At 40.3% G+C, this 72,089-nt stretch overlaps 2 protein-coding genes and 1 long non-coding RNA gene across 6 annotated transcripts; 2 read left to right on the plus strand and 1 right to left on the minus strand.

Annotated features, from left to right (window-relative positions):
* Window positions 1-1,704: 1,704 nt before the first annotated feature.
* LOC114564857 (uncharacterized) lies at window positions 1,705-2,956 on the plus strand. Its single transcript, XR_003693854.1, has 3 exons — window positions 1,705-2,066; window positions 2,441-2,604; window positions 2,763-2,956. It is a non-coding gene; the product is annotated as an uncharacterized LOC114564857 (long non-coding RNA).
* An 8,246-nt stretch (window positions 2,957-11,202) lies between these two features.
* LOC114564850 (palmdelphin-like) lies at window positions 11,203-36,195 on the plus strand. The gene is made up of 9 exons (XM_028592462.1): window positions 11,203-11,277; window positions 20,840-20,888; window positions 21,053-21,133; window positions 21,997-22,100; window positions 24,585-24,699; window positions 24,839-24,863; window positions 24,948-25,019; window positions 30,537-30,697; window positions 34,688-36,195. Exons 2-9 carry the CDS (start codon window positions 20,844-20,846, stop codon window positions 35,687-35,689), a joined length of 1,605 nt encoding a protein of 534 aa, XP_028448263.1. The 5' UTR covers window positions 11,203-11,277; window positions 20,840-20,843; the 3' UTR covers window positions 35,690-36,195.
* Window positions 36,196-47,820: 11,625 nt separating this feature from the next.
* LOC114564851 (histone H3.v1-like) lies at window positions 47,821-58,213 on the minus strand. 4 transcript variants are annotated; one of them, XM_028592463.1, is made up of 6 exons: window positions 57,745-58,213; window positions 54,503-54,717; window positions 53,114-53,323; window positions 51,854-52,416; window positions 51,267-51,358; window positions 47,821-50,226 (listed from the first exon to the last, which is right to left on the minus strand). In XM_028592463.1, exons 1-6 carry the CDS (start codon window positions 58,147-58,149, stop codon window positions 50,134-50,136), a joined length of 1,578 nt encoding a protein of 525 aa, XP_028448264.1. In that variant the 5' UTR covers window positions 58,150-58,213; the 3' UTR covers window positions 47,821-50,133. The 4 variants fall into 4 exon arrangements, with proteins under 4 accessions (XP_028448264.1, XP_028448267.1, XP_028448265.1 ...); XM_028592466.1 differs by having other exon boundaries at window positions 50,154-50,226; window positions 51,850-52,416; XM_028592464.1 differs by having other exon boundaries at window positions 50,156-50,256.
* Window positions 58,214-72,089: the final 13,876 nt, after the last annotated feature.

Here is a 72,089-nt window from a genome sequence, read left to right on the forward strand (position 1 = left end):
AGGCTAACGTTAGCTGCTGCCAACTGTAGTGTTGACTAGCGTCCCATGCGGCGATGTTTCAGTTCCCTCTAACGTCCGTTTTCGGAGCATCAGAGAGAAGCGCAGGCATCTAAGCGGCACCTAAATAAGGCACCGAAATCAGCGTTGCTATTCGGTCCGGTAGATAACGGTTGTTAAAGCACCGGTGGCGTATTAACACCGGGTCTGTGCAGGTTTGATGGATCGCGTACAAACCAATAGGGTGTCGGAATAGCTATGTTTATACTTCTCATCCAACCACAATCACATTCACTCTCTCCGGATGGAGCGATCTGGATAGGGTTTTTTTGTGTGTGTTTTTTTGAACGATGACGAGCCGGAATGAAAACAAGCCAAACTGAAATATGAGTAACGAGGCTATTTTTAAAATGTAAGGAGTAGAAAGTACAGATAATTCCGTGAAAATGTAAGGAGTAGAAGTAAAAAGTATGCTGTAAAATAATACTCCAGTAAAGTATAGATACCCAAAATTTCTACTTAAGTAAGGTAACGAAGTATTTGTACTTCGTTACTTGACACCTCTGGTCGTAATAAGCATGTCTCAGTTTCAACTGTAAAGAGAAGAGGTTTGATAGGTTGAGTTGCAGCAAGAAAGCCATTGCTAAGATGTCAGAATAAGAAAAAGAGGCTTGCCTGGGCCAAGAAACATTGTCAATGGACTACTGAAAACTGGAAGAAGGTGTTATGGACTGATGAATCAAAATTTGAAAATAATAATTGAAATGAAATCTTCGGTTCATCACGCAGGATTTTTGTACGCCGTGGAGTAGGCAAAAGGATGTTTCCTCAACTATCAAACATGGAGGAGGAAGCATGATGGTCTGGGGCTGTTTTGCTGGATCCAGGGTCAGTGGTTTGTACAGAGTGAAAGGCACCCTGAACCAAAACGGCTACCACAGCAGTTTGCAGCGCCATGCAGTACCCTCTGGTATGTGCCTAGTTGGTCTGGGGTCCATCCTACAGCAAGATAATGACCCAAGACATAAGTCCAAGCTATGCCAGAACTACCTTAGGAAAAAAGAACAAGATGGTAAGCTTAAAAACATGGAGTGGCCAGCACAGTCACCAGACTTAAACCCCATTGAGCTGGTTTGGGATGAACTGGACAGAAAAGTGAAAGCAAAACAACCTACAAGTGCCACACATTTATGGGCACTTCTGAAACAGAGTTGGGAAGAACTTTCTGAAGAATATTTGATTTTCATTGTAGAAAGAATGCCACGAGTGTGTTCAGCTGTTATATCTGCCAAAGGGGGCTACTTTGAGGAGTCAAAAATGTAGAATACATTTTGGTTTATAAATTGATTCCATGATTTCTTTTTTAACTTAAATTGTTCATTTGTTCTGTTCTTTCATTTCAGAGCACAATAAGACATTGAACTGCATGAATTTCAATAACAACCTGGAAAAATTGGGGTGTTCTAAAACTTTTGACCGGTAGTGTAGTTCGGCAGGATTTCGCAATTGGTAGACCTACACTGCTAGTGCTGAGGTTTCTGTCTGTACCAACTACCAGAAGGAACGAGCAAATTTGGCTTAATCAATTGCCAGAATAAGTCAATATCCTAAGCGAAGGGTGGGTTTTGTGTTCCTCTGTAGATAGTTTATTTGAAATAACATGTAATACAATACATCTCATGATACATGTCCCCTCCCCAGGTACATACCTATTGGTCTGACTTACCACCAAAACAGGTCAGTCCATTTTGTGAGCTTCCACCGTGTTGGCAATCAGGGATGGCATTACTATGACGGGATGAGAGAGACATCCAAACCAGTTTCTGGAGTTGTTAAAGTCAATGATGCAGAAGTGAGGAGACTCATGTTACAAAGCTGGATTGCAAGACACTTGGTTCATGTAACACTAAGCATCGTCTAGACCTTCCTTTGTGCCCTCCACACACACATACCAAATAAAAAAAAAAAAAGTTAAAACACTCTCTCATTGTGACATACTGCTTCACATGATTCACAGAAACAAAAATAAAAGTGATGGTGTGATTGTCACATGGAAGTCTGAAGATGAGGTAAGAAATGAACAAAACGGTTAAAAATAAATTTACATCTATGAACAGAATAATAATGTTAAATTGAATTAGAAACATTTTATTTGAGCAGAACTGTGTTAACAGACTATTGAGACAATAAGGGATGATATTCCTACAATGGAATGAAGTCCAAAATGAGTCCAAAATGAGTCCAAAACAGAGTTGTTCAAGTTAATGATGCAAAAGTGATGACAATTATTTCATTATGAATGTGTGTTCAATACGCCTGCCTCAGCGGGAGGAAAGGACATTTCGACATGGAGAAATCACCACCAAACTTGCAAACTAAGTCTTTTGTGTGAGTGTTTGTGATGTGGTCAATGTGTTGAGGTTTATGTTATTCTTGTTTCCAGTGTACAGCGACTCTAAGAGGAGTGTGAAGGTGTTCCTGTTTGTGGGGTAAACAATTATTTGGGATGATGTTGAGGAGGCGTGCAGGAAAATGTGGCGAGATCAGCATCCTGAACCAGGAGGACAAGACAGCCTTTACTGCAGAGACAGAACCTGTGTGAATCAGGTGAGAAATTCAACGGACAACCATATTTGGCCATTAGGGGGCAGTCCAAATATATACAACCATATTTGGCAATTTGGGGGCAGTGCAAATCAACATCTGTTGCAATATAATTGTCAAATGGTCAATTTTTTAGCTTGATTTTCTCCATAATTCCACAGTAGATATGGACATATGGGGCATCATTGGAAACGCTATGATCTGTAGTATGTGAATCAGGTGTGAAATTCAACGGACAACCATATTTGGCCATTTGGGGGCAGTGCAAATCAACATCTGTTGCAATATAATTGTCAAAATGTCAAATTTTGAGCTTGATTTTCTCCATAATTCCACAGTAGATATGGACATATGGGGCATCATTGGAAGCATTAAAGACTGTAGTATGTGAATCAGGTGAGAAATTCAACGGACAACCATATTTGGCCATTAGGGGGCAGTGCAAATCAACATCTGTTGCAATATAATTGTCAAATATTTCTATTTTTGAGCTTGATTTTCTCCATAATTCTACAGTAGATATGGACATATGGGGCATCATTAGAAACATTAAAGACTGTAGTATGTGAATCGGGTGAGAAATTCAACATAACCATATTTGGCCATTAGGGGGCAGTGCAATTGCAATATAAATGTCAAAATATGTCAGAATGTCTATTTTTGAGCTTGATTTTCTCCATAATTCCACAGTAGATATGTACATATGGGGCATCATTGTCTATATATATATATATATATATATATATATATATATAGACAATAATGCAGAGAGAAAGACAGCTAAAAAGAGATCCATGAAGAACAAGGATAAGGGTGAGGACACCTCAGATGGATATGATTTTTGCATTGTGTGCATGGAGCCCTTTGGAAATTCAAAACCCAAAGAAAAGTGGATCAGATGTGTAAATTGCTAATTCTGGGCCCACAAAAACTGCACCCCTAGAAATCCCACATACATCTGTCACCACTGTGACTCTGATCACTCTGATTAGATGGATAACACACACAGATACACACACTCAACTTCATGTTTTATCATTTAAGACAAACTCAGTGTGCATGTTGTTTTACTAATTGTCAAACGTCTTCCTGTAATTTTACGTGGATTATGAGCTACTTCTGATCTCCTGCTGAAGGTTTCCATTTGTATATGTAACATTCATAGGTATTATCAGAATATGTTCTTTAAGAAAGCTCTTCTAATGTTAGGATCCATACCACTGACACTGTTCTTCATTTAGCTATCAGTGATGAGTTCTTTTTGTTCTTAGTGAAGCACAGGAAGATGCTTCAGTATTGGCACATGCACAATAAACTTGTATAGATGCATATTTTGTGGTGTAGTCTCAGTTTTTAGTTCTTCAATCTTGCTGTTACAATTTACCCCAGGTTGTGTTACAACATACCCTGGTAGTGGGGTAGGTTGTAATAATGGCACTCCTTGCATTTGACATGAAATAATGGATTCTGTGATATAGTTGGAGAAGTTAAAAATATTTGTAGTAGACAAATGAGGGTACTTTGTGTCAAAATTTGAGTGCCCTACCACAAACATTCTGCAAGTTATAGGAGCTGAGTCAGAAAGTGTTACAACCATCCCCGGTCTCCCCTACTGTGTTTTATACCTGGATTTGAAATATGATTTTTTGACACATTGCAGTGAACCTACCTGACCAGAGAAAATCCAGAGAGAGAGAGAGAGTTCTTAAAAGAACTTTTGGTTTTGTTATGTGTGTGTTATGTGTGTGTTATGTGGTGCAATGTTGTGGTGCAGTGTGGGTGTGCAAGCTGTGGTAGGATGTAGATATAATATACAGGCAAATCTGGATGGGAAAAGCAAAATGTAAATCAGGTTTCAATGTTTCACAAAACATATTTTACCAAGATCACCAAGACCCACCAGACACACTTTCTGCAAGTAAGGTTTTTCAAACAGCATCCTCTGCTCGTGGTACTGTATGTAAGATGTTCTCCCATATAATAATTGATATGATGTGTCTACATCAAGGTCTGAATATGAGACATGCTTTTCCCCCTCTTTAATTTCGAGGGGGCTGGAGCCTTGGTATCTGCTTACAAGTGCTTCTTGTGCACTCTCTACTCTGTTAGAGCCGATTTATATTTAAACCAAGGAAAATGCAAAGTTGTGTTTTGGGAAAATAGTAGATAACTCTTTCAAATACTTACTCAAGTATGAGTAGAAGTAGTTTTGGAAAAGGTTGCGGCCACTACGCTTCATGGCTTACAGCTACTTCTACTTGAAAATTGCAAAAAATACTACCACCTGCCACCACCTAAATGTTATTATTTACACGACTGACATGAACATGAGGTTTTTGCACGTTGCTTGCATGACTAATTTAGGTGTCATTGTGATTTTAGCAGATTTCTGCTCATATACTTGTCACTTCATCTGAAGATACTCGGAGATGTGTCTTTTTAGAAGCTGTAAGTAATACCTGCTGTCAAATATGAATTTAACTACCACACAAATCCCATAATCTCAAGTATAGGGGACATCAGACTACCGTATTAGCTTCATCCTTGTTAATCTTATATGAAACAGTTGATTTACGTAACACTTTAACATGTTTAACAGAAAAGGGAAATATTAACCGTATTATTGCTTTAAACTCCCATCACAAATCTGACTGTCTCTATTTTGTATCATGAAACAATAACATACACAAAGAGGTTGAAAATCACACATTCTTTAAAACAATTTTATTTATTTATTTATTTATTTATTAATTTACAGGGATAAAGACCTCCTGGACCCTGCCATCCGTACCAAGTGTGTGAAATCCAATGTTGCCACGTTACTTTGAAAAAGTAACTTAGTTACTTTACAGATTACTTGATTTTAAAAGTAACGAAGTAAGATTACAAGTTACTTTATTAGTAACATACTGCCCGACCAACTTCTTCAACTCTCCCCCACTTACTGGTTTTGCACCGAAGTCCAGCTTTTGTTGTTTGGGTGGTGGGGGGCCTCCTGCTCTCTGCTTCGCACCACCTGCTGGGACTTGCTCTGTAAGTTTGACTGCAGTGCTGCAACTCCAAATGCACAGAGTGTACAACGAACCTTAATATTGCCATCTTTAGCTGACACAAACTCAAAATAGTGACCGTATTTCCAGCTAGAAAACGCGCATCTCTCTCCTCCCTCCATTGTTGTTTACGTTTGTGTTGCTGCGTGGTACAAATCAACTGTCCACATGCTGAAAACGTGACTTGTCGCATACGTGACTTCACTCCCCGAGACGCAAGAAGAAAGCAAAAATATATATTTTTACTAAGGAAAATGACAAAAATAGTAACGCACAGTGACTTGGATGAGTAACTTTAATCTGGTTACTGGTTTGGAAATAGTAACGTGTTAGATTACTCGTTACTGAAAAAAGTGCTCAGATTGGCAGAGTGGCATCACTGGTGAAAATCATGACAAGCTCCCCAGGGAAGTTCTTGTCCCACAACTCAACTGTAATGAGTTGCATGATTATAGAGTGTGGTCTTGACCTACTCTATCTGTAAAGTGTCTCGAGATAATCCAGGATCCATTTTTACAGAGGAATCAAAACTGTGGGGGCGCTGTTTTACTGGGATAAGTCTTAATCTGTTAGTGGGTCCAGTTTGAAAGCTAGTGAATATATTTGGTAGGCCTATCATATGAAACTAGATGATCTAAGGAATCAATTGATGATGTTGTAAGTTAAACTATAAAGAATTTAAATTTAACATTTGCTCGACATATTGTAACCATATTATTAGTAGAGTAATTGCAACACACTGGGTTAAATACATGCTTCTCCTGTAAGACAAAATGTATGTGCAGTTGTACACTCTGACAAAAAAGATAGCAACATTTAATCACTAAATCTGCCATGTTTTACAGATCTAACTGATCAGATGCTGTCCTGGACACCTGTTTGATGAGGTTTACCTGGACCCACAAGACTCTCCTCACAGTATGAAGGTATTGTGGGACAGGTGCCACACTTCTGCCAAGTGATGATGGTCTGAAGACAACACAGCAGCATCAGGACAGATTCAGAATCCACAGGATGACTTCTGTGACCTGAGAGCCTACATTACCAGCTGACACATCCTCAGTAGAAAATAAACCCTTTAGTCTGGGTGAGGACATGATCTGGACAGTTATCTGCTACTCTGTGCATTATGTATACACACTTTATATTTACATTTCATTGACTATGAATAAAGTGCTTTATTTCTATGCAGGGTTTGGTCATTTTTAAGTTCAGTAGTAAGGCTCCTTAAGTGTTATATAACATGTTTTTTTCACAAAGACGTTTAAACAGGTGATGTCTGATTTAATGCATGTAGAAGGGTCAAACACTAAGTCCTTTTAACATCCTGACTATAAAAATGTAATGCTTTAAGACAGGTAATAGTGACAGTAAGCAACACAAAACATTTAACAGTTATATACTTTATTGTTTTGACAGATGACAATATTAAAGGGTATAAAGGGTATAAATCTAATCTTCAGCTTGAAAAACATTTCACAGCATAAATATAACGGACGGATAAAAACTTCAAGTGAAATTTGATTAGTTACTTTGTGAGACAAGAGTCCCTTTTACACAGCCCGATCTATGTCTATGGACAGTACAGTCCTTACAGTAGCAGTTGATACTTTAGTTACTGAGCAGTTGAGAAGTATGACACCTGTGGAGCAATAACTTCCTCCTGTTGGTTTCTCATACTTTGAGGAGAGTCTGGTGGGTCCAAGTACACCTCATCAGTGGTCAGTCAGATCAGTAAAACACAGCAGATTCAGTGTTAGATTGAACTAGGCTATCATTTTTTATCACGATGTACAACTGCACATACATTTGGTCTTGAAAAAAGGAGCAGTGTTGTGAAGGTGCTAGTTCTGGGTTTATCACCAGGTTCCCTCAGGTATGTCAGCCAGAACACCACTTAAGGCAAATATTCCAGAGTTTGAAATGAAGAGCTGAGAGATGGTTCTTATTCTGTTTATTTCTTCCTTTTTCTTGTTTGAGTTTGACTGTGTGTGCTTCCTATAAAGAGAGAAACATAATACAAATAAATAAAGGAAACATACTGTTTGTATACACTCATTCCACCTTAAGCAGTAATAACATTTCCAAACATAATATAAACAATAGTCGGAATATGGCTATATATCTCAAACTCCAATTCAACCGCTTATTATATGGGATTCTCAGACATTTTCGCCCATCTGTTAAGTTACTGCTAACATAGACAACACTTCATGTTATGAATGATACGCTTTAAAGCCTCCAACAACAAAACGGCTGGATGCTTTTATTTTGAAAATCAAGCAAAGCCTCGCTAGATAAGCCTTGATAGCGGTACAGAAAACAATATGTAACACCACTTACTTCTTATTGTACTCAACCACAAAAGTATTGAACAATCCTAACAAGTAGTAAAAGTATAAACACGTTTAAACACGATGCTAAATGTTTAGACCCGACGTACCGAGTCGGATGAGCCGAAGGCGAACGTGGATATAATTAGCACAATGGTTGTGTAGTGTAGCAACCATTGACATATATATATATATAAGGTACATCCACATCAAATAGCTGAAATAACAGCTGGTTTAATGAAGAAATACAATATCACGATGCAGCAGATAGCCTATACCTACTATTTTCATTTACGCACACTCTGAAGAAAAGGTACTGCTCACAACTACAATCCAACTGACCGACTAACTGTATCATACTTATTAACTGTCACGTCAGCTAGCTATAATATAGCTACCAGCACACACTTGGCCACCCTGTTAACAGCAATGGATAAACGGGAGTAAACGTGAAACATAAAACACAATATGATCAACTGTACTAAATAATAGCAACACTAACATAACTTAGCGCTTAATAATATTTCAGACTGCCATACAAAGACCAAGCAAGCCCATGTTACAAGCCTGACTTTAACTAGCTAGCTAGCTAAGTTAACATCGCTGATTAAGCTGTACAAGAACGTGAATGTTAGCACACTCTAAAAAGTAGCGAACTGTCAATGCCGCCATTACAACACAAAGCGAATTGTAAATGCACTGCAACAATGATGCTGAAAACATGAATGTAATTTATCTGACGACAAAGTCCTAATAATGTCAACTTACCTGGAGGAACATCCATTGACATATATTAACAACATCAAGTAGATTTTGCCAACAGTGTAGCTAGGCTTCTTCACAGCTTTCATTTATTTTAACGGTTGGAATCCATAAGAGTTGCATTACCGCCATCTAGTGGAGAGTGCTGGGATTGTCACCTAAGTTACAAATATCTTCTGACCACAAACGGCGCGGAAAAACAGTCTCAAAAGTACCCACACACATAGAAGGAGATTTAAACGTATATTTACATTGAAAAATACTAAAGTCTTTTACAAATGATGAAATACAAAATTACAAATAAGAGTCACGGACACAGATACACCTTTATAGATACGGATCCCTCTGCATTTATTTGTGCATTGGCCTTACAGATTCGGATCCCTCTGCATTTATTTGTGCATTGGCCTTACAGATACGGATCCCTCTGCATTTATTTGTGCATTGCCCTTACAGATACGGATCCCTCTACATTTATTTGTGCATTGTGTTTCACAAGTTACAAATACTTATGATACTGTTTTAGCACCATACAGGAGTAAGTGGAGCAAATGTGTTTGCTAACATTAGCTAGCTCGCTGGCTACACAAGAACACAGCCACCCACTCGTGATTCAAGCTAATTTTTAAAATCTAGCTAGCTATATTAATCCACTCTAATGTTTATGTGTATATTATTATGTTATAAATTAATAAAAGCCATATATATATATATATATATATATATATATATATATATATATGGTCAGATACTCTTAGCTTATTAATGCCGTATAACTTACTAACTGTCACCAAAGTGAGGAAGAGGCTACTTACATACTCTAGTGCAATCTCTGAAGAACTTTCCGGCTGCGTGGCTTGGCTGTGGAAGTCCGATAGATCCCGCTCAAAATTACTGTAATATGATTCACAGGATAATTGTATTTACTGTAGTCTCGTATTCTACAGCCTTTTTGCCATGATCGCGTCAAAATCTACAGCGACATACTGTACACAGATATGCAGTAGGCATTTGTTCAGTATACAGCAATAATGCTGTGAAAACTATGGAATCTTGTTACAGTTTATCTGTCCACATTGCCTCCAACACCTAGTCTGTTCCGGGGCGAACCTTCCTTTCGTCTTTGGGGTTATTATTATTTAATAATATTCGTCCACCCAAACTCCCTCCATACTAGTGGTTGAATGCTGTACAATGCACATATTGTACCATTCTTCCTCCATCAACTCAATCCCCGGTTCTCTCTCCCACTTTTCTTTTATGTACATTGTTGAGTTCCCTCTACTCTTCAATAAAGCTTAATATTGCATCGAAAATTGCATCCAGGCAGCAAGGAAATGCTACTACTGTGTCTGATGAAACATTGTTGTCTCTAAACGTTCTACAATTATAATCATCATTGATGAACGTATGGCAAAGAAGTTTATATAGTTTCTAAACAATACTTTGCGTTAAAAGTTATTATTTTCCCTTGTGGATGTAATTCTCGGCAGGGATGTAAAACTTGGCACAACACCTGTTCCCATTGATGACAGTCCGTCTGCGGCTGCATAGTCTCGCTTTGCCAGACCATCCACACACTGCGAAGTGGAGGAGGGTCTGGCTAGTCCACATAGCATTCAATGATGGTAGAAATACGTGCGCTGGTTTATTGGCATCTCTTTAAACCAATCACAATTGTCGTGAACGGCGCTAAGCTCGGCATAGAGCCGCTGCAAAATAGTTGTGCGAGAGAAGACTCTGATTGGACACATCGTCTAGCTAGCTGTCTGGGTTTACCCTGCAGAGATCTGAGGAGCAGTTAACCATAGTCCTCATAAATCCAGCAAATTTAAAATTCGAACACAAAGAAAGCTTAACGAAACGGAAAATAGATGCTTCCGGCAGAATTTCCTGTGGCACCGGAGCAAGTGGAACGTCAAGGATATAGACTAGCGGATGCAGGACCTGGAGCTCACCGCTATAGCAATAATACACAAAAATGTTAAGACATTTCTGTGATATAAGTCAATAATACAAAATACCGACCGATGTGTTTAAATCCAATAACGTTAGTCGAACAGCTCCACTGTAGTCGGTTTATGCTGTACCAGTATGCTGACCAACAGGTGTTGTGTTAAAGAGATTTGTGTTTCCTGTAACTTGCGATCTAATTGGAATCAGATTTGACCTTAAATTTTCTGATTGGTTGGTTTTGAGGCACACTTGTAATGCTGTGAAAAAATGTAGCGAGTGTGTCAGAGTTGAGTGGGCACAGAGTGAAGAGGTTGAGAGAGAGGGAGACATGACTTTTTTTGCGAGTGTATAATTTCTGTTCAAAATGTAATGTAATGTGCTTTCAAAATATAGTTCTCTGTGCTCCAAAACATACAATTACTTGCTCAGGAATAAGGCACATATTTAACCCCATAGAATACCAACTGTCAATCAGCTGTAATACCGTAGCCCCGCCCACCTGCACCTGCAGCCTGCTGGTCTCGAGCTTCCCCCGGGACGAGGCACAGCCTTGCAACCGCAGAGGGAGAGACAAGGTAGGCTAACTGGTTCTCATTTATAGGAGCAATGGAGTTAGAATGTGTACCACTACGTTTTTTTTTTAACATGCAGCAACATTGGTTCATAGTTCCAAATTACTTTTGGAGTTTATTATTCCTCTCTGCCCAGCAGAGGAGTACACTTAATGAATATTGGAGTTACATAAAAAGTCATGGCAGGTTTTAAATAAGAAACATGTTGTGAGTTGTGGACTGTTTGATATTACAAGAGAGAGAGAGAGAGAGAGAGAGAGAGAGAGAGAGAGAGAGGTAGAGATTATCTTCAATTTCTCCTCGCTGGGGCTTAGTGTGTAGACACTACAGCTCCAACAGGATCTCAAACTTCCATTCTTATTGCGACAATGGTAAATTGACTTAACACTAGGGCTGTTCTCCATAACAGAAATTCTATATTTGATATTTATATTTCTATAGTTGGTTTAATAGACAGATCTGTAAAACAGAGTTTCTCCACAAAGAATCATGCAAAGGCACCACTTTACATCTTGTGTTTACTACAGCTGTGCTCAAAGGTTTCTTGGAAATAAGTAATGCAGCACATGTGTAAGAGAAGTGTAAGATACATGAGGCAGCTGGATTTGGCAGGTATATATGTCCATACTGACAGATGACATTTACATGTTGAAAAGTGTGTGTAAAATATACAGATATACAGTGGATGTTTGGTGTTACAGAGTTATTGACACTTTTATTGAATTTTATTAAAGTAAGAGTTAGACCTGTGCAGTGATAATATGATGCCAGTGACATAAAGGAAATGTGAAGCTCTGTGAAGCCATAGATAGCAGATAGTCGCTACAGAGCACATTGTGTGTGTTGTGGAGCAGATGGCTAACAGATTAGCAGCCTCAGAGCAGATTAGCTCACTTTACCCATTACTTTACTCACTGACTCATATTAGCTCTACTCTGCTTTTATTTTGTAGGAGTGATAAAAAAAAAAAAAAAAAATACAGCTGCACAATTATTCGCAATGTTATCGAAATCGCAATATGGAATAGTGCAGTATTCAAATCGCAGGGCGATTATGTTAAAGACAAAATCTGTGTCAAACCATTCTGAGTTAAGTATTGTTGTGCTGCAGAGACGCCCCAGCTTATACATCCTATTAACTAAAGAATATATCTTTGCCTTGGTACAGATCCTCACAAAAAAATCACACTATAATCAATTACTCTGCTCTGGCTGTAGAACTGTGTAAGTGACAGGGGGGTGCCTAGTCTGAGGGAGTTATTAGGACAGGAAGATATAGTCCTCTCTTTCACGGTCTGTTAGGCCTAGTCCACACGGACACGGGTATTTTTATAACCAGAGTTTTTTCTCCTCCGTTTTAAAATAAAAACCCGTCCACACATGCTCGGTTTAAAATAAATCTCCGTCCACATGAAAACGCAAAAACACGCTGTCAAGAGCATGCCACACCAGCAGGCGGCGATATAACCCAAATCGTAAAGTCACCTTGGCCAATCAGAAGCCTAGAAAAAAATTACATCCTACTCATCCGCCATTGCAAAGAATCGTCAACAAACATCAACAAAGCAGTTAGCGGCGCACAATATGACGTCAAACACAGCAGATAACGGCGCACACTCTGACGTCGCAAGGTAAAAAACCCGGTTATACTGTCCACACGACAACAGTTACAGTGCCCTGAAACTGCGTTTTCGTGTGGACGGAAGGCCGAACCGCGTAAAAAAAGTCACGGTTATAAAAATACCCGTGTTCGTGTGGACATGGCCTTAGAGGACCTGACCTGAGGCAGTGGGTCAGTGGCATATTAGCATTGTGTTTGTTAAGTAGAGACGTACAGTATATGTGTCTGAACCAGCCACATGGAAATAGAAGCAGTAAATGCATGTGTTTCTTTCTAAGAATAAGCTCCACCCCTGACCCCCTTATTCATGTTTAAACCCCCACTCCAAACACTTCTGACCCACATCTATATGAAGCACTCTCCGCCTCTCCCCATAAATATAGCAGACTCCCAAACACTGGTCCATTGAACGTGTATTTAGGAAGAAATCAAACATGGAAGCTGAACTTCATGCGCTACACGGAGGTGTAACAAACCGCTTTTGCGGTGACAGCGCGCGTCCCACACTGACACGTCATATTAAAGTAATACTCAACAATAGACTGAAATCTAGGCACAAACCAGTAAGAAAATCTTAGAAAGTCTTGTCTTGTACATATCAAGCCTTCTATGTCTGTCCTGCTTAGTCTAAATGCACCCCACGTGCATTTAGACTCAAATGCACGTGTTGTGGATGTTCTCAAATCCAGGATTTGGGATTTTTACATTTAAACATCAGGAGCTCCAACATCAGAAACTAGATCAGATATATTGGTGATCACTGAATCGTGGTTAAAGCTGATTTTTAGTTTTTCTCAATCGCTTTGGCACAATCGTCCAATGACTATTGAACTCGGCCAAACTATATGTCCATTTATATGAGCATTAGGTCAGTTGTTCTCATGACTATAGTAATTTATAATTGGCAAACTATATGACCATTTATATGAGCATTAGGTCAGTTGTTCTCATGACTATAGTAATTTATAATTGCAGTATTGAGTAAGCCTTGCAGATCAAAATAGTTTGCATTCATTTGCTATTGAATAATTACTCTCAAATGCAATTATACACATGTTCATTGTGCAAATCCCTACATGCAAAATAGAGCAACCAACAATCACAATAAGCTGTGTCACACATATATATATATATATATATATATATATATATATATATATATTACTGTAGATACATACAGTAGTAGTTATGTGATTTTGTTGTAAAAGTTGTCAGATGGATATGGCCGGACTGCCTGGATGTCCGTACTTTAAATCCAAGATGGCGCGTTGGCCACTCACCAGTGTCAGTCCAGCGAGTGTCTCATAGCTTGCCAGCCCTTGGCAACAAGTAAAAAAGTCTGTCTTTCTTAGTCATTCGATTGACTATTAAGCACAAAAGACGTCACTTAATGTAGTTTTTGTTGTCCAGTGGGGACCTTGAGACGAGAAGAGCACTGTTTTGGTGTTGAGAAAAGACAAATTTTCTGCACTAAGATAAATGTATTAAGCTTAAGCGACTTTTAGTTGCTATGTTTACTTACATCCCTATAATATTGGCTTAGAAGGTGGTCTTCTCACAAAGAAACTCACTGACACTCACTGTTATCTCTATATGTATAAGGCTCTTATTGGGAAAACTACCACACTACCTTACAGAACTTCTCTGTTAAGGTGTAGACACATTTAGCCGACGGCCGACCGTTGACAGAAAACCCCGTCGATATGATCAGTCGCATCCCCGAGGTCCAAAAAACTGCCACAGAACAGACCAAAAAGACGAGAGGAGATGAGACGTAATACATCTCTATAACAGCAGGCGGCGCTAATCTGTAATGCTGCCCAAGAAATGAAAACCGGCAGCTGATTGGACGAACGCGTCACATGGGTTTGTTTTCTCCGGAAATTCAAAGCCAGACTGTCATGGCGGCCGTTCAGAATACGATCTCATATTGTACTAAAATAGTTCACTGAAACATGTTTCTGAAAACATTTTAAGCGAGAAATAGGCCACGCAGTTGCTGAATCTGTCTTCATTTCAGATCAACAAAGGTCAGTTTAAAAGATTTTCCTCCGATTTTTAGAGACTCTAGTCACGCTCATTCCGCTCCCCATTTCCGGGTGAGTCCCGACTGCCCGGCCGCCGACCAAACATGTCAGGTCGGCCAAAATGAACGCCGACAGCCCCCCAGACTGAAGACGGCACGGGACACCGAACAGATTTGAGTCACTGACCTCGCCAGACTGTCCCACGGCCGATAATCGGCGTGTGTCAGCGCCCTTACTCAGAGGAACATTTCCAGACTGCTGACTGGCTTTTACTTCCTCTTCCTCGATATTGCTCTGAACTTGGAAAAACTGCTTGTATCTTTAGTGCTCCTGACTCCTGGAACAAATTATTACACTTCCTTAAAATTAACTTGCTTGTGCCTTTTGGACAATTTAGAAATCTGGTTTTAACCTGCAAACTTCTACTTGTAATTGCTACTTAATTGTACTTTCTGTGGAGTATGACGTATAGTATGAAGTAAATTAGGGTTAGGGTATTTTTTTAAGATTCTGGCAGTTTCACGGTCATCACAGTATTTTTTTCTTTTGTATGACTGGGCATTTATATAGGTTTGTAGTTTCTTATTCTACATAATATATATATATATATATTACATAGAATATGTAAAAAAATTAATCTAATTAATTACAGGCTTTGTAATTAATCGAAATTAATCGCATTTTAATTCCATAAATATTTTACCTGAGAACAGTGAGAAGTAATTTTTTTCACATGGATTTTTAGTATACCATTGAATAATGACTGAATACATAAGCTTAAGCAACACAATATTGTTTATTTTTGTTCAACCAAGTCCAGCGGACCAGTGCAATTTTTGCCATTAAGTGTAGGTCCACGCTAGCTGCTAATGTTTTGCGTCGAGGTGATACTTGAGGCTCGATGTGCTGCGGTGACATGCAAATTACTTGTTGCATAGCTTGCACACAACCATGCTCTAATCGATGCTTCCATCCGTTCGTTTTTTATAACAAAATTTCCCATCCACGGGGCCAACCAAAGCAGTCTCGTCAGCTTCTTCGTTCACGTTCAGTGTGGTTTGTTGTTGTCTGAAGCATTGACATATATAAAAGGTCTGAAGTCATGAACGGTAGTTGGTGCTCCAGTATAATCGGTCCGCCGAAACTCATCCGGTGAGTAACGTCCCGCGGTGCAAAAATAAGTGTGATTAAAATGCGTAAAAAATGTGTTTATTTAATCGCATGCCGCCATTTACTAATTTCTTTACACTTCACTCGGCTTCGCCTCGTCGTATATATATATATATACGACAACTTCTATTATATATATAATACTACTATTATATATATAATAGAAGTATTGTTTTCTCCAACTTAAACTCTCAACAATACCTTGAGACACTTGAGGCATCTCAACAGACTCAACAGATTTAATTTGAACCATGTAGCATAGGCAGTTCAACCATCATTAGCATTCTGTATTACACAATTTAAATTTGAATGAGATAAGAGGGTTGTAACATCTGCGAACATGTTTGAAACATTACTCAAATCATTAATATAAGTAATAATAATGGTCCAAGAATAGACCCTTGCGGAACCCCACAGAGCAGTCTGGCTTTGCAGAATAGTAACCCTTTACACACACAATCTGACTTCTATTAGAAAATATAACTTTTTAACCATTTGTATGTAGTATTATGAAATCCTTATACAACTTGTCCAATAGAATGTTATGATTGACTGTGTCAAAAGCTTTGGAGAGGTCTATGAAAATACTAAAGGTAAACTCATTATTGTCAAGTGTAGCGGTACCTTTGTCAATCAGGTGAATCAGAGCCACATAGATAGAATGATTTTTCCGAAAACCATACTGATGTTTATAAAGAATAGAATTAGAATTAAGATGGAACAGAATCCTTTTAGATATAATTTTTTCTAATATTTTTGAAAAACATGGTAAAATAGATATGGGTCTGTAGTTATTTAAACAACACGGATCATCTGCTTTAAACATAGGAATTACTTTAGCAACTTTTAAATCTTCAGGCACTACCCCTGTTTTCACAAACAGCAAAAATATGTGAGCAAATGGCTGCAATAGCCTGTTTCACCTGTTTGACAATACATATATTATCATGTCCAGCAGAAGATGGTTTTAGTTCATCAATTTTGTTACTTGTTTCCTGGATATTTGGAGGTTTAAAGTAAGAAATAATGGGAAAGCTCCTCTGAATAAAATTCAATGGATTACCGTGGCAATCAGAGATTTTATTGGCTAAAGCATGACCAATATTACCAAAAAAATCATTTCATTTTTTAGCTATATCAAATGGATTGTTGAGAGAATTTTCACCATCCAAAAAGACTGTAGGTAACTCTGTAGTAGTCTTTTCTTTTTGCAACATCTGGTTTATTACTTTGCAGCTGGATTTAGCATCTTTTGAACATTTACTACATTTTTCACTGAAACATTTATTTTCTGCTGATCTAATTCAATGAATATATTTATTTCTGTAAGACTTATAAACACCATGCGTAAGGGGTGTGGGATTTGAGATATATTTTCGGTACAGTTTATTCTTTTTCCTCAACTGTTTTAATAACTCACTATGTTTATATCTTGACTATGTTTCTTGGTAAGACTGCCAATTGGAAAACATTAATTGAAACTACCACTAAAAACTTTCATTAAATGTTTATATGCAAGTTCAGCATTATTTTCCTCATATAGATTATCCCATGAAAAGCTGGCAAGCATGTCTTTAAATTTCAAAATATTTGACTTACTCATAATTCTTCTGTGTATATTTTTTTAAAGATAATTTTTTGGGCATTTTCGGCCTTTAATTTTATAGGACAGTTGAAGACATGAAAGTGGAGAGAGAGGGGGAATGACATGCAGCAAAGGGCCACAGTTCGGAGTCAAATCTCTATATATGGACACCCGCTCTATTTCCTTGGTATTTTTAGCTCAATTTACTTTTATTGAAGAGTAGGCTACTGAAAGATGGGGAAATGATCCGACAAGTCAGAATACAAACCCCCAGATATCATAACTTTGCTCAAAGAGTTGGTTAAGATGTTATCAATCAAGGTTGCTGAGTTTTCTTGGACTCGTGTAGATTTGTGTATAACAGGAAAAAAGTAACTACAATAGAGGGTATTCAGAAAATCAGTAAGGGTATGTACTTTGTTATTCAAGAGGTTAATATTAAAATCTCCTAAGATATAACTACGTTTTTAAAATGAGATTGCAGTCAGGTGGGCGATAAATAACAGCAACAATAATATTTCTTCCACCAGAGACACCAGAGAGCGCTACAAAAACCAGATTCCACCTCAGCTCTGTCTGAATTCTTAGAAAGATTATCCATAATTTCAAATTCATAATCAACACGAATAAACAGTGATACTCCACCTCCTGTTCTATTCTCTCTTACATAGTGAACTGAATTGTATTTTGGTAATTTAAAAATTTCTTTTGTGCTTTCTGATAAAGCAATAACAGAGAAATCATGTTTGAGTGAAGATAAGTAATGAACAAACATATCATAATTGCTCGAGAGGCTTCTTGTATTGAGGTGAAAAGTAGAGAAAATATTAGCAGGCATAGAAACACATAAATCATTAAAATGGTTTGAGGCTTCAGATGATGAAAAGAAATTTTGGTCCAGTCAACCACTAACCAAAAACAGGGCCTACAAGGCCGAAAGGCCTGGATAATCCTGGTCCAACAGAAACACGTTGTCCAGAGCTGTATTTCTGGCCCAAATTGGTGATAGAGTGTAACCCCAGTTATGTTGTTGCTACTGAACGTAGCTGCTTCGGATGACACTGCAGCGTTCATGTTACAGAAACTACAGAAAATGAGCCAGATGAGGCTGATGCTTCACGCAGTAACATTACAAAAAACCTATGGGGTTGTCGCTCTGGGATGGGCGAGTCTAATGCTGGGAGGGAAAGAAATTACAGTATAATCACTACAAAAAACTAGACTACAACACCACTGATTCAATTCAATCTTTATTCCTAGGGTTATGAAACACACATCAAAGGCAGGCTTATAGGTCATCACTCATTTCATCATTAGAAAATTTTGACTCAGATCAGTAGCCTAATAACCACTCAGAATGACCATATTGATAACACAATTACATACAGTAGGCCTATACATAGCCTGTATTGTACCTATTAGGTTAAGTAATGTTGAATACATGCATACATTAAACAAAACAGGAAAAAATCATATAGCCTACAAGTATTTGCATTAGTTCAGGTTTTGTCTAGATTTGTAAAAATTAACAATAGAACCATGAACTGATTGAGCTGAAACAAAACAAACAGATTGAGAGAGAATTGATCAATAACTGATTAAGAGAACTGTTAAGGACATTTAGTTGCTGCAAACAATGTTAATATACGTCGTTTAAATTAGCTATGGTGGCTATCAGAAAAAACGAGTTTTTGTAGAGACATTTCTGTCAGTAACACAGCTATGCTGCTAGCGGCTAATAAGCTATGGTGGCTGCTAGCGGCTAATAAGCTATTGTGGCTAATGGAAAGGGTGGTGAAGGCTACGGTTGTTGCAAACGATGTTAATATGCGTTGCTTAAATTAGCTATGGTGGCTATTAGAAATGGTGGTGAAGGCTACGGTTGGTGCAAACGATATTAATATATGTCGTTTAGTTGTTTCATTTTTCTTACCAATATTAGCGTCTCCTTTCTTGAACACACATTTCAAACTGCGCGGTGAAACGTCAGTCCTGCGTGGCGTGGCAGCAGCATGCCGTTCGGTGGTGCAAATTTTCTGCCTGTGCCCCTAAAATGTTTCACTTAGGGGCTGCAATACTTCTGGTAAAATAAGTCCCTGGGTCCCTCACAGCTGACCTCGGCCGTAGCGTTCGCCGCAGCTATGCACCGCTGTACGGTATGTGAAAACGTCATATAATACTGGAAATTAAGAGCAGTATAGCGGCCAGCACTATGGCAGGGTGTGAACTGTTGAACAAATAGTGTCATTCATTCTGAGCACTCAGCTGTCTGCTGACTGACGACTGTTTACAACTGAGGAGGACAGTGCTCTCCCGTTACCTGGTGGACAATATTACTAATGGGTTGTTAGCATGGGATGTTGTTGAGAGGGAGGTGACAGGCAAGGTAGTAGTCAGAGAATTCTTCATGTCAAAGAGCAGATAGATAGTTTAAAACATTTCACACCACAGCAGCTGGACCCCCCCACACACACACACACACACACACACCCCCAGAGAGTCTGATGACCCACTGGATAGAAATAGCTGTTTATAAAAAGCCAGAGCAGAGTGTAGGAAGTCACAGATATCTGCTCCTGATACAGCAGCAACACACCATTGGGGTCACCATTGGTGGTTGGTCATTTAAATGAGAAATATTCAGAAGAAACACACACACGCACACACACACACACACACACACACACACACACACACACAAACATATACAACACACCTGTTTTTATTTGCATTTTCATTGTGAGCATATAAAAAACCTGAGTGGAAATGCCATAATATCAAAAAGAAGTCCTGAAATATAAGTTATATATAAGTTAAGGGGGTGGGGGTGGTGGTTAGAATTAATAAACATGACAGTGTTATAAAAATGAATGAAGACATCCATTTTGGGTTGGTTATTACATAATGCATCATATTACATTTTCGTTAAAAAGAAGTGCAACTCCCACATTTTGTAACAACATTGTGTTATCGTTTATTACAAAATGCGGGGACATCTATTACATATTGGGTTATGTTTTTTTTATTACAAAATGCGGGAGATTATTACATAATGCGGGGGTTATTGCATAATGAAGTAAATAGATTTTGACATTGTTATTACATAATGCGTTGTAACAAGTTGTGTAAGAAATGTCCCGTGTGTCTCTGATGTGTCCTGCAGCAGAATGGAGGAGGCTGCCCTGCTGAAGGAGAGGCTCCACGCCATCACCGTAATGCTTTACTCTACTCTATACCTACGATCATTATCTGCTACAGTAAAGTAACCTCAACATGTGTTATATCTGCACCACTCTGGTAACTGTACCTTCCATGTGTTGGAGTCCTCGGTCCCTGCTCTGTAATCTCACGTGACTGTTTGTCTTTAACGGAACAGGAGAAGCGTCGCATTCAGGAAGACATCAGGCAGAGGAAACTGGAACTGGACCGAGAAAAACTCAATCTCCAGCATCTAAAGGTTCGCTATGCTCATTTACACGTTAACATTGTCTCAATCTATAAATAGTCAGCAATAACACCAGATTACCCATTTGGGATTATCTGTTATTAGCATGTATAATCATGCTGTCCATCTGTTGGTCCACAAATGGTCCTATCATTAGGGATGTAACCATACACACAACTCACAATTCACTGCCATTCACGATTTTAAGTTCTTGATACCATTTTTTCACAATTTCTTTAACTGAATGAAATGACTCAAAAATATTCCTTTATTTATATAAACTGCAAGACAGCAGATGTGTCCTCTTATCATAAGTGCAACTGAAATAGTATTTTATCTTAAATAACAAAACTAAATAAAAAAATTAAACAGTCAGCTTTTTTATTGCTAAGGCCATATGCTCAACTTTAAATGATTTATTTAAAATGTAATAATAACTCATAACAACAACTCTTTTCACCAGTAATTTCCTGTTAAACAACAAAATGAAAGGAACACTAGATGACATTGAACGCAACACAACCTTACGAGCCAAACTCAAACACAACACCAGTCCCGTCTCTGTTATTATCCGACAGTGGCGGTGTCCATGCTGTCTCAAAGGTCAGCGAGACTCCTCTGTGTCTTTAGCTGCAGACTGTTGGACGACGCTGTTGGAATCCTTTCCAGTGAAATGCATTCACACTTTACACCTTTTAGCCATCAGAATTTTAACCGTGTTAAAGTCAGCTAACGTTAATAACTAACGGCAGGCTAATGCTGCGTTAGCTAGCGTCACGGTCCGCCAACAGTTTGATGTACTCTAACATCTGGTAGCTGTAGCTAGGAACCTGAATTAATCCACATAACTGTGTTCTTTCTTCTGAAATCATCAGAAGAAAGCTCTGAGAGAGCAGTGGCTGCTCCAAGACTCAGCTTCCCACAATGCAGCAGGCTCTGACCATCAGCAGACCAGAGCACTGCAGCTGAACATCAACAGGTACACACACACCCACACGCATTCACACACACACTTTTTTTTTGGTGCTTTTTTATTGACAAAATGTAGTTTACAAAAAATCAGGTAAGCAATGATAGCACGTGAACAACAAGTGCACAAACTTATGAAAATAATTAAATAAAATATATATACATATATAGAAACATACGAAGCAATACAAACGAGAAATAAAAAAAAATATAAAAGAAATAATACAAACAACAACAAAAATTTAAAAAAATAAATAAATAAATAAAAAGTACAAGAAGACATAAATTTACAGTTAGTCAGAGGTTTCAGGGAAAAAAAGCTCTACAGTTTCCACAATTTTAATACTTTTCTGTTATCCAACGTTCTAAGTGACTTCAGTAGAGGTTTAAATTCTATGAGAAAAGGTACAAAATTAAGAGATGAATTAGAAAATGTATGCTTGTGAATATATAATTTTGCATACAGAATAACAAAATGTATTAGATACTCAAGAGCACCATTACCTGAATTATCGTAGAAACATATGATATCTTTAAGGTTAAAGGAGTAGATAAAGTTGGTGGGTTCAAAAAAGTGAGACTCCAAATCTGTCCAAAATCTTTTGGACATTTCACAATCAAAAAAAAGGTGAGATATTGTTTCAATATTCTGTTTACAAAATGTACAGGAAGAGTCAATGTTGGTAAATCTAGCAACAAGGTGATTAGTAGGGTATATGTTTTGTAAAATTTTGAGGTGCACTTCCTTAGCTTTGTTAGAAACATACACACACACACTTTTTAGAGCGCTTAGGTGCAGATGACATCATATGCTCATTTGCATATTGGTGACATCATAGCTTAGTGATTGTCAGTTGCAGCGAGGGAGAGATAACTAATACAAGAAGCAGCAGCTTGTCACTAAAATGAGAATAGCTGGTCCACCTTAAAACCAGCCCACCTTAAGTTAGTGACCCTGAGCTGAAGTTGTTGTTTGCTCCGTGGCTAACATCAGTCTAACAAAGTTTTTTTTATTTTCTCAGACTTGGTCATTGGTCTCACCAAATATTCTACTTTAGTTGGTCCGGACCGAGTCCAGCACTATCTGCAACATCCTCCTTCAGAACAAAACTGTTGATGAAGCACTTCTTCAGAGAACAGGTTTTGGTTTAATTCAGAAAACATCTCCATTGGTCACCTGGTGAATGCCTGGCTGCTTCACATGATGAGGCATCAATTATTTTCATTTTGGCCGCAGACATTTTCCATCAGCAGTCCAGAATGTTCTTGTTACACCAGAATTAAAAGACTTAACATCTAAAATGTAAAGCTGCACTTCAGCTTTGTGTGACCTAACCCTTGTGATGTCTTCCCGTCAACCATGAAAAAAACCACTTATTTTTCCAACGTTTTTGACGCCTTTTTTTCACAGTTTGCTTTTGCTTTTTCCAACGTTTTAACCCATTAACATTGAGGCGTTTTCAGTTTTTGTTTTATATCATAAAATATGGGACGTAGAAATAAGAAATAATTTAACAATATAAAACGTAAAACAAACTATCAAAAACGTCATTTTTTTCAAGGTTGACGGGAAGACAACACAAGGGTTAAATAGTAAAAAATTTCTTCTACACACGTTCAGCTCTTATTTCTACGTCCCTTTTTATGATATAAAACAAAAATTGAAAACGGGTCAATTTCACCCGAAGTCAACACAAAGGTTAAATCAGGGGTCTTCACCCCCAACCGGCACCGTTGGAGAAACCTACCTGTTCGAGGTTTCTCCCTAAAAGGGAGTTTTTCCTCGCCAATGTCTCACTAAATGCTTGCTCTTGGGGGAATTATTAAAATTGTTGGGGCTTTGTAAATTATAGAGTGTGGTCTAGACCTACTCTTAGTGTCCTCAGATAACTCTTGTTATGATTTGATACTACAAATGAAATTGATTTAGGCCAGGGACACCTTAGCTGAAAGAAAGACCGAGTAGGGCCCCCCCTACTGCACACATTATATACAATTGAGTTGCATATTAAACTGGGCCGAATGGATGAAAATAAATAGTTATTATTCATGCATCATGTTGTAAATAATCTGGCCTAATTTGATCCTCCAGTGTTGTTACTCTACACTTGCTTTTTGATCATTACAAATAATAATGCAACATGATCATCTTATAATAGAGGAATGTCTCTCTCATCACATAAATGATCAACAGGTAAGTGACTATCTCCTATTTGGACTCGGTCTTGTCTTAGACTGGATACAGGTGGTCTTGACTCCAGCTGTTTGTGTCCACTGTGTGTGTGTGTGTGTGTGTGTGTGTGTGTGTGTGTGTGTGGCTCACACAGTTTCTCTCAGATGCTCTCCACATTGTTTTTACTTTCATACTTAGGCACTGCGCCTAAGCTGTATAATGGCAGGGTAAACACTGAACACACACACACAGACACACACACACACACACACACACACACACCAATATATGACCTAAGGAACCTGCGCTTTCTCCCATTAGGATAGAAATGGAGGTGGAGTCTCTGGAGGGACAGGAGTCAATGATTTCTACCAGGGAAAGTTTCATCCTCAACAGACTGAAGGCTGTGGAGAAAAGTCCAGGGGACATTATCAAGGTACACGCACACATGCACGCACACACACACACACACACACACACACACACACACACACACACACACACACACACACACACAGAGCTGTATTTTAGTGCGTCCATTCTGTTTCATTTACTGATTTGTGTCTGTCCCATAGGAGGCCCAGGACAACTTTGTTCCAGGTAAGTAATGACATCATTTGGACCAACACCATTACCAACACCAAAGATGGATCTGTGTTAACAGTTCTGTTTTTTGTCCCACAGAGCCATTCCATGTCCCAGAATCCCTCTCTCCATCAGCCAACCAACTCCCTGAACTAAACACACCAAGAAAGAGTGAGATCATTTTTACACATTCCTTTAAAGGGGTGATAGAATGATTATATAGGGTATTTTACACTGTTCCTTGAGGTCTCCTAATGTTGTATGTAACATTGGTTGGGCTGAAAATTGCCCAAATGCTATTTTATTAGGCCCTTAACTACCCTGTGAATATGGCTCTATTTGGAACTTTAGCGACATACTTCCATACTTTGTTCCTGAATATGGGCCAGCACTAGCCTGGATGCCAGCCGAACTTAGCCCCGCCCACAAAATTCGAGGTCGGGAAGTTCGGTCTGGAGTCGCTCCGTTGAGAAGCAATTATTGCCCGAACAGGATCTGTTCGGACCAATCAGATTGTCGGACAGATGATCAACAGTAACATAATCAACCACATCACCAGAACAGGTGGCTGCTGTGTTAGATTCCACCATCGCGTCTGTTACAGAAGATATGACAGCGCATTAATTTTAAAATCCTCAGCAGAGGAGCCTCAACAACTGCCCGAAAGCACGGTAGCGTTATATGGTGGAGCGAGATAGAGAGTGAGTGAAGAGAGAGAGCGTTATATGGTGGAGAGAGATAGAGAGAGACTGGAGAGAGAGAACGCCCAGCGGCGCTAGAACAAAGCCGTGAATCAGAGAAATAAAACGTGTTTTCGCCGATCCATCTCTAGAAATGCGACTGTAGCGAGCATGTCACTATCATTAACTTTATCCACATTTATATTTACAAGAAACAAATGATATATCCAGCTTCAAAAAAGTCTAAAAGTCGGAAGTTAGAATGAATGCATTGTGCAAAGAGTGGTTGCTATGGAGACGATACACAGTGTTGAGTTCTGTTCATAGACAGTATATAATGGACCAATAGACCCCCGTTGCTCTGGACGGAGACCAGTGAAGGCTATTAGAAGCACTTTTCCGGTGATGGCCAGCTTTACTGCGCAGCCTCCAACTGAGAGAATGTGACGGGAGCAACGTGTCTGAAAGTTGTAAGTCTTCTGGTAGCTGTGCCAAGAGAAATCTCAATCATTCCCAATCTTACAGATACGGAGACTGTAGGTGTATGTAAGGAGATAACATGGGCACAGGCTAATTATTGATCACTAACATGCTAGTTAACATTAGTAATTAAACCTAAACATCTCATGTAAGTATGTAAGTCGAAACTGCCTGCGAGCTTCTCCTGTACTATACGGTAATTCCTCTACTATGCGACAGTAAGTCACTTGGTTATGACACAATCGTTAGCTTATTTTGACAAAAACGTCTGCTACGGAGCCATAACATGAGGTACAAGGTAATGAAGTCTTTTATACATTGTCGTGTTTCTTTGGAACTAAACAACGGACAAATAGAGTCTTTAAACGCTTCAGATGTAAAGTTATTCGCAGTCAAGTGACGTAAAAAAAAAATGGCGGTCAGCGGAATGCTAACAGGAGGTGATGGCCAGTTAGCAACAAAATGGCGCCATGATGGCTCGAGTTCTGAAGCGAAGCTTACCCCCTTGGTTCTGTTGACAGTTGAGTTGAGTTCCGTTGCTCTGATTGGTTGTAGGTCTATCCAATGAATGCAGAGGAATTTTCTTTCCTGGTTCGGTTGGAACACGCCCCATAATCACAGTCCAATGGAGCGGTTTCAGACTCACATTCTGACTAGAATCTAAGGTGAACCATGTCAGGCTAGGCCAGCACTAGAATCTATCTGATCACCTGTTTACTGTAAGGAGGCAAGTGTACAGGGTTCCTGCGGGGTCTTAAAAGTCTTTAATTTTGTTACAAAGTTTTAAATTTCGTTTACAAAGGTCTTCAATTATTTCTTGTCCTTTCGTAGGATGAAATAAATACCGTAACGTAACGCTTTATGTGTGTGTGACTTTACAATTTACTCTGTGTGACTTGGATGTTATACGACAGTACAGGTACTGTTTACCTCAGTGTTTTTATTTACGCTCTTGACCGGGGAGTTTGCGCGGACGCGGGATGTGCGACACATGGATGTAGTCTATAACAATAACAACGGCACAACATGGTGTTTTATTATAAATCCATGGACATGCCCTAAACATCCAATCAATCAGTTGTCAGGAAAGAAAACAAAACGTCTCGCACCGTGCTACTAACAAGCTAACGTTAGCTCGTCGGTTAGAATGGGCGAGTGTCTGAAGGTCTGGCCACAGATGCGGACCAGTTGGCGGACGAGGCGGAGGGCAATGGGGCTGAGGTTAGCACAACAAGTGGATCGCCGTGCGAGTCAGTGTAGCGCTAACGAAACGGAGCTGTAAGACCCGCCTTGCTGGTTCCTGATCAGCTAGCAACGGAGAGAGGGTTCTGTATAGGACGATGACTGTGTCAGCGGTGCTCCACCTTTTTAGGGTATGTTTGAAACGCAGCCAACATCCTAACGCACATTTGACGGTATCACCCAGACGTGCTGATCACCAGGTGAGAATAAAAACAAACCGGGAGCCCAACTCTCTATCCCCGCTGCTGTCAAGCAGAACGGAATGAAAGTATCACTGAAGCAATTGGCATTTACATTGGCATATTATACTACATTATATATTATCTTATCTAGCCAAGGTAGAACTAATTGTGACACCTCAAAATATACATGTTTTATTTTTTATCATCTTATTTATTTTGTGTTTTTAAGTGTCATAGCATAAGAGCTCTTCATGCAACAAATACTTAATTATCTTATGTTAATACAGTACAAACACCTTACAAAGCTATTGTGAATTAAATATGATTGTTGAGTATTATAATTATATTTTTATATATTCAGGTGACAATACATGTTAAATAATTCTTTTCTCAGGCCTAAAATCCACACTGATTTTCCATTATATGGCCGTGAAGTTGGCATTAAATTTCATCCTAGGTGGTATTAAAAAGGTCTTAAAAAGTCTTAAATTTAACTTGGAAGAATCCTGGGGGTACCCTGGTGTAGCTTAATGGGTGATTCATTCATTTGTATTTAATTATTATATCAGCTATCAGAATTGTTTGTAACCAGCATTTACCCAGAATTAGTTTAGTACACACTTAAAAAGATTATTAAAACAGATAGACCATGTTGATTCAATTACATGATCTGAATTTTTGTTGCAAATGTAAAGGTGGCGTAATATACTTCAAACATACAACATTTCTGTTACTGTAGCTCTTTAGAAATGAATTAATTTAACTACTAAGAATACACATTCCTAAATAAACACATGCACACACACATATACTGTGTATATATATATATATATATATATATATATTAGGGCTGTCAATCGATTAAAAAAAATTAACTAATTAATTGCACAATTTGCTGTAATTAATCGCGATTAATCGCTTTTTTAATTGAGACTGAAGCTTGTAATAATGGATATTTAAATGCTAAATCATTTAACTTTGCGAATATGAAGAAAAAACCAAACAAGGAAAGGTTCTGCTTAGTTCAGAATGTTTAATATCTTTCAGAACAACAGCAGCAACAATTTGGCTTATTTAGTCCTGCTGAAGGCTGCTGGAAACTGCTAGAAACTGTCTGACTTGAGAGCAGATTTTTGTCACCGTCCCCGGCTGCTGTCGCCTGCTCTCGTCTACTTTACAGGTGAGGCGCAGTTCATCTCCAACGAGCCGAGAGTTCAGTCGGCGGCAGGGCAGTCGGGACTCACCCGGAAATGGCGAGCGGAATGAGTGTGACTAGAGTCTCTCAAAATCTGACGAAAATCTTCTAAACTGACCTTTGTTGAGCTGAAATGAAGACAGATTCAGCAACTGCACGGCCTATTTCTCGCTTAAAATGGTTTCAGAAACATGTTTCAGTGAACTATTTTAGTACAATATGAGATTGTATTCTGAATGGCCGCCATGACAGTTTGGCTCTCAATATCCGGAGAAAACAAACCCATGTGACGCGTTCGTCCAATCAGCTGCCGGTTTTCATTACTTGGGCAACAATACAGATTAGCGCCGCCTGCTGTTATGTAGACGTATTACGTTTCTCAGCCGCCACATGAATTAAACAAACACAGCTGCGTTAATTTTTAACGAGTTAAATATTAAAAAATTAACGCAAAAATTAACGCGTTAATTTTGACATCCCTAATATATATATATATATATATACACACACACGTATATATCTACGTGTAATGAAAGGTGCTATACAAATAAAATTGACATTGACATCTATAGATGAAAAAATGAAATAAATGAAACTGAGTTGATTAGACTGCAACTTGAATGCAACTTGAATGGTTGACCAAGACATACAACTGCAAGTTGTTAGTTAGCTTTTGCCCCGTGAGGATTCTTTAAATAGCTTCTGTCCGTGCCATTCTTCCTAAAAGAAGTTTAGTGATGCTGGACAAGGCTTCATTTAATGACTCCATATTCCCAGATACTCGTGGTTTGAACATCACCGTGCTTGAATACCAGTTCTGTACATGCTACCTTCAGCCAAAGGTTTCTCACCAACTTTGAGTTGCATATCATGTTTACAAGGCATAGTTATTTATATCCCTGTTAGGCTTGGGTGGTATCTATTTTTTATACCTTCATGACTCTATTCTTAGTTTACTGACTAACTACCAGTTGAGGGGGGCCTCTGCCAACATGGCTGCCTGCGATCAGAACCCTGGATGAGATGTTTACTCTCCACAGTATCCTGGTTTCCATTCCAGTACTGCAGCTTGCTAGTTGGCTTTCTCAAAACCAGGACTAGGGCGTTCCATTTGTCTCGGAAGTCAGAGGTGAGAACTTAGAATGACGCCACCCCCCGAGTTAAACGCATTCCAGTTACAAGTCAGAAAAACGCAGTACGGGGACTCTAGACAGGTTAGCCTTTGTGAGCAATACCAGTTGATGACAACGTATTATCCGGTGTTTTGCATGGCAACATGATCACGGATAGACAAAGATGGACAGTACTGGTTTAATGAGCCTGGCAAACTGGAAAGTAAGAATGTATGAGTCCTTAGCTGAAAATGTCAACTGGAACGGCCCTTGAAGAGAGATTTCCGACTGTCCAACTTCTACCTGTGTACATGTTGCTAAAATATTTGTATGCAGAAAATACAGCATAATAGGGCTGTGTATTGGCAAGAATCTGGTGACACGATATGTATTACGATTCGTGGGTCGCGATTCAATATATTGCAATATATTTCGATACTGTGTGTAATGCGATATATTGGGATTTGTTTTAAGTATAATCTTAGAAAAACTAATGATGATGTTCATAAAAGTCAAAGACTTTAGGTTAACAGAAAATCAAACTGCCAGTTTGTCTGGTTAACAGGTTCTAAGTGAGCTAATTTTGATATGCTAAAGTAGGCCAAAGTTCAGCCACAGGTTGTTAGCTTCTAGCAAAAAGTCAGGCACTGCTAGGCACTGCTAGGCAAGGACACTAGTGGTGCGTCTCTGCATAGCCATCTAGCGGTAGGAGGTTTAAACACAACATAAACGTGAACCACTGTCTTACATGAATATTTGGCCAACATAACTGTGTTTGTCTTCCTTCTGTGTCCCAGCTCTATTTGCCATGGAGATCAATGTGAGTAAAAACCTGCTGACTGGGACGCGCACGGTGCTTTCTACTGCAACAGTTCCTCCGGAAGAGTTAGAGCAACACACCGGGCGCAAGGTCTACGACGATGGCAGGAAGTGTGTTTACGCCTTGAATTCACAAGAGGTATTGATTTATTATAACCTTTATTTATGTAACACTTTTCATAAAAAAAAACAGATTATGCGACTAAATTCTCGCATTTTGCGACAATTTTTCTGAGACAGTGCAAGTATTTTTTTCAACCACTCGTTCGACCTGCAAATTTAACAATTTTTTTTTTTCATTTTATGTTGAAATAATTTTTACAACACAGACAGTCCAGCGGCCTCCAAGCCCCTCCCTCTTGTGATGACACAGCGCCAATGCTTCCCTTCAGGCTCAGAGGCTAACGTCAGTAGCAGCATGCTGTTGGTGTTGTGGCTTACCGAATTACCTAGTTAACTGATACGGTAGAAACGCCGCGGCCACACCACTGTAGAAGCACCCCAAATGTCATTAATCAGAGTCTGCTTGTTCACCCTTCCCACGGCAGAGCTAACCGGAGCTAACCGCTAATCGTTGCTAATTGTTGCTACTGAGCCTTCAGTTCCCGTTCTCTCCGTCTTTGTTCTCTCCGTACCCATCAACTGTATTTATGGGATGAGCCCGAATAAAACCAGACATTTTCTTAAGTTGGCTGTAAAAGTTTTAAACTGCAACTCAGAGTTGTTTGAACAGAACTATGTTCAGATGAGAGTGCAACACGACACCTGCATAGTAAACATTACAAAACAGGATCCCAAAATCATGGATTATTTAAAAACAAACAATGATCTATAACAAAATGAATACACTTTGCATAGACTTAGGTTAGGAGGAAACATGCACAGTGTTGAGATTTATAACTTGTAACTTTCTGTATGGATCATGGTATGGTTGTAACGTTTAGTTGTTAATACATAGTATGGTTACATATACGTACCATTTTGGCTCAGGTATTTTATCTGCTGAACCATAACATTTATTTGACAAACCAACCAGATTGAAATGGACTAATAGTCTGTTTAAAAAAAAATTGTAAATAGTTATTTATTTTCAATTCATCTGTTAATGTTATGTAGTCATGGTTTTCAATAGTTAGTAAACCTTCATTTGACTAGTTTATTACTGAAGTCAGCCATCACGTGCCGCGCCGTCACATCCTGCACCCCCCACCACCATGAGTAAACTCTCAACATATATATATATATATATATATATACATACATATGCTAAAGGTCCCATGACATGGTGCTCTTTGGATGCTTTTATATAGACCTTAGTGGTCCCCTAATACTATATCTGAAGTCTCTTTTATATAGACTTTAGTGGTCCCCTAATACTGTATCTGAAGTCTCTTTTATATAGGCCTTAGTGGTCCCCTAATACTGTATCTGAAGTATCTTTTATATAGACCTTAGTGGTCCCCTAATACTGTATCTGAAGTCTCTTTGATATAGGCCTTAGTGGTCCCCTAATACAGTATCTGAACTCTCTTTCCCGAAATTCAGCCTTGGTGCAGAATTACAGCCACTAGAGCCAGTCCCACAATGAGCTTTCCTTAGGATGTGCCATTTCTGTGTCTGGCGGGCAAAGCAGAGAAAGGGGAGGTAACCTTGCTCCTTATGACCTCATAAGGAGCAGATTCCAGATCGGCTCATCTGAGCTTTCATTTTCTCAAAGGCAGAGCAGGATACCCTTGGCTCGGTTTGCACCTATCACCATTTCTAGCCACTGGGGAACCATAGGCAGGCTGGGGGAACTCATATTAATGTTAAAAAACCTAATAAAGTGAAATTTTCATGCCATGGGACCTTTAACAAAGAACTTGAGTTTTTCAATTTGAATAAATATTTTTGTATTTTCATTCCGTTAATAATGTTACCTGTTCTTATGCTGAAACAGTAGTAGTAAGTGACCACTGACCACTTGAATGTGCATTTGTTTAATTAAAATGTGACTGTGAACATAAATTAGAAATGAGGTTGTAGTTTCTGTATGTATTATCAAACCATTATCATGGATAGGGGAAATGTGAAAATTGCATTGCAGGCCCCTATAAGTTGTCTGCCTGTGCCCCTAACATTTTAATTTAGGGGCTACTGTACTCTTAGTAAAACAAGTTAGTCTGGAGCCCTGGTACAAGACAGAGTAGAAGTTAAAAGTTACAGGGCACATAGTCTTTAAAGTTTATGAAAATTAGTTGTTAGTAGAGCTTTAAAGTGTTACGTGCAGGTTAACCACCACAACCAATTAATGTGTAAATAAAGTGCTCAATGTGACCCAGATAATTTACCGACGTGCGTCTGTGGAGGGAAAAGTCCGCTGTGCATTGGGTGCAAAATAGGAATGATACATGCGTCGGTGTACAAAGGCAATTGCGCAGTGCAAAATAGGGCCCTAGGTGTCAATTGTGCTAATCAGAGCTGTAGCTTTTTGCTTTTTAGCGATTTTATCAACGCCGTTCGGCCGCCATTGACCTACATTACGTGTGAATTTTCGCCGTAGAGAGGAGTGTGAAAGGAGGTTGGTTGGTTGGGGTGGTGGATGGGTAAAACACAGGACTTTCACAGGACTTTTCACAGGAAAGGGAATGCCGTGAAGGAATAGCATCGGAAATAGGCTTACCCGGCGTTTAAAACCCATATTGAACCGACGCATGTCTCCAGGGTCATAGTCTTCTGTAGTGAAGTGCTCGCTGCATATGACGGCTGACTTAGTCACAGAGGCAGCAGGAAAATCTGCCCACTACGTAGCCACAAACCTCACCCAGGCACGAATCAGCCGTTTGTCCTTGGGGAACTTGTGGAACCTTCTCCCCGGTTTTTGATGTATTCGTACATCCCGCACAAACACAATAGTTTACCAGTTTTGCTAGGTCTCCAATATAGCCCTAGCCTACTAGCCGACAGTTAAAGAAAGACGGTAACTCTAGTCTAAGGCGGTAACTCTAGTCCCGCTTATGACGTCATGCCCCGCCTACTGGAAGGGAGCAGGAGTGTTTTAAACCAGTGGTTCCCAACCTGGGGTCCGGGCACCCCCAGGGGGGGCGGCAAAGATCACAGGGGGGGCGCAAGTCTTTATCTGGTTTGAGGTTGAGGTAAAAAAAATATATATATTTGCACATGTTAAACAAATTATGATAATACCCTAGAATATATAATGTATACAAAAGTCTGTATGAAAACTATATATTTTGTTGTATCCTCGTTTTTCCTGCTGCCATGGCATCACTATTTTCTGAATGAAACATGGCTGAGAAACGTAACAGTGCTGATCGGGGGCTCAGCTTTTCTTAGACATGAGTAGGGGGGGCGCCAAGGAAAAAGGTTGGGAACCACTGTTTTAAACCACTGTTAAAAGTACCAACTTTTCATATTATATTCAGCAGACCATACAAAACAATGGTGGGCTGTTATAATCTTTATGTTTAATAAGCACATTGCATTAACTTCGTGAAAAACGTAACCTGCAATTTACACTTTAAAGTTGAGTTTGAACAGTAAGGCTGCTTTGAGCCCTGACAGCAAACACACAATCTCCTTTATGTTAGGGGACTGCAAGCAGATCTGAGGTTGAGTATACTGTAGGTACATATGGGCACAAATGTGACCCAAACACAGACTCAGGAGTGATGAATGAAAAGAAATGTATCGTGAGGAAACAGCAGATTGGAAGTGGATGAGTGAGGCTGCATTCTGAAGTCAACTCAAGGCCAACTGAAAGAGGACAAAGTGGGGGTTATGTGAACTCTTATTGTCATGTGTTTTATTTTCCATTAATTATGGTATTCTATCCTGTTTTTAGATTGAGTCCCTGTTTTTATGCTCATTTTATGTCATGTTGTTCCCTTATTGTAAAGCACATTGTGCTTTACAATAATATTATTATTAACATTATAATCAAAAGTTGGATTGAGTAAAATAGATAGAGGATAATTCCTGCATTTCTGCACTAGGGTAAACAGAGGATGCCAGGTTATCAAATGTTTCATTAAATTGTGATGTGTTTAATGTCTTGAACAGGATTGTTTCAGATTGTTGACCCTCTTTGTGTTCTCCCAATAATAACCAATGTTCTTTTGTACTTGATCAGAGCTGTGAGTCGGAGCTTTCAGCCAGCGAGGTGGAACATTTGCTGAGAAGCGCCACAGTGCATCGCCAAGCAAAGCAGCTGAACCCCGGCGGGAGGGAGGAGCATTGCTTTTACCACCACCAAGATGAGAGAGACACAGTGGGAAGGCTTGACCTCAGAAAGCAGCGAGCATATCTGGCTAACCGTCTCCTCGGGAACAACGTGGCAGAGAAAGACTTGAGCTGCAAGGAGACGTGGCAGAGGAAACCAGGGCCAGAGCATCGCTGTGCTCAGCTGGAGAGCCATTACAGACTGCACCAAGAGAGGAATAACCAAAGCAATAACCTTGACAACCACAAGGGGGCGGGGCAGCACTATGGCAACCAGAACGATGGCCACTCCAATTCCTACCCAGTGAGAAACGGTCACAGTGTTGCTAGCCACCACGCACGCAGCAGCAGCATCCCAAGCTACAGTATGGCCAATGGAGGCCCTCCTCCCAGGTCACATGACCAGGAAGCAGTGTCTGCCTACCAACCGCAGCTCTGCTACACTCCAGCCAATCATATTCCTCTCAGCGATTACATCAGCGTGGACGAAGAAGAAGTGTACTGCTACCGCAGCCACGATGCTCTGTGCAGCGGCAGAGTGCCCTCCCCCCTCTATGCAGACGACCCCACCTACACCATACTCAACGCCATGGATACCACTGAGCCAATCACAGCCATCTTCATGGGCTTCCAGACGGCGCAGGACGACAGCAGGCCGGCTAGGGAGTGTGAGGACTCGCTGAAGGCAGAGCTGGTCATCATTGAGGACGCCGAAGACAGCGAGGACGACCACAGCACGAAGGAGAAGAAGCGCTACGTCCAGCCTGGGGAGAAAAGTTATTCAACAGGAAGCTCAGCCAATGGAAACGTTGGACGGGTGGAGGGAGTTGGAGACAGATGGACGGAGAGACGGATGGGGCCAGGTATCAGAAAGATCCAGAAAAAACACAAAGCCTGCTGTACAGTCTGCTAACAGGACTGACTGATACATGGCTGAGTGTCCAGTCTACTAACAGGACTGACTGATACATGGCTGAGTGTCCAGTCTACTAACAGGACTAACACTGACTGACTCCACAAATTAACACCACAGCATTCATTCCATACATGCGCCATTGTTTTGCTTGATTTGTTTTCTGACATGTGAATAATCTGCTACTAAGAACAGGTTTCACTCATGATGTGTGTTAAAAGGGTTTTTGGCGTAAGCTATGCAGTAGGTGGAGTACATGCGCCTGCTTAAACAAGTAGCTACACATCGGGGGCTACGGCAGCACCACGTCGTGACAACTACTGTGATTGGTTACTTTTGTTTTTGTATCTCTCTGGTCCAAATTAAAATAGTTAATAGTGAAGACAATGTTAAGAAAGTTGCTCTTTTTCAGTAGCAATTGAGTAATTAGACAAGGCAAAATAGAAGGGGTGGGGGGGTCCAATGCTGAACTGAACATTAAAGCATGTTTGTAGGTATCTACCTTACAACAGGATTTACTCATTCTGGGAGCTCTACTAATTAATATATTTTTATTCAATGAATGAAATGGCTACACGCAGTGAGAAAGGGGTCACTTACCATTCAATTATCAAGTGATCTTAGGTAAACGTTTGAAATGTAGCAAATAAAACAAGGAAGGTGTTTTCATCCACCTGTTTTTATTCACACTTTCAATTTGAGTTCCCCAAAAGGTTTCTAGTCCCTGTGGAAAGTTCCTGCGGTTCAAAGGGGCTTTAGAGTGAACATAGTGGAGCATTAAGCAGCTAAAGAGAATATCAGACTTACATCATCAGGTGAACACAGCCATGACACCAAATAAATGGTTGAATATATACTATTGTTTCCTAATATAATAGCCTTAATAACTTTGTAATATGTCGCATCTGGCAGCTAGACGTGTTCTGCCAATAGATGGCCAAAGAATCAATTAATGCAGATCAAATACAACATTACAAGGTACATACAAAAGGTATCCACCCAAATAACCCAGTACCAAGTATTATCAAAACTTCTCCAGTCAAATCATACCAGCATCATATATTTTTTGGACCCGGATCTAGAAAAAAAAAGACAATCACCGCAGGGGTTGTTTGTTTGAATGCGCCGTGTGATTGGCCCAATACTGCAGCAGCTACAGCCCAGACAGACTGATGTGGTGAAGTTGAGCATGGTGATTTTTTTTTCCCCCAATAATTTTATTATGAAATATGAGGACTTCCGGTTTGGCCCTCTTATTACGCATATGATACATGGCGCTTAGCACAGAGACTGTGTGACTCAGTGTTCATGGCATCGCAACTCTCCAATCTTTAATAACAAGCAGCTGCTCATAGGATAGGGCCTAGGCCAATTAGTTTTTCACAATGGGAAAGGAGAGGTATCCATGATGTGACATGATGGTCTCAGATAATTTCAAAACCTTAAAGCCAGCTATAACTTACCGGGCACTTCATTCTTTTTTATTTACAGTTTAGGGCATCCCTCAAGGCTCATCGGAACAACACCCATTCCATAGAACCATGAGTTCCAGAGGTGCCTCTAAAGGTTTAGCCTCCACACTTTACTCAAAATTGCTTGACACTTCTTATAAGACTCTCTGTAGACAGGCAATGGATAGGTGACATCCCAAACTTAGAACCACATTTTGATTGGGACTCTGTTGGGCTAACATTTGGCGTCCCGCAATCCCCGACCATCAACAAATTCACCTGAAGTATGTGCACAGAACTTACCTAACTCCAAGGAGAACATTTTACCTAATTCCCTTTGTTCCTTATGTTCTCTGGGGGTCCATGAAGCCTTTATCCACATGTTCTGGGAGTGCCCGCCTGTAGCTCACTTTTGGAGGGAAGTAGCCATCTTTTTATATATTATGTTTTCTATAATCCTACTTGTATCTGCACCCAATCTTAATTTTCAATGACCTTTTAAGTTGACAGTTCGAGAATATTAGAAGTGAATTGTTTTGGCAGGCTTAACAGCGGCCAAGAAACTCACTGCAGTATGTTGGTTGACAAACTTTCCATCACTCATTGGGTTCTCACATTTCTCGATGTTATCCACATGGAACAATCATCTGCCCGTACAAATGGGGTTAAGGCAGACAACCTGGATCAATGGCATGAGAAATGAAAGGCTCTGGTGTAATCAGTAGGCGTGTTTCCATCCAATTGTCAAGCAAACATTTAAAATGTCGCAAAAAATAAAAATAGAAAAGCTTCTTATTAGCATTTTCTTTATCAACTGGTTTAAAGTGAATAAACTAGACTACGCAAAGCGTAGTTTGGTCACAAGTTGACGTTAAGCATGTCTGTAGATAGCAAACCGGCTTGCTAAATCAAAGAGAAGCTAAGTTCTTTGGCTAAATTGAGAGAGGTAGAATAGTATAAGTGGGCCACCTGTGGGTTGTGGCAGAGGTGTGGCAAGACAACTGTTCACCGATGTGTACACGCGGTGTGCAGAGCCATACGATTCAAGCTGTTGAAACAATTCGTCAATTTACCCGAAATGGCTTCCCCCATCCTCACTCATGTGAGTTACATGTGAGTTACACACGTTACTTATGTGTGTTTCCATCTCCCATTTTGCACATTAACTTTTTTTTTTTTTTTTTTTGAAAAGGCAAAAAACACCTTAAGTGAGCATAAAAAAAAAAAAAAAAGACAAGTTTTTTTTCGAATTTTGCCGTTTCCATCAACATTTTCTAATGCCATACTTCAAAATGCGCATAAAAATACGTTGATAGAAACACAGCTATTGTTCCATTAATCGGCAGGTCTTTCATTGTGACCCTGGAGGTCCTTGGAGTGGGGTGGGAGGGTTTATTTAATTTTATTTTTATGTATTGTTGTTATTGTTTTAATTGCATTGTTAGGTTTCCTCTGTCTGTTTTCTGTCTTTGTATTCCTACTAAAAAATAAAACCGTGATAATACAAACGTAGTATAGTCACAGTACTGTGTCTCACAATGTATCAATAGAAGAAACAGCCTTACTTTACACAGTTTAAAGGTAGAATCATACTTTTCAAATTCCAAAACAGCAAAAACAAAACGAGACAGGTCCATCAGTCACGGGACAGAGTTAGCCCTCAGTGAATATTGAATCTTCTGTAGCTTCACTGAGCCTCTCTAGTGCTGCACGGCGCGTTAGTAGACTCCCCAGTGTTTTCCACAGATTAGAAAGCATTTTATGTGAGTAAAAAGTGACATTATTATACATTTATTTGATTCACAGCTGCTACATATAGTGTTTTGACCTTGACAACCCAACTGCATTTTACCGCAAACTTGGGACGAGTTAACCTTCTAAAGCAGGCGCAATCACTTGTTTGCTAAGAGTCAGGTCAGGACTCCAGCATTAACACACGGACATGGTAGGAGGAGTTGTGTGTGTGTGTGTGTGTGTGTGTGTGTGTGTGTGTGTGTGTGTGTGTGTGTGTGTGTGTGTGTGTGTGTGAACAACAAGATGGCGTCCTGCTAATAAGGACGTGAAAGAACGCTGTATATTTGACGTGGGCAATTCAGTGTGGCAAGATGCTTCCATTCATATGTTTGGTATTGAAGTTGGAATCAGTATCACTATGGTAACAACAGCCAGCACTACAGTGAATGTCAATAGAAAGAAATTATCCAACCACCTGCCCCATTATGCACTTCTCTGCTGTCTGAATGAATACCTATTCTCAATTAACGCATATTATACTTCTAATGAATAAATGCACGTATAGAGTGCACTATGAAAATGACTATAAACAGTATTGAGGAGCTTAAATATATTGTCATTGTGCGACATGATAATGAGATGATCAGTGTAAATGAATAGAGCAGATAGTGTGGCTCCCTCTGCTGGTGCTAACACCTAATAACTCACAGTTGACATACAATAGATTTCTTCTAATTTCTATGATGAGCTCAACAAAGTGCTTTTGCAATATTCTACAGTGATGTGTACTGTATTACAGTAGATTTCAGAGAGGTACCCAGAAAAATAGATAGATGTTAGCCCAAAATAATAAAATTGTCATTTAGCCACTATCCTCCTTATATGATGTTACCATGTCAATGCCGTACCCAGGATGTTCACCGTTAGAGCAGAGTGTTTGCTCCTTGGTTTTCCCAGCATTGATCTGGAGGGGGTCTTCCGGCACCAGTCCACAAAATCTTGGTTCAGTTCTCTGTACTCCCTGTCCGCCCCATCTGCGATGAGGCCAACAACTGCCGAGTCATCAGAGAACTTTTAGAGGTGGCAGTTTCCTGAGTAATAACTGAAGTCTGCAGTGTAGAGGGTGAACAGGAACGGGCCCAGGACTGTTCCCTGTGGGGCCTCCGTGCTGCATAAATTATTACTCAACACAATGTATACTTAAAACATTTGTACAAAAATGTTTCAGTGAAACAGGTGACAGATTACTTTAATCATCGTAGAAAGCATATACCTTAATTCCTCAAATAAAAACCGGGACCTTTATTTACCTGAACTGCAGAAGGTAACGGAATGTTGTTAGAGGCAGGCCTTTATTTCTAATTCCATCTGTTTGATAAGTATAATTGTTTTAAATAAACTATTTATAGTTGTCCTTCGGGTCACTGGGGGGGCGAAGCTCAACGCCAGGCCAATACAAAACGTCAAATAAACTGGACGGGTCCCGGTGACCCGAAGGACAACACGAGTTAAAAAAAAGCCATAGCGTTCCAACGGACAGAGATCATTCATTTTTTAAGAAACATTTGCACAGCCAGAAAGGCAACAAAGCAATTTGGGTCAGAATGAATCAAACACAAACATTTTGTCAGTTTGAACCCTGTAAATTTATTTATTAAAAATGTATTTCAAATACAGGTACTACAGTATTGCTGGTAGATTACAATAAGAGCATACAGCAGTTTAGTAAAACACATTGCTGTCTTGCAGCACACCAGTATCTGATTAACATTACAGACGGTAGCTATGTGTTTCTAGATCCAGGCTAACTTTTTTCCTCCCACCTCCAGCTAGCTAGATGTGCTCTGCTCTTCTTGGCTAATCTTGTCAGCTCATCCTTCTGTTTCTTCCAGTATCGGATTCTCCTGGGGTCAATGTTGAAATGTCTCGCAGCTTTTCCACCTGAGTTTTCCTCCGCATACTTTAAAACTCTTTGTTTAAATTTTAAATAAAATTTTCGTCTGGGTGCCATGTTCCTCAAGGTCGTTTTCAATAAGTTGTTGAAAGGTCCGTCACTAGAACTAAATGAGACCCGTGTTACATCCAATGTAGCTACTGCCATCTATTGGCACCTGTACGTTACTACAAACTACACTTTGCTGAGTAACCCATACAGCATTGACTAAAATACCGGTAGGACAATAATACTTATAATATTTAATACTTTCCATAATCCAGAAAAACAAAGTGTGGAAAAAAACATGAATATATTGTTGAATCTGTTCAATTAAATTGGTAGAAATGTACATTACGATAAACTTGAATTTTATTTGTACTTAATATTATATGAAAGGCATTTAGGAGATTATCCACACAAGTGTTTTGCCTTTATTTGTCCGTGTTGACCACGCCCCTGGCCACTATCAGAGGCCCGGCCTCTGAGGAATTACGGTAATCCGAGAACTTTTTTTCTTTTGTTTAGACTAATAGCTTTTTCCAGTAACTGCTGATGATGTCCCGCTTTTAAGATAACTTCAGTCTCGCTCCTTTATTCCTTCAACCAGCTTTTCCAAAAACCTGTTGATATCCAAGTCTTTGATAATGTTTAAAAGTAGTTGTGTTTCTCCTTCTTTTCCTTTGGACATGCAGCTCTACCGCAGCCCTCGGCTGGTTGGTTTGTGTCCAACAACCATAGCAACGCAAACTGGCCGTGAACTGTCACAAACTTCAGTACAACCCCTGATTGAGAGGCAGATTCTGAATGTGCTGTATACATGTCCAAAGAATGCTTCTAAAACCTAAATAATATTGGCCTATCCCACGTCTTAAAATTCGGATAAAAGGCCTTTTTCAGAATATTCAAACCGAATATGTTGTTTACATGTATCACGTTCTTTTGTCATATTCCGAATAATAGTGGAATATTGGTGTGGATGTTGAACTGTGTTTGTCTACAATTTATACAGCATGTGTAATGACGCTAATAAACCTTTACAGACAGTTCCTTCTGTGTACTATGTGTGTGTGTCTGTCTGTTCTCTGTGTGTGTGTGTGTGTGTATCAGGTACAGAGGAGGAGTGAAGAGGAGGCCTTGTGTCCTGACTGACCCTGGATCATCATGCTGCCTTCACATAGCTTCAGGTTTTGCCACGATTGCAACAAACCATACTCACAAATAAACAAACCATATTCTTCCATATTCCAATGATCTGGCTTTACCCACTGTCTCTGCCCAGCTGGACACACTTCCAAAGATGAACATGTTGCATCTTCCTCCACTTCTTTTTTTTTGGGCATTTCCAGCCTTTATTTTTGACAGGACAACTCAAGACATGAAAGGGGAGAGAGAGGGGGAATGACAGCAAAGGGCCGCAGGTCGGAGTCAAACCCGGACCTGCTGCGTCGAGGTGTAAACCTCTATATATGGGCGCCCGCTCTACCAACTGAGCTATCTGGACGCCCATCTTCCTCCAGTTCTAATGTTGCTGTTCTGTTCTGTGCAACCTCCATTGTACACTCTGTTCTGCTTATGTGACAGCTAATTAGGGCTGGGAATCACCAGAGGCCCAACCATACCATATTATCACCATCATGTCAAGATACGCTATTTAAACATATTGCCATATTCTGCAATATATTGCAATTTATTACCTTTTTCCCAACTTGAAATGAAGTCCCCAATCATCTGTTTTAGAGAAAGATACATTTCTCTATTGGACAAAACAACTCAACTGCACAATCCAGTGGACTGAAAAGGCAATTGATTTTATCATTCTTGCACCAAATTTCAATTCTCCTGGGCAATTTATATCAGGCATGAAAACGGGTCAGGGGTGAAAAAGGTGAGAAGGATATTACCCCTCTGGGTAATATCCTTCTCATTCCATATTTTAAAGTATTAATCTGATGCATCTTGAGATAATTTTTTTGCCAACCAACAGTGTAATATTTCAATATGCACTCATTAAAGTTAATTTGACTGGCAAAACAGTTCGTCCTTCTGACATTACACAATAATAAAAGTCATAATTTTTATCAATTAAAAAATTTTGGATACATTTTTAGTTCTTCCACCCATATGTTAAATTAAGAGTCAATGTGGATTTACATATTGCAATAATATCATAATCCTACAATGAATCATTGTGAAAACTAAACTTTACTACCTTGGCCAGGTCATCATCAAAAAAGCGAATTAGTACATTCATGATTTTGTCCATGTTGATATTAGCTGCTTTATTTACATTTATTAAAAACGTTGCATTGTTTATCTTTTCATATAGCTAGACGTCTAAACTCTGGGACAAGGCCGTTATGTTTAAATACCTGCCATGCTAATTCCGCTATGAACGTGCGCACACGTATTGTTTGTATCACGGTCGGTCAGTAAAGGAACAGTCGCAGTCTTAACGGTAGTGGTCGTTGCCGGTAACGTACTCGTATGACAGAGTGCACAGACCGAAGCTTTGTGACTAGCATCTAATGACTAGCAAGCACTTTCTTACCGCTGCTGCCGTCCAGTATCTTCCTTGAACATGTGCTGCAGAAGCAAGCACCTGCCTCCCTCAATTTCAGGCACCAAGTGCTAAACGGCTTCCCGTCACCACCTTTTCCTCTTGTCCTCCATTCATGCCCAGCGCCATTTATTTTAACTACTTTCTCAACTAAAGCTGCCTGTATCTACATGCTCCAAGTTTGATAAACTTTGCCTCCATTTTTTTAGCCGCGTTACCACGGAGATCACACCACACTCTCACATTTCGGCAAAGACCCGCCCTACTTTGCATCTGATTGGCTAGAACTCGTTTCATTGGTCTGTGGAAGTTCGATGATTGGTTAAATCCAGCGGATCAAAACAAATCCCATGTGGACTTTTTAATTTATTTATTTTTCTAAAATAGTCACATGCCAGAAAACTACACAATTCACATAGGTCACCTATTTTGGTTTCAAAACGGCGAATTTTGCCGAAAGGTGAGTGATTTTCATGTCTGTTATATGATGAAAGAAAGCTACTTGGCGTCTTTGTATTGATACAACATGGCCATGTAAAGTATGGCCATGCTATGCTGTATGGATCTACAGCTAAGTACTCTTTGACCTCTACCCCATTTAAACCTGATTACGCATCTGTGTGTTTACCTTTAAGACCTGATCACGCATCTGCGTGTGTTTACCTTTAAGACCTGGTCACGCATCTGCGTCATTTTGAGCGGTGTCGTCTTTTTCAAGGCACATGGCCAATTATATGTACTGAGATTGGCTGAAATATTCTTGAGGTGAGTGACAGAGATGCATAGGGATTTTGTTATGATTTCTTAGACGCTTTTATCCAAAGTTCGATCCAAATAATACAAGAAACAAAATTAACATAAATTAATATGTAATTGTTATGTAAAGAAGAAGTAACCCTCTGTTTTGTTTTGGTTTTTTTTCTATAACTTTGTATCAGTGATGTTCACTTGTCACTTTGGTACCTCAAAAGTATGAAATAATGAAATAAAAACGTATCTGTACTGATTTTGAAAATATTCTTGATATTTTTGTTGTTTATAGATTTTTTTTAAATGCATTTGAAGAATATGGCCAAGCAAGTCAGTCAAGTTGAAAGCCAAAGAAGTAAGCTCGCAAATTCTTTTTATTCCATGTTTTTATCTGCTATAGAGCCTGAGAAATTAAGATTTTAGTAGGCTTTGACAAATTTTGATAAATATTTCTGGAAACCCTTAGGTTTTGGGAGGGGGTTACAGAAAGGTACTTAGGCAAAAAAGGCCTTTTTTAGCAGGAGTTTTAGGCCTAAATGGGTTAAATGGAATGACGGAGTCTTCTGTATCACTGCTGGCTGCTGCAGGCTGTTTAAAAGTAAAGTTGTTTGTGACTCCCATCTTGGCAGTACACCTTCAAAAATAGTGATGTACTGTAGGGAAATTACATCTAGGACTGGCTACATGTGTTGTCAGAATGATCCATGTACACTGGTGGTGTGACATGTCCAACATAGGGTTTAAAGTGTCCCGAGAAGAAACTTTGACATGTTGTAATTTGGGAGTTTAGTTAAGATATATTTGGTTTAGTCAGGAGTCTCTTCTCTGCATGTAATATTTTATCATTAATATGTTATCACACACTGAACTCTGAGTCTAATGGCACCATCACTGACCAGGTAATCAGCTTCCCACTGCATGTTCCCCATGTGGTTTGGATGGATTTACTTATAGCACCATGTATTTGACTTTGTCATGGTGTACATTAGAGCTGTCAATCTTCCTCTATAATACCATTTGAATTTCATTTTTTTTTTGTATTCGAATATTTAAATGCTCAAATGCAGTTTTTAATATGTACTACACTACTCAGGCTTACGCATTGTTAATGCCACTATCAGCATGTGGTAGTTGTTACACGTTCTGTCCCCTAGAGGGACTTCTAACATTGAAGGGGACCTATGTCATGGCGCATTGCACGCAACTTTGTTAACATTCATTTGCCCACCACGAGCATGCAGCGACAAACACAAATCAACACATTTTATTATTATTATTTTATTTTTTCTTCTCTTATTTAACTTGTATACGTTGTATTACATATGTGACATATATGTAATTCCTATGTTCGTATCCAGAGGGTGGGTTGGGGTGATGGGAGGGAGAACAATGTGAAAAATGTTTGCTGGGTTCTGTGTAATTATTGTACACTGTATAACTTGATGTGATTAACAAACTGAAATTCAATAAACTCATTGGGAAAAAAAAAAAAAAAAAACAAATCAACAGAGAACTCTGTAATGAAACATTACCTAACAAGTGTAGTGAAGCTCTGTCATAAGGGCTAACGGTGCTCGGTTAGCACAATGACATCATGTTAGAAAGCACAGCCGAAACGATTTGTCATAAACTAGCTAAGTAACAAACGATGCATTGACAACTAAGCCAAACGGGGCTGTCACTACTACTTTAGTGATTTATAAGCAACCTGTTTCTTGCGGATTGTCACGTTACTGAGAATACAGCTGTTAGAAGGTAATATATGAAGTCGAAGCTAACTGTGACAGCTGTAGGGCAGCTAACATTACTATAACTTGCGACGCAGTTAGGAAACCAGTCTGAGCTAACTAATGTTAACATAAGCACTTTGGTTTGGTGGATGTCGATTTTGTAGTCATGTTAACCCTTGCGTGGTCCTTCGTGTCCTGGTGACCCGAAGGACCACACAAGGGTTAAAACTATTTCCCTGTCCTTCCGATTTCCAGCCGCAGCCCGTCACTCCCGCGTTATTATGGATCCCGCGTAACTTCAATGCAAGTCCCGCCCTACGAAGCAGCTTGATTGGTTGTGGTTAGGCATTGAATAAATCTATAAAAAAAAAAAAAAAAAAAATCAATAAAGACAGGGATTTTACTACCTGCTTGGATATCTCACATGTAAATTCAGAGTTGTATGGTGTAAGACGGGTCAGGTAAATCAATGGGACTTGTACAGCGCTGCCCAGACAAAGAGAGCATCTGAAATTTGACTGCTGAAGCCTCATTAACTTTAGCTAAACTCTGCCACAACGAGGACTACTTTGTTCCTCACCCCTTACAGTGTAAGCTTATTGCACTTCAATAATTTTTTTGCCAGAATGAAGAGGACAATAGCGACCAACAACTCTTTCAACAGCAATAACAAATGAAGGACTGCACTAAGATAAATTTGAAGAAATTGAAACCTAGTCTGGCAGAAAATATAGATCCAGCTACATCGTCAGGTTGCACAGTGACACACACAGCTCGAATGGAGTAAATCGTTACCAAGGTGGTTTGGTCCCTTGTAGTATTTGTCTACTGTAACACTTTAAAGCTTACAGCACATCCAAAATATAGTGATGCTAAATCTCCCATTTCTAAGGTGACGTGAAAGCGTCTTTATTGGACAGCAGACAGAAGTTGAGTTTATTGAGGAAAGCAGAGAGTGAGCCTGTTCTGGAGCTACAGAAGCCAAACTGATGTACAGTAAGGAGGATGGATTACTATAAAACACACATGCACACACAGAAGTCATCTCCTATAAAACATGTCAGACTTCCAATTCAATTCATTCTGACACAATATATTATAAACCTTTTACAAATAGAAGCTTTAAGGATTCATAAGCATTGCTCAAATTTATAAATATATGCAGCAAAAATACAGTACAAGAAATCTCTTTTTAGGACAGGACATAAAAATATGTAAAACTCTTTACTAGACTAGAATAGAATATGGGATTCTCAGTTATAGTAAGCTATTTTGCTGAAAGAGCAGAGCCACAGACACACAGAGTTTGGCCAGGTTGTAGCAATCGTATCTGGACTGTACTATATGCACCATGCTTACACTTCTAAATCTAAACCATTTAGCTGAAAATATGTGGTAATGACATTTCGTTTTAAAACTGAAGTGCAGAACATTTGTCTCCCCCCTCTGGCAGTGACAGTAATAACACAAACACCGTTGAAGTGCTTATAGTCTGGCTTAGTCTCCCTTTGCCAGACCTTCCTCCACAGCACTGCGGAGGAAGGTCTGGCTAGTCCACGTTTATCAGTGTTTTAAGCCCCCAACGTCTCCTTCCAGGCAGCTGCCTGGAAGGCACTAGGATTAGGCAATGGCTATGGTTATGGTTATGGTTAAGGTTAGGGTTTGGTGCCTTGAAGTCAACTGTTGCAGCGCTGCCTGGAAGGAGACGTTGGGGGCTTAAAACACCATCGAGCCAAGTCCACACAGCGTTTCGGGATGGGAGAAAAATATGCTCTGGTTTATTGGCTTTTTTTTAAACCAATCACAATCGTCTTGGCCGGCGCTAAGCTCTGGGAAAAGCTGCAGTGCCTTTGCAAAATAGCCTGGGGAAGGTACTTGTTTTGGTGGAACGTGTACGTTCAAAGGTTGATGAAGTCGTGCAACAGAAAACTCAGATTGGACAGATAGTCTAGCTGTCTGGATTTACCCTGCAGATGTCTAAGGAGCAGTTAACCATAGTCTTCATAAATCCACCAGAGTTAAAAATGCCAACACAAACAAAACGGAAGGAGCGGACATCGAGTGAAATCCGACAGCAACAGAGCAATCCCGGAAGTTGAACGTCGTGGATATAGACCAAGGCTGGCTTAACGTGTCACATCGTTCCTCCCCTCTCACTATCTCTGCTATCGAGGCTTTGCGCCGCCCAGGCTGGTTGTGATTGGTTTAAAGAAATACAACGCCAAAGTGTTTTCCTCAATTCCAGAATAAATAAGCGGTGTAGCCAAAGAAATAGTCAGCGCCGACACAGCACAATGTGAGGCTAACATGATTATGAAAAGCTGTGGGATTCCCCCCTCCTTCATTTCAAGCTATTGGGTAATACAGGTAAGTGAGATAATGTGTAACCAATCAGAGAGCCAGAATAACTGTCGGTGACCGGTGACAACTGCCCCCCTTCTATTTCCAACCAATCACATAATTTGTCCGGTCCGGGTGTTAGCTACCCTGGTCGTGTGCAATTCACATTGAAATCAACCCTTGTCCAACCTTGGTCCAAGCAACCTCTCGACCTGGGTCGTGAAGCCAAGTCAATCGATGACGGTTAACCCTTTTAAGCACACAGCCAACCCTAGTTCAATCCTGGTTGAGCCCTCGGTGTGAAAGGGGTATAAGTGAGGAAGCAAATTTATAGTGCGTTTCTTTGTACTCGGAACTCGCTTTCCTTGGTATTTTCCCAGTTCTGAGACCGGAAGTGACAAATGGAACGTCCGCCGATGTCAGTGCTCGTCAACTCGGTCAATTAGCTGAAATTAGCTAGGTTGATGTTGTCAACAACAATCCCTAGCTAACGTTACAAATCGAGCAGAAATGTGAGCAGGTTATTGAAACGGAAAGCTCCGATTAAAAACGTTTAAATGTCTTTTAGTTCACAGCACTTTGTGTACTGCCCATGTAACGACGTTGTTGTGGAGTTAACTACTCGTTCCAAGTACATTGATCCAGTGCGGGGATATCTCCACAGACAGCGGACACCACAACGTGATACTGAGACGTGCAGAGAGCTTTCCCTGGCGGGGAGGCTTAATCAGCGTCGTGTCAACTTGTTTAGCAATGGCTTGAATTCAACATTCATTTATAAAATGTCCACACTTCAAAGGTGTTCAGACTGAATGGGAATATTCCCCTACATACATACATATTTTTGATGCAAAGTCAGAACCTGCATTCACCTTTCTTCAGAAGCCAATGGGCAAACAGAGCTTCACCAAACTAATGTACCATTAGGCAACTAGCTGATAAAGGTTTCACTGTTTTAGCAGTTTTATTCAGGTTCAACTTGTACCGTCGTGGTTTGGTGTAGAACATCAACAGCTTTCATCAAAAATGTCCATGCCCTGGTGCGTACGCCATACATTCCATGCTAATAAAATGGTAAATAAAACTAGCATGACTTGCAATTTTGAGACTACAATATCCTCAAAAAGGTTTTTCATGACCCCACAAAACTGTCGCCTGTTCTGGATTTATCTGGGTCACAACCAATCTCTTCCAAAGAAAAGGCAAACCATCTGGTCTGTGCGACTGTGACCCAAATGGTATTCAGTTAGCAGCTAGCACTGTTTAGCCAACATGGCTGACATTGAAACCTGGAACATCCAAACTCTTTTGATCAATGGCTCATTAAAACGTTTCACTGAGGCAGTGATTTTCAAAGTCTGGGTTGGCACCTTTAAAAAATAAAATACAAATTGGAAAGAACACAACATGCTGAACCATTTTTGCATGTACCTTCTCGAATCTCTGCATAGCTAGAACATTTCTGAATAAACGCTGTACGCTATTAATCTACTTTAAAATACAGACTAAATTAATATTTGAAATAAAAATGACTGCCCAGAAAAAAAGTTTGAAAGTCACTGCATCATATTCAGTCAGTCATAAAAATCCACAAACAACAGTTGAACTAGTCCCATAATTCATAAACACCCACAGATCAAAGTGCTGAATAATAATACTGCTAAGTTTACATAAAATCTGGGTCACACGTCAAAAAGAGTAGTAATATTATGATTGCAATTTTATACTCAGTTATTATTGGGACAGGCATCCTGGGAATACAGAGGTATCATATATAAGAAACTGTGACATACTGTTTCCGACATCATGCAACGGACTTTTCCAGACATTAAAGAATAATGGAAACCCAAACTAGATAAATGAAGAAATAGTCCTCTTCTCATGAGGCATTCTATAGACACTGCAGTGCGTCTTTGAAATGGCTGTCAGTTGAGCGTGGTCGTTGCTTACTCCTTCTTCTGATTGGCTAAGAGGGAGGCCTCCCATCGCTGCGCCATGGCGTTCTGTCGTCTTGGCACAGAAGAGAGGGAAGAGGGGAACTGGAGGGAGGGGGAGATTTAGCTAAACCACTGGAGCCAAGATGGGTGGATAGGTGGATATGGTCAGATGGATTATAGGATGGAGGGGTGATAGTCAAGGCAAAAGAGAAATAAACAGAGGATGGGACATTTGCAGGAATTATTAGACTGATGACTGCAAGAGTGATGGGCTGATGAGTCGAAAAATGAATACATTTGCTAAATTGTGAATTTATGGATTAAATAGTTAATCAGTCAACTGATTAACAAATCAGAAAGTTCACAATTAATAAATGTAACAAATGAATGAGTAAAGGAAGAAATCATCACCCAACATGGAAATTGCAAAAGAACAAATTTGAAAATGTTAATATGATTTTCATGCCATATTAACATGAAATAATCCAACACAGTGAAATATTACCAGCTACTGTGTAACACTATACATTCCAGAAGTCATTATATTGCATCTTTGTATCAAAATGTTGGTGTACTGTGTATGCCATTAAAGCTGCACCCATTAATATTTCTGTATAATTCATGGATCAGTGCAGAGCATTTTAGTGTTGAACATCATGGATAATTTAACAGCTAAAAAGCCAAAAATTGTTGTGAGGAGTTGGATGGGGATCATTAAAAGTATGTATTTTCCTTCTTCAAAGTGGCTTTCTTACAAATGTGCATATATGCATGACAAAATACAGACTCTAATGCCTGCAACAAAGTCAAGTCAAGTCTGTTAATGGTTTGAAATCTTGTCCATTAAATCTTGATCGATTAACAGATTGAGTACTCTTTGTCCCGTCTCTTAAGTGGATATACATACAGATTTTCAGACTTCCTATTCAGCTCCAAACACAGGCTGCAGCACGCAACTTTGTCTCCAGATAGACAAATACTGTAGAGTTTGTGTGCGTGTGTGTGTGTGTGTGTGTGTGTGTGTGTGTGTGTGTGTGTATGTGTGTGTGTGCATGTGTGTGTGTGTGTGTGTGTGTGTGTGTGTGTGTGTGTGTGTGTGTGTGTGTGTGTGTGTGTGTGTGTGTGTGTGTGTGTCAGCCAACCTTGTGGTCACAAGACATACTGGATCGTTCCATTTTGCGGGTCCTGGAGGGGGACGAAGGGGAGGAGACACATCTGTCTGAAACCTCTGGCACTGGAATAAAAACAAAGGGGAACAAAAAGACCATTAAATCACACTGGGAAAAGCAATTATATCATTAAATGATCATTTAATAAGATTATCATCCAGATTAAAAACCAGATTTGCTATGGTATAGCAACTTCGGTGCAAACTAGCAAACACAAGCTCTCCAAGATGTTACAATTGCAGGGAAGGTGATTGGCAACGCACTCAAACTACTTTGCAGTATATTTCAAAGTGCTGTACACAGGAAGGCTAACAGAACTGCAGATACCTCACATGTTTAACATTTCGAAATGTGGATTAAGAAGGGTAAAAACACACCATCATCTGCAAACCTTTGGATTCCCCAACTATAAATTAATGGAGTTAAGGCAAGGGACACAAAATGGCTATCACTAATGGTGTGGAGGGGAGGAGTTATACATTGTTGGTTCGGGTGAAATCTATGAGCTCTCATTTGAGCGGAACTACTACACAACAGAACTGTTTCTGATACTTACGTACCGTTGTAAGTGATGTTATCGCTGAGGCCTGGAGACACCAGCACAGTATCGTACCTCTCTCTCCCTCTCCTCCACATCTCCTCCCTCTGCCTCCTCCACTCCTCCTCCCTCTGCCTCCTCCACTCCTCCTCCCTCTGCCTCACCATACGGATCTCCTGCTCCACCAGCGACTGGCTGCTGAGGGAGCGCAGCTTGAAGAATGGATTGGACGAGAAAGTGCTTTCCTGCGTTTCCATGGACACGGGGGCGGAGCTTAGGCAGAATTCAGAAGCGCTGCGAATGATGAGATTGGAGGTTTCCACGACGATGACATTGGCGGAAGACACCGCATCCTTGATTGTGGACCAATCGGGGAGGCCCCCGATAGCAGAGGAGACTAGGCGGTTCCTGGAGGCGGAGATGGAGCAGTCGGGCTCCAAGATGATGACATTATTGGCTGTCATTTCATGGTAGACAGATCGGGGAAGGGAAGAGGAGCAGGAAGGGGATGGGGAGATGGACAAGGTAGGAGTGCGGCAGGCTGGAGGTCTAGGTGGAGATCGTCCTGTCTGCGGGGTCAAGCCTCTGAACACAGAACAATATGACAGGTTTCAGTTTAAAGGCACACTTTATCTGTTTCCCACTAGAAGGAGACCAGCTTTTGAATTCTGCTACTGTACAATCCTTTTGTTGGATATCTGATGCAATATTCAATATCCATGTTTGTAAATCTTTTTACATTATATAAACAGTGGATCTAATGTGTAATGTGAAAGGTTTTACTCAAAGTGACAAAGCAACAGAGAATTATCATGAATGACAGGTTAAAGAATACCATTTACAAACAATGCAGTATTTATCAAACCTTTATAATAAACATCTCATCACACATTCAATTAGCTGTGGACCACACTGTTTTTTATTATAGACCTGATGAAAACTAGGGCTCTTGGAATTGTCTTTCACTCACGAACTAATGTCAAACTGGTTTCATTTCAGAGCCTGTGTAGTAATTTTAAAAAGTATCCCTACCTATACACCTGTACAGGTACAGTAAAAACAGTAATGTTAGTCATCCTGTAAACATTTCACTGCAAATATCCCTTTACCAATTCATGTCACAAAACCTTCTGTTTCCCAATGGTACAAATGGCTTAGATGATCTTGGTCCAATTTAAAATCTGTGAGCCAAGATCATACTCTTAAAATGCTTTAGGTAAACACCACCAAGACTGCATTCTGCTGCTTTGTAGGCTTCTGCAACTTGTTGATATTTTGTTACCTGGGTGTAGTTAGACCATGTGTAATCATCCCCCTCTCCCTGCGGTGGTGTTCCTCTCTCTCCAGAGTCAGTCGGATCTCTCTCTCCACCGCACTCTCTGGCTCGTCCAGCGGGCTGCGGTAGGACAAATCATCCAGGCCCGAGTCCTCTGAACTGGGGGACATGGTGGAGGACAGGGGCGGCTCCCTGGGCACTGGTGGATGGATCTCCCTTTAATACGACAGGAGGAAACCAAGCTTAAGTTAACAACAACTTAAAGCCAACAGGACTTAAAAGTCTGTTTCCATTGAAGATTAAATGGATGATTTTTCTCTTCTGATCCACATGTACAGTAGTAGCCATGTAAAATGTTTGCTCCCAGCGATTATCCAAAGGGAGTGTCCCCGCTCATCCTGTCCTGACAAGGCGTGTCAAGGTTCCACAGTTAACACGGCCATCCAAGCGCCATTCATTCAGTTGCACCGTGTCACCATGAGAAGGTGCCTCCTTGGCCTGTTTTGGCCATGTTATTAACGGGATGTTTCCCAGACTTTCTGTAGCTGCTGAAACTTCAACAATGTTTCCCTCAGTTGTCCCTCAGTTGACCTTCACTGTCACCCATGTGGCAGCGCACACAACCCCAGCGGTTCCTCCCACAGGTGGATGGGATGGAGAGGCGGGTGCCACATAGCTTCTTCGGGCTGCGCCCAGCCGGCCTCCGTAGCAAACCCAGCCAGCAGGCACTCACTGACAAGCCCTCCATCTGGTCCTGCCTCCAGATGGGGGCCCCAGGCTTCCTGCGGGCATGGTGTGACCCTCCTCCCAACCAGGGTCAACGCCTATAGTAGCTCAGTACACCCATGTAAATACTCGCTACTTCCTGTCTGTCTCTCTCCTATCTTTACCTTTACTCCCCATGCACTACTTTCTATTTGAGGTGTTTAAACATTTATTCTCATGATATATTTTACAAAGTTGGAATAAAAAACTGTGACTATACAAAAATCCAAATTCTTCCCTTTTGACATAACCTTTTGGCAAAAACTGTTTCCCTATTCCTGCTTTAAACAAAACCCAAATGTTTTAGTGTTAAAGACAAATAATCTAATGTTTAGAACAGGGGTCTTCAACATTCTTTAGGCCGAGGACCTTCTTTAGGGGACCACTAAGGTCTATATAAAATAGACTTCAGATACAGTATTAGGGGACCACTAAGGTCTATATAAAAGCATCCAAAGAGCACCATGTCATGGGACCTTTAATGCCAACAGCCAAAGAGATGCATACCGCGGACCCCAAACCTCGTTTCAGTGAGATTGACTGGAGGGTGTGTGAATATGTGGCTGAAAAACTCAAATCAAAAAGAGAAAAAATAACAATAAACTGTTACTGGCAACCAGTATGTCCTACCTGTGTTTGAGTCGGGGGCTGCGAGTGGGGGGGTACAGAGAAGTGTGGGTGCCCTGGAAGCTCCCCTGAGCTCTGAGCCCTGGTTTGGGGGTTGGTTGACCTTTGACCTCCTCCTCCATCTTCCGCCACTGCTGGCGGGCCAACAGAAAGTCCACATGCTCAGTGGAGACATTTTCACTGTAGCTCTCTTGTGGGACACAGAAATCTACAGGAAGCTGTCAGGAAAGATGAGGTTCAGCATCAGATAACTATAGATGTTTTCAAGACAGTTGAAGGAACCCATTTTAATATACATACGTTATTACTATTAAACAGAGGTGTGTTACATGATGTAGTCTATGGAGGACCTCCAGGGACATGGAAATAGAGAATTTCTTAATTATTTTTCTTTAATATTAAATTGTACAAGCCTAGAAATCTAGTCGCACCCTAGCGGCAGCAAATTTATTTTGCAGCCAGGGGGGTCTAGGCACTCTCTGTTGACTTGCGAGCTAGAAAAACCAAACTCTGGTCAGGCCAATCACATCGTGTATAGAGTCGGTGGGCGGGCTTATGGCTGCTGCTGCTGGGAACAGTGGCCTTCTGGAAGACTTGGAGTTAAGCTTTTCTTTGAAAAAAGAACAAAGAACGGCAAAAGAAATCATTCTTAAAAAAGGCAGATGTTTTCGGAGTTTTGCTGACAGGATACAGCAAAAGTTTAATCTATCAGCTAGCTTCACTAGCTTCTTCGTTGCTCTGGTTGGTTGTAGCCTTATCCTATTGCGTGCAGATGGAATTTGAAAGACAACCGTTTATCCCGCCCCTCGGATTGAGCCCTGCCAATGGTGAGTTCCCAGACCCAACATATTGATGAGGGTCTGGCTTGTCAGGCTAAAATTGTACATTAAAACAGGAATTTATGAATTTATGAAAATTCATTAATCAATCCATTATTAAATAGAGGAACAAGTTAAACTTTAAAACAGTAAATAAATATATCATTTAAAAATAACTAAATGAATTACTAAATAAAAAGAACATTTAAAAATCAATTTGAAATGCAATTTTCAAAACAGGAATCAATAATTGAATTCAAAAACCGAATTAAGAGTACAGCTTTTAATAAGGCATCGAGTCCATTTCCTTGCTGCTTTTCCTTATCCAATTCGAGATTCAATTTGCAAAGTCATTTCGCCTCTCCATTTAGCCTTTCCATGACACTTGGTGGCCGGTTCACACTAGGTGTTTCTCAATCTCAAAAAGAAGACCTCATGACGTTACAAATATAGCAACAATACTGAAAAATAAAACTTATTGAGCGATCACCCCTTACTTATTCAAAAGAGTGGAACGCGATCCCTATTATCATTATTGTATTAGTTTTAGTCAGTTTAATTAAAAAAAGAAGCATGCCTCTCTGAATAGGTAGGCCTATGCACTGGTTGTCCTAGGTGTCCCTATTAGTGTTATGTGGAATTATCATTTCTATATTATTGTAGTGTACCGTATATGCCCAGGGACAACAGATGGAAATTAACAATTAAAAATTAGAAACGTTGATGTCTCCCCTTTAGTCTACATAAAGCCATAGCATGTTACCACTGTTTATTTATCATACAGACTGAAACTCAACTTCTAATAACAAAAAGGTTAGATTGTAAAGCCCGCAGGCGCTTGTGGAGTTTAACTCCGAAAAAGGCAGTTAAACCACAGGTTTCCATTAATCTTATGATGTACTTGTGTTGTGATATTTAAACAAACAAACAAACCGTCAACGGCGAAATAAAAGCCTCTTATTTACGAGACCTGTCTGAGAGACCTCCAGCTTACAGCGGGGTCTCCGAGAGTGACTGTCCGAGTGACGAGCTAGCAACCCCGGCAGGTGCCTGCTGGCTGTCGCGTCACTTTATGGAGCTTCTCAACTCTGAAATCTTTGGAGCAAATTGTCAATTGGGAATCAATTTTTGTAAGACTGCCTATAGGAAAAAGATGGTGGTTTCGATTGAAACACTCGTGGGGAACGAACACAAAAGTCTTTTGTTTTCCCCAGGAATGAAATTCGGCTCCCCGGCTTGAAAATGCTGTTTTATGACCCACTCATCCCCCCCCCAACCTCCTCCCTACTAGGATCTTCACGCTCTTATACAACAGCAATCAATGTGCTGCCGACAGTAATAAATACATGGAATACATACCAGTTACAGAGCTTTAATTTTCACAGCCATATGTATCAGTGCTTTATGAGAACAGGCTCTGTGTCTGACCAAATCTCTCCCCTTCTGTTCCTGAGTTATGGCGTTGACCAGAAAAGTGGTTTTAAAAAAACATTGTAATGTCACAGTCAAATTGACCTTCAATCATCACTTCATCATTTTAGCGTAAAAAATAATTTCAAAATTTTCATCTCGCTTTTTCTCACAGCGCACTCATACGCTAATCAGTGCGCGCTCTCCTTGCCCGACCACACAGGCACTGACGTCACTCACATTCTCGCTCTAATTTACGCTACTCTTGTAATAGGGGGGTGCGGTTACCGCCATACGTTGCTTCTTCACCACGGTGACAGAAACTCCATACCGTCACCGATATGTGTGTGCACTCCCAGCTAGGGCTGGGTACCGGCTTCAACACTTTTTAGGCACCGAACAAATTGCCTCTGAAGTATTGAGTATCAAAAAATGCCTCGTCATTCAACACCCAATTTCAATCCCTACGGAGTAAATCTCATCAGCGTCAGTGAGCCAATAAGCATGCAGCATGCTTCTACCAAGATCTAATAATGTCTGTGATTGGCTGTCTAACGTTATAAATTGTAGAGGCATGTAGGAAAAAGTCTACGTTACACAGAGACGGGGCTCACGTAGTAGGAGCTGAAAAATAAATACAAAGATTTGTGTAGTAATGTGTAATGTTGTCAGTTCGTTTTGTTAAAATGGATTTTATGGAAAAATTATCGTTTAGGAACCGGTATCAAAGTCACGGTATCGGTATAGAAATGTTTTGAACGATACCCAGCCCTAACCCCAGCACTACATGGACATTCATCGCCCAACCCTCGACCCTGACTTTCCACCTTACTACATAATGGTCACACTACTTCCTGGACTGGGACGGAACATAATTGTGCGCTGCAGCATCATTCAATAAAAGATAAGTGGTATAAAGTTGACCTTTAACCCCTTCACTACCCATCCAATCTTCTGTGGGGGAGATGGTTTAGAAATTTACTTGTTGAAGTTCAAGTTTGGGCTTGATGTTCTTACCTTCCTGTCAGGGTCTGTGGAGCTGGCTGTGGAGCTCTGCTCTTCATCCTCATCATCCCTGCCTCCCCACTTCTCCTCCTCCTCCTCTACTTCCTCCTCTTTCCGCTCCTCTCTTCCAGTCTCTACTTCTGCCTTCTCCTCTTCTTCCCCTCTCTCCTCTTCCTCTCTCTCACCATCACAGATGCTATCATGTATCCCTCTGCCTGCTTCTTCCTGGTTGGTGACATCACAGGGCGGAGAGCCGGCCCACTGGTCCTCGCCTGCATCACTGTCCGAGTACACAACAGCCAGCTCGGCTTGGAGGCAGTCGCTGAGGTCATCGGTGTCGCCGAGGTGCTGAGCCCAGGCCTGCTCTGAGAGATCTGATTGGACGACCAGGAGCGCTGACACAGCATTGTCTTCCATCTCTCCCACTGTCTCTTCTATCCATTCTTCCTCTTCTTTTGTATCTGCTCTTCTTCCATCTTCCCTCTCTGTTTCTCTACTCCCTTCTTCCTTACCTTCTATTTCTGTTCTTCCTCCGTCTTCTCCCTGCTCCTCTCCTCTCTCTGTGTCTCCTCTTCCTCCATCTTCTCCCTGCTCCTCTCCGCTCTCTGCGTCTCCTCTTCCTCCATCTTCTCCCTCCTTCTCTTTTCTCTCTGTGTCTCCTCTTCCTCCATCTTCTCCCTCCTGCTCTCCTCTCTCTGTGTCTCCTCTTCCCCCATCTTCTCCCTGCTCCTCTCCTCTCTCTGTTTCTCCTCTTCCTCCATCTTCTCCCTGCTCCTCTCCGATCTCTGTGTCTCCTCTTCCTCCATCTTCACCCTCCTCTCCTCTCTCTGTGTCTCCTCTTCCTCCATCTTCTCCCTCCTCCTCTCCTCTCTCTGTGTCTCCTCTTCCTCCATCTTCTCCCTCCTCCTCTCCTCTCTCTGTGTCTCGTCCTCCTTCACTCTCACCTCCTACATCTTCTCTCTGCTTCTCTCTTATCTCAAAAACAAGATAGTCCAACTCATCTTCATCTCTTTTCCCATTTTGCTTCTCTGCAGCCCCTTCTTCCTCCAGCTCATCCCGGATTGGCTGCTGCACCCCGTGGCCCTCTGGGTAATGGAGCTCCTCTACTTCCTGGCTGCGCCAGCTGACCACGTTTTCTCTCTCCATGTGGGTTAGCGGAGGCGAGGAGCTGATCTCCATGGTTACTGGATCCGTTGGCTGTATAGCAGTGGGAGAGTCGTTGACAGGGTTACTGTTGCTGGAGCCACTGTTGTCGTGTTTACCGTCTGTTAACTCAGCTGTTGTCCTCCCTAGCCCAGCTGTTGCTCTCTGTGGACACAAAAATAGTCAGTGGTTATTCATACATAAACACATACATAAAGTGAAGCATAAGCTTAACCAGTGCCTAGAAAATTTCAGTTCTTTTTTTTCTTCGATGTGTTTTTTTTTTGGGGCGGGGGGGCTTTTTTTATTATTGGATAGGACGGCTGAAGATAGGAAAAGTGGGACATGGCATGCAGCGAAGGGCCAGGGCAGCCCAACATCTCAGGTCTTAATGGAAATATTAGGAATTTGGCTGGATTGTTTTAATAAAAAGTTAGTGCTACTGTGTTTAAAAAGAAATAAAAACTGTTTAATTTAATCTGCAAGTAAAATACAGTTTGGGATGTACTGTGTTGCTGAAATGTCTGCCAGAAGGGTTAAAGGTGCAATATGTAATACTGGAATTCAGTCCAAATTCAAAATACTGGAGAGAGTCGTCTCCCCCGCCCCCTCCTCCCCAGCCTCGTATGGGATTATTTTTGTGCCTTTAATTCCAAGCAAAACTTCTGAAGTATCAAACAAAAAACAATCAATTGGAAACTTTATTTATCAATAAAGTAAAAAAAAAAAAAAAAAAAAAAAAATTATGCCGACAATCGAGGGCAGACGCCTCACAGAACACGCAGCGGCTGAGCAGAGAGAGCAGAGAGGTAGACTCGGCAGTCCGCTAACTTGTAGCTTTCTCTAATAAACCAATATAATGTAAGCTGCTCTGTTTAGGCTACAAAACGTTCATGCAGGCTGAAATTCAACCGTGCGGTTTTGTTTGGATAAAGCTATAAACAGAAGGAATCTCTGCTAGCTGCTAGGCTAATGTGCAATGGTAAACACACAGAATATGGTACACGCACATAGCAGAGCTTCCAAACTGTGTGTTTTTTGTCGACAACATCAACATAACTCACTGGAAATCCGAAATACTTCCACACCGCCGACTTCAGTGAAAGATGGGTCTCCAGCATCTGTTGCCATGCTAACTTTTGACCGGCTCTAGCTACGTTACAGGAGGTTGACTGACTCGCAGCACTTCAACACGTGCTTTTGTCCGCTTGGCAAGCTGACCGGACGTGGCATGGATGGGGGCGTGGCAGTATCGGCGATTCCATTTTTGTATTCAATATTCAAGAATGTGGCTTAATTTCAATCTATTTCGATTTAAAACTTGACTCCCGTAGCTAGCACACAGTCGGCGCTTTCTCCTCCACTTTATTTCATCATTGTCAGGTGACAGTAAATGCGTAATGCTCTCATACAGGAGACAGAGACTGACAGCTGCACACGGCACCGCATCCATGCAGACTGAGGTTTTACTACGGCACTAGCCACCACCCCCCATAACTTTATTTAATTTTTTTTTTCTGAACAAGCTTTTTTGACTGAAATCTGTGAGGCTAAAATAAACTGAACAATACACACATGCCCTGGACCGTGACTAGGCGAACAGTTCAAGTAAAAAATCTTAACCGCTTCATCAGTCAATGAAGAACAAATTTCATTATGATATATTGACAGACATTCTGTTAATATATCCTAACCTTTACTTGACTTTGTTTCTCAAGTGGTAGCCTAATGTGGCACAAGTTACAGCGGGAAGGGTGGAGGAGAAAGAGCGTACCGGTAAAGGGAAGCTGTAGACATAGGACATTTAGACACTGATGAAACATACAGACATTAAGACATAAGATAAGTACAGGACAATAATTTATATTGGTCTGGGAGGTTGAATTTGGCTAGTGTTGTGCCATGACATGTAAGGTGAGGTTTTTTTTTTTATAACGAGGATGACTAGTGATGATGAGAGATTCATGGTATGGAGGATAGTATTCTGCCAGACCGAACCCAAAGAAAGAGGAAGGTGAGGGACGTCTGGCGTATCTTCCGGCGACACCGGAGCAATCCTCTAAATGGATCGTCAACGATATAGACTAGGAGGATAGTAATGAAAACAGAGGATGTGGCTTATGTTTAACTTGTGGGCTTGTAAATTGACCACATAAGGCCTCTGGAGGGCCATGCATGTTAATCTCTAATGTGACACGGTCGGACATGCATCACCCTCCGTTGAAAAACTTATTGGTCACAACAGTGGAGATGAGACAGTGAAACAGTTTAGAGAGGAGGAATCAACCTAATATGAAGTTATAAGTCACATTTCTAAATAATAAAGGCATAAGTTCTTTACTTATAATAATATAAAGTAATCAGATTTTACCGATGCAAAAATGTTAGAAACGATGCATCATGAGTCCATCCCAAACTGTATCCGGGGTACACTTTTATTGGAGCACTCCGGGGTTACTATAGTAAACTAAAACTAAAATAAGCAGTGAATTGTTTTAGTAAACTGAAACTGAATAAAAAATGTAAACTATATTGTTAAAAAATGAATACAAATAAAATTTAAATAAACGTACATCATCTGTTTTTGTTTTTTAGCTATAATATGTCACTACTGAAAAAAGGAGACGGCATGAATTTCTGTCAGCTCTCGTGACATTGATCCACAGAAACTGGACATACTTTATATGAGATGGCGCTGAGATCACGCTGTGCTGTAACTGCTTCACATTGGACACAAAAGTAGTATAAAGATTAAACATTAAACATCACATCATTACACATATAGACACACTCAACCACACACAGTAGAGCAGAGCAGTACTGTGTGTGTAAAGGTTTCATGGGCTAAACTCAAGCCTTCATATTGTTACCATGGCGGCAATGCGTGAGTGGGTTAGCAGATTATTATGGTCTGATGTTCCAGGCATGTGCTGGTGACAGACGAGAGGTGTTGCTATGGTAACGCTACTGTAAGTATAGCTTCAGAGGCAGGCAAGGGGCTGAAATCAGTTCTCTTTCAGTTAAGTCACAATGAGTGGTAGAAAAATACAAAAAATATTACGCTAAATTATGTTGACCTCTCACATGGTCTCTTGAGCTGCATCATAGGAGATGATAAGAGAAAGGTTAAACTTTAATCCATACGGGTTATGACTAAATGGATCCAGTTTAAAATTGGCCCACTTCTTCTCTTACTGGACAAACTTGGCATTGGTTTTTAAGTGGGTGATATGAATATGACTTCCCTGGTGTTTGCCGACAATCTACTACTACTAAGTGATTCATTGGATGGAATGGTAAGAAAACTTGGCAGTATTAAAATGTTTTGCAACATGATGGGAATAAAGGTAAACCAGTCTAAATTTTACAGCTTTATGATAGGGATTAACAGTCCTAAGTATGTAATTAATAACGGCCAGCCCTGGAAATTAGACAGGGTTCCACTTCAACTCATCAGTACCAAGGAGTCAGAGAAGTACCTTGGGAGTTTAGATCAATCCTTGGAGGGTGATCATTAATCCACCAATAAGAGAGAGCCCCAGGGATATGTCCAACAAGATCTTGAACCTTGAACTTAAACCCTCACAAAAGTTGAAATTACAAGTGGTATTTCCAGAATACTGTACGGGGCGGATCTTGGAAAAGCAGGCCAGGGCCTGTTGGGCGAAGGTGACAGAGATATCCTCATCCAAATTAGGAAATAGTTACATTTGGCACCATCTAGAGCAGATTGTTGTATTCAAATCCCCAAAATGGGGGCCTGGAAAATTAGGGTTGGACAATATGGAGAAAATCAAACATCACAATATTTTTGACCAAATACCTCGATATCGATACCGCAACAATATTGTATTGTTGACTTTTGGTGCTTTCACAAAATATTTACACAATGAGATTTTAGATAAATAATCATCAGTAATGTGGATATAATGACTAAGTGGGTAAAGGCAAATAATAGAACAGTTACAACAGTCTGCTAAGTTCAGAAAATGACATCACTTTATTGTAATGCAGGCTTTAAAACCAGGAAAAGACTACACTTATGCCATATTACGATATCCAAAATCTAAGTAGATATCTAGTCTCATATCACGATATCGATATGATATTGATATATTGCCCAGCTCTACTGGGAATCCTTAAACTAGTGGCCCACATTCCCATGATCCAGCTGCGTTGGCTGAAATCTCTACATAGTTTGACTAATATGCTAACTCGAAATCTGGTTGGAGTGGCCATCCCAGAGTATGAAGTGATGAAACTCTGGCAGATGGTTGGATGTGAGAGGGAAGTTGTAGATGGAATTGATCTTAAAGTAGAAAATATTGGCCCTATCTCTGCAACCTCATGGAAGAACGACTCAGAATTCTTTATGGCTCTACAGTTGCGAACCAGTAACCTAACACCAGATCTGCTGTTAATTGAGGAGCAGAAAGGAGGACCACAGATCTTCAATACCGCCTTTGCCATAACGAAAAAGAAACCATTAGGCATGTACTAGGGACCTGCAGAGGAATGCAGAAAGATTGTATGACCAACCATAAAAAAAATCAGCAAGTTGCTTAAGACTGAGGGCACAGTTGCTGGGACATTGGGAATGAAAAATGGCTCACTGCAGACAATGCAAGAGTGGGAGTCCCAGATATAGTAATGGTGAATAAGAATGTCATAATGATACCTTTGAAATAAGATATGACAGATCAAAGTCTTTCCTAGTTGAGTCAAAAAGAGAAAAGACAGAAAAATACCAGAATTTTGTCGGAGCAATGATGAGGCTTTATCCTTTTGGGGATTTTTCCTGTCTTTATATATATATATATATATATATATATATATATATATATATATATATATATATTTTATATAGTTTTTTTGTGTATGGAATAGATGTTTAAAGTACAAAAAACACATTTCAATGCAAATGGAGCTTTCTCTCCCACAGACAGCACTTTTTCTCAACTGCCTAAAAACGCCTCGCCCACATTCCTGTTTGAAATTCCTCAATTAGTGATGTCTTTGATTGAGTAAGCCAGTCCAGTTTTTCATCTGTGGCAACAGAGTTGGCCAGCTGACCAATCAGAGCAGACTGGGCTTTTCAGGAAGGCCGGCCAAGAGCTCAGACATAGTTTTTCAGGCAACAATGGGCAGTATGAGAAACATGTTTTTTGAACATCAAAGCATATAAACCTATTCTATTAGACCCCCCAGAATACAAATATGAGGCAAAAGGAGTATAATAGGGGCTCTTTAGGGTCTTCATAAGAGGATTCCCTGTTAATGCCAGAGGGAAGTGGAATAAGAGGAACAGGAAGACTTTGGAAAGGAAGGGTATCACTAAATCAAGAATCAAAAGCTCCTCCTACATGTGTTGTTTTGTGACATCTCCGATTCTGGCAGTGTCCATGGTGTCTCAAAGTGCAGCTAATCTACTCTGCGTCTTTGGCTGCAGACTGTTGGATTTGTTGTCGTGGTGGTGATTGCGCAGTGGATATGGCACATGCCTTTGGTGTGGGAGACCCGTGTTCAAATCCCATCTATATATATATGTAGAAAATGTTACTTTGGATAAAAATGTCAGCTAAATGACATGTAATGTTGGCATCCTTTCCAGCGAAATACAGCCACATGTTAGACAGCATTTTAACCGTGTTTAAGCCAGCTACAAGCTAACGGTAGGCTAACTTTAACTGCTGCCAAGTGTAATGTTAACTAGCGTCACGTGCAGTGATGCCTGCCTCTAACGTACTTTTCAGAGCACCAGAGGGCAGTGCAGGCATTTAAGTAGCACCGAAATGAGGCACCAAAATCTGCGTTGGCATTCGGTCCGGTAGATACCTTTAGGGGCTGGCTCTGGGATTTGGTACCCAACTCTAGCAAGGATGAAGCATCTCTCTGTATTTGTCTTCCAATACACACACACACACTGAATAGAAGTCCCTCCCAAACCAAACACCCTCTCAGCTGGACAAAACTGCATGTGATTGGTCGATACAGCCATCAGTCAGCAGCCATCTTGCCTTCTGCATGCAGCTAGCAGATAATTATTATATTTCCATACAAAAAGATGACTAAATAGCCAGTCAGTCGTGGATTTATTGCTCTGGAATTATGTGCAAAGTCTCCAAAAAGTCACTGACATTCCAGGCCAGATAACTAAGCTTCTGCAAGGGCTACGAAGACGTGGAAGGACATGTTGTAAAGGTCCAGCTGTTAGCTACAAAGCTAAAAACACGACAACAGTTGGAGTTCAAAGATCGCGCAGAAAATGAAGATTACGCGAGTTGATTTTTGGATTCATAACTATTTATTTTGCAAAGACACAGTAATTCCATGATGGATTAAAAAACTTCTGGATGGGACCTTGTTGAAACGGCGAATATCTGTGCTTCTAAATAAAACAGTCTCTACACTGTACTGATGTGAAGATATTAAATATGACACGTAGTTTTGGCGTTGTTTCTTGATGCAACATCTTTCAAGTAAATGAGAAATCATGTTAAATAATCATGATTTCAATATTGACCAAAATAATCTAATTATTCATATTAAACATGCACTGACTGGGTAAAAAGTTCTATTTAATTTGCAACTGTGTATTCAAACTCAAAATGTGTGCTTATGCCGTGCAATTTCGCCTCTTAAAATGTCATTACTAGTGCCTACCCATGTGAAGTGATTCCTTCAGAGTGAACACAGTGAATCTGACTGCAGTAGATGTGAAAGAAATGCATAAAAGTTGTGCTAATTCAGCTCTGTTTAGTTCCGGTGTTGAGACGGCAAGACAAGTGCTTAGGGACCATCTACAAACTACAACACCGAAAAGAGATAAACAAATATTTAAAAAAATAGGCATATGCTTATTTTTTTAAAGTAAGTGCTGTAGTACAACTAGCAGGATACAAGTTATAATTGAGGTACGTTTGGAGACACTACCTTATTTAATCATTAAATTAATAAATATTTTTGTATCTCTTTTCAGTTTTGTACTTTGTAGACGGTCCCTAAGCACTCGCCTTGCTGTCTCAACACCAGAACTAAACAGAGCTGAATTAGCACAACTTTTTTGCATTTCTTTCACATCTACTGCAGTCAGATTCACTGTGTTCACTCGGAAGGAATCACTTGACATGTGTAGGCACTTGTAATGACATTTCGAACATGTTAAGAGGCTAAAAACACGTTTAAAACTTGCCCAGTTTCAGACTCCTGGGTGCTAACGCTAGCAGGAGGATAACTCGGTGTAGGCAACACCGATTGTTTTCGTTGTTCTCGCTACTGACAGCACTCCAAATTTACAAACAAAAGAGCTACGTGTTGAAATCGACCGGAATTCTCCTTTAATATTGAATAAAAAGGCATTGCATAAACGTTAGGCTAAAGCTTACTCCTTATGGCTATCAATACACAGCATTTTCCTCGCCAATGTATGGTCTCTGGCGGGGAAAATGGATCAACTGTGGCTGCAGATCACCACTAATAAAAGGATTATGGATTATGGCCTACTGCTGCAAACAGGATTGGTGAGCATACATTGTGAGGGGAAAAAAAAACAGAGGATTTATAAAGAAGATTTAATGACAGTGGGTAGATGCTTCTTCTGTCGTTCAATCAATTTATTCTAAATATAGCCACATCTTCAGTTCTTCAGAGAAGTCACACAACATATGGGGAAGGGTTGGAGGGTTATTAGTTACACTGCTCTCATCTCTAATCCACGCTTCCAATCACTGTCTGCCTGGATTTGATCCTGGAGCTTTCGGGATCGTTGGCGGAAGTATCTAGCCTCTGTCAACCTACACAACTTTTCTTTGAACTTCGGAAAAATATATGAAGGCCAGTTTCTACACAGAAAACGTAAGTGAAGTTAACTTACAGCCTCACACCTCTGTTTGTCCCACATCAACAGCTGAAGACAGCCCAGCCTCATCAGCACCGTTTAATCAAACACCTGTGTGTGTGTGTGTGTGTGTGTGTGTGTGTGTGTGTGTGTGTGTGTGTGTGTGTGTGTGTGTGTGTGTGTGTGTGTGTGTGTGGCTTTAGACATCACCTGTCAAATATGAGGGATAAATGAAGGTATTGTTGCCTCATCAGTAAGCCACTGTTCACTAATGTAATCACTGGTGGAGTTCTTTATTTAAACAGACGTATTCCATTATGTTCCGTTCTATCTTATTCATTATCACCCGACGTTGTTGCATAATGATAATCTTCTGTTCTGCTTCATTATTTTATTCGCTCAGAAGAGTGCTGAGTCAAAGTGTGTTATGTAAGACGTCATCCTAAAATCGGGCAGTGCATCAAAATCGTGACAGATAAGCGCACGCACAGAAGCCGAGGAAAAGCAGCCTCTGATGGTAGCTCAAGCTAAGCCAAAAGCCCCGTACACCACAGCTCGCGCATATGCTTACATTGAGCGCCAAAAACCTCCCCCAAATCTCCAGCGCACCCCGGGGGGGAACGTAGCCTATTTATTGTTCATAATAAAGACGTTGTTGGCGTGTGTCGTTGGGTTTGTTAATTTACCTACCAACAGCTTCCAGCACAGCAGCCAAAACGAGATCATCTCCAGGCGGCCGCGGCGCGCGCATTCCTCTCCGCCTCTCCCCAACGACAGCGCGAGCAGCCAGGCGGCCACCCGCTGGCGCGAGGACGGACGCATATACAGCTGCCGGCTGCGCGCGCGCGTGTGTGTGTGTGTGTGTGTGTGTGTGTGTGTGTGTGAGAGAGAGAGGTAGAGTGAGAAGAGAGAGGAAGTATCGACCTGGGCTGTTATGTTCACGGTGAATTAGAGCAGAAGAGATACATCTGTATTGGCAGACTATTCTCTCTCTCTCTCCCTCCCTCTCTCTCCCTCTCTCTCTCCCTCTCTCTCTCTCTCTCCCTCCCTCTCTCTCCCTCTCTCTCTCCCTCTCTCTCTCTCTCTCTCTCTCTCTCTCTCCCCTCTCTCTCGCGTGCTGCATCCGGCCGTTCCCGCCCTCCAGGCTCCATCCCTGTAAAAGATCGCCATCTTAACAAGTATGCCTAGCTAGGCTAGGCTAGACCTACGGGGATGTAGGCTAACGTTCACTAAATACACGGTTTGACTGGATGCAATACAATATTTTAAACACATAAGTAGCCTTGTGCTCGACAATATTTCATCCTGTATTATAACAACCACATTTAAAGGGGATTTAGGCTGTATAACCATGGGACATTAACTCAGATGCCAATTGACAAATATAATAGTTTAAAAAAAAAAGAAAAGAAAACCAATACACCAATAGCCTATCTATCCCAGTATGGATGCTTTCACTGATGTGTTTTTATGGTCTTTATAGCCCAGGATGTGCAGTTTTCCGGACAGCAAGTCAATATGGCAGCCTGACACAAAGCAAATCCACTGCTTAGTGTAACAAAAAGTCAACAACCAGTGCACTGTAATAAGTTAAAACTAATTATTTTTTTTCTTTAGGTAAATAACACTAATGGCTTGTTCCCTAACGGCTTGAGTTTGACACCAGGATCATGTTTACCGCTGTCGCTGCCCAGATGTGAGTCGCACATGCTCAGATTTAAACGGTTTACGGCATAAATATTCATACCGGATGTTAGCCGAGTCAGACCGGCTCTGGTCGAGTGCAGATGTGAGTCGCGCGTACTCAGATTTAAACGGTTTACTGCATAACGTGTCTTACTGAAATTTGTGAAATCCATAAAATAATAAACGTTTCTCTTTACATACAATAACAGAAGATGGTAATCATTTCAAAAACGTTTTAGCTATCTATGATTGTTTGATTGCTAACGTTCTCAAAATGTCATTCAAGTGACAACCTTTGTTGCGTTTGATTGCTAACTTGTAGCTAGCAGTCATTTCAAAAACATTTTAGCTATCTATGATTGTGAGATTGCTAACGTTAGCTGAAAACGCCATTCAAGTGACGGCCTTTGTTATGTTTGATTGCTAACTTGTAGCCAGCAGCAGCAGTTATTTCAAGCCATGATTGTTTGATTGCTAACGTTAGCTCATAGACTGTGCGTTAGCTCAAAAAGCTGTTAGCATCTTAGAGGCTACTTGTCGCAAAGTGACGCAAGCGCAACTCACATCTGCACTCGTCGCAAAGTGACGCGTGCGCAACTCAAATCTGCGCTCGACTCACATCGGGCAGTGACAACTGCCTTCTCCAGGAAGTAAACGTTATGTCTGATGTCTGCCACTTCCAGCGCGACTTGAAGTACAGATTGTGCCATTTTTTTAATTGCAATAAGCGGATAAAAAGTATGCCGAAATAACAACACCATGATGCTGATTTGTAAACAGTCAAACTTTATCAGGTCTGTCCGCAAGACGATAAGCAAACTTGTACTTAAACTTTTAAACTGCTTGTTTTCTGGATGGAGTTTGGATCGATCAGGGCTCTGCTACCATTGGAGCCACTCCATACACACAGCAACATAGCCTACATATCATTTTCAGTACTTAACAAACTAACCCTCCCAAAGAAAACTCGGTAATACGGTAATGTGTCCCTCCATTTCTGCTGAAACAACGTCAGGACATCAGGACGATATAAACACTGATTGGCTTTTTCCACACATCTATACGCGAATTTCTCACTCAAGTTGAAATATTTCAACTCAAGCGAATTCGCGCCTTTTCGCGTCTCTGCATCAACTTTGTATGGAATAGCTCCGCCAAATTCAAGTGAAATGTCTTTGGTGGGAACACGCCATAAGGCTTGTTTCTGACTTGTTAATGAACCCAGACGGAAGGGATGGGGTTAGAGCAGGGGTCACCAACGCGGTGCCCGCGGGCACCAGGTAGCCCCCAAGGACCACATGAGTAGCCCTCAGGCCTGTTCTAAAAATGAAAATTGAATATTGATATTATCGGTTACCCACCTTGTTAAGTCATTGTTGATAATTATTGTGAGAAATCATTAACATGACCAGTGTCTTCACATAAATGAGTATCATTAATCATTAATAATCATATATAACTAAAGGCAAACTGAGCAAATTTGTTATTTCAGAAGAGTGTATCAAACTGGTAGCCCTTCGTATGACTCAATACCCATAAAGTAGCTCTCAGTTTCAAAAAGGTTGGTGACCCCTGGGTTAGAGTTTAATGAAAATAATGCAAATAAATACATATGAGCTTCACCAGAGCCTCTAAACAAAGTTCCTGCATACCATCCCACACTGTCCGTTGTTTGAACTCACCTAATATTTATATTTATTTACATAATTATTTCAGTTCATTTTGTTACTTTGGACCAAAGGTATTCAAAGTGCAAGGCGTGCCTTCCCAGGTTGGCCCGAAGGAAGAGATCTGAGACAAAAATGCTGCGTGAGAAGACGTGCATGCTGGGCTTCTAAAAACAACAGGAAGATTAATATTAATGTAGTTTTTCTTTTAATTAAGGTTTACTTTTATTTTCAAATATAAACAACCAAGTTCATGAGTTTCTTCTAAGATTAAGAATTTGTCATCTAGACTTTTCACCAAATAATAGTAAAGTATCAATAATGGTATAGATAAAGACTCTGATTGTTAAGCAGTCTCGAAAATGGTAACCATATCAATAAAAATGAACAATCACCATCCCTAATTCCCATAATGGTGTAATTGTAGTATTCCGTCCGTTTTTTCAAAAAACAGCGTAATGTAGGAACGGTCCAGTGCAGTTAGACGTTGTCACATACAGGTAGAGTTACATTTAGCATTAAGTTAACATTAATGTTAGCTAATGACTGATTACATAGTCACATAGCAGTTTCTTGACCTCGTCAAATGCTGATCTCTTCTTGGCCACGGCAGGTGGGAAATATGGAATGCCATTTTCTTCAATATTAAATAAATGTATAAATACATAAATACATAAATACATGAATAAATAAATAAATAAATATGCCTTTGAAATACATCATGAAATAAATAAATGAGGCAATAAATACATAAATAATTAAATAAATGTAAATATGTGTATACAAATGAATCAATTAGTTAATTAAAAGTAAAACCTTTTAATATATTTATTTATTTCATGAAAAAAAAGTACCATGAAATAATTAAAAGTAAAATCTTTTAATATATTTATTTAATTGATTCATTTGTATACGAATTTATGTATTTCAAAGGCTTATTTATTTATTCATGTATTTATGTATTTATTCATTTATTTATAGGGAAAAACAGAAACTTTTGGCCCTTGTAGAAAAGTGGACCGGCTTTGCCTTGCGCGTTGCATAATGTCTTCCTTGGCTCCGAAATAGTGCACCCGTATAATGAAGGGTTGGGTGAGTTCCCTCTATGCTCTCACTTAGGCCAGTGATCCTCAAGTTATTTCTACGCGACCTCCCCTCCAAATCCTCACACCTCTCAGTTAGGGAGGCCACCTGCTTGGTGAGGTTTTGTAGTTTGGTCTCCAGGGATGTAGTCTCACTGCCCATTGATGTGTTCCCATTTTCAGCTCCATGATGCGGTTAGCCATGTCCCCGGCCTCGGCCTTCACTGCTGCTCGGTCGCTATGAATCTCAGTCCGTGTGTGTGTGTGTGTGTGTGTGAGAGAGAGAGAGAGAGATTGAGACAGGAGACCAGTGCCAGCCACCATGGATAAAGACTACAGATTAGAGAGAGGGGTACAGGCAGACAGACACACACAAAGAAAGACAGACACACACACACACACACACACACACAAACACAGACACAGACACAGACAGACAGACAGGAAGAGAGAGATGGAGCTGAGATGAGTGGTTTACTAGGGGAAGCTTACCGCAGATTTGACCTTCAGATAGGAAATGATCATTGAACTGCCACTAAACCAGACTGTTGATGTAATGACTGGCATCAATCTGCTTCTAAGCCTCTATAGTAAATGATGACCTTGTAGTGTATTGGACAGCTCTGGAACTTTTTTATAGATTACTAATGATTCGACTTTAGTTCTTCATATGACAGTATTGCTGCAGTTTATAGTGTTCATTCCTGTCTTAATGTTTGACTGAATGATTTTTATAGAATAGAATAGAATATACTTGTACAAAGGAGTATTTAAAACGGTTCAGTTCGGTTCAGTTCAGTCGTTAGTATAAAGGGTGAACAGGACCGGTGAACTTACGCAACCCTGAGGTGCACCCGTACTGATGCATTTTGATTCAGAAAACGAGTTGTTAATCCTCACACTTTGGGTTCTATCTGTTAAAAAAGAATAAAACCATTTAAT

This window comes from Perca flavescens, chromosome 12 (genome assembly GCF_004354835.1).
Source record: "Perca flavescens isolate YP-PL-M2 chromosome 12, PFLA_1.0, whole genome shotgun sequence".
NCBI lineage: Eukaryota > Metazoa > Chordata > Actinopteri > Perciformes > Percidae > Perca > Perca flavescens.

Coding starts and splice junctions, on each gene's coding strand:
- LOC114564850 (XM_028592462.1), top strand. CDS start 20,844: ATGGAGGAGGCTGCCCTGCTGAAGGAGAGGCTCCACGCCATCACC. Junction 22,101..24,584: donor CTGCAGCTGAACATCAACAG/GTACACACACAC, acceptor TTCTCCCATTAG/GATAGAAATGGAGGTGGAGT. Junction 24,864..24,947: donor CCAGGACAACTTTGTTCCAG/GTAAGTAATGAC, acceptor TTTGTCCCACAG/AGCCATTCCATGTCCCAGAA.
- LOC114564851 (XM_028592463.1), bottom strand. CDS start 58,149: ATGGAAGACAATGCTGTGTCAGCGCTCCTGGTCGTCCAATCAGATCTC. Junction 52,417..53,113: donor CATGGTCTAACTACACCCAG/GTAACAAAATAT, acceptor TTCTGTGTTCAG/AGGCTTGACCCCGCAGACAG. Junction 51,359..51,853: donor CGATAACATCACTTACAACG/GTACGTAAGTAT, acceptor TTTTTATTCCAG/TGCCAGAGGTTTCAGACAGA.